The sequence below is a fragment of the Callithrix jacchus genome, chromosome 8 (assembly GCF_049354715.1).
Source record: "Callithrix jacchus isolate 240 chromosome 8, calJac240_pri, whole genome shotgun sequence".
Taxonomy (NCBI): domain Eukaryota; kingdom Metazoa; phylum Chordata; class Mammalia; order Primates; family Cebidae; genus Callithrix; species Callithrix jacchus.
The window spans coordinates 25,936,294-25,996,976 of NC_133509.1; the positions used below are offsets into that span (position 1 = coordinate 25,936,294).

The window sequence follows — 60,683 nt, forward strand, 5'->3', positions numbered from 1 at the left end:
GTCCCCCTGGAAAAACCATCCAAGATGTAGACGTTATATTCTGATTATTTGCTTGGATTTAAAAACGCCCAACAAATGACATGCTTTGCCTTAATTGCAGCAACTAATAGTGTTCTTCATAGATTATGTAAATAACTGTCATTCTCATTATTATTGCTATAACACTCTAGGAATTCCAATTATACTTGCAGTGGCTGCACTAACAACCATTTAATTCCGATTTTGCCACTGACAGGTACTGTGACCTTCAGCTGTTATTCAACTCCTCTGTTTCACATCTGTTAGCTGTAAAAGCAGAATAACACTTTAAAGTCATCCAAACACTGTTAGGATGAATTGCCTAAGTGCCTATAAGTCCCATAAATTCTTCAGAGTAAAACATAAATTTGCAGTGAAAGGATAATAGGTACTGTCTTTCATTCCTGTGCAGAGTGGAATTAATTACTAACCTGGTTAACATCTTGTGGGGCTCTTCTCTGTGGCCCCTTTAAGTCCTGCTTAAACAGATTGGCTTCATTGGATGTAAGTTCCATTTTTCTAGCTGTAGTCGGACCTAAGGAGAACGTCTTCACTGAATTTTGCTGTTTAGATTCTTTGCAACCAGGTTTAATTTTTCACAGATTTACTAGTCTGGAGGTTGGAGTGAAATTTCTGCTCACAATGAGTTTTAGAGGTGTCAACTCCATAAAGCGTTCTGTGAAGAGTCAGTGGCTCCCTCTGCCACTGAAGTTTAAAGATAATTCGCCTGAATCCCTTCAGTCGAATGAAGCTTTCTAATCAATTATGGACAGAGAGGATGAAATATAGGGTGTAGAGGGATTTGAGACGGGTTTCCAGCAGTCAGCACCAATCTCCACCAGAGTTGCTAAGTGTCTGTGGCAGATACAGTCACTAATATTTACAAATGTTAATTGATGGCAACACGGAGGGCGATGCCCACGTTTGAGGCGACTGCATATCACTTCCGGGGTTTGCTTGAAAGTGTCAGAGCTGTACCTCCCCGAGTCCTCTAGTTTATCCGCCTCGGTTCCTCGTTTCCAGACTTGGAAACCCCAGAGAGGAAGGTGACTTGCCCAGGGTCGCCTCGCTGGTCCACAACGCAGGTCTTCTGATGGGGACCTCTTGGCCTGCACGACAGTCCCAGGAGGCAGTCAAGCTGCGATTGGTACTTCCTGGTGAGAAAGACGTGAGTGGGCAGCGGGGCCCAAGGAGAGCGCTGCAGCCTGGCGCCTGGAGCAAGTCCCCTGCCACTGTGATTCCGCCCCTGCATCCCGCTTGTTTCTTTCGTGCAGCTCTGATCACAACTCGGAATTACTTTATTTACGTTTTCTGTCAGCTGGGAGCAATCTGTCCCTCTGCTTCCCCTTTTGGTGTTGAGCACAGAGCAGACATCAGTGAGTGGTTGTTATCTTAAGGTGTGCAATGATTTGGCCAAGGTGACCCTGTGGTTAACTCTGCTCCAGGTTCGCACCTGCTCGAAGGAAGGGCTAGAGGCGGGGCCAGGGCGATGGGGCGGGGCCAGGCGTGGAAAGGCGGGGCTAGGAGGAAATGGGGTTGAGCCGGAGGCGGGGCCAATGAAAAGACCTGGCGGGCTCGGAGGCGGGGCTATGAGAAGAACAGACTGGGCCAGAAGGAACAAGGCGGTGAATTGGGCGTGGTCAGAGGCGAACGGGGCGGGGAAGGGGTGGCTCTGGGCGGGGCCAGGCTCCGCGAGCTTCCTCAGGCATCTCGAGCCCGCCCAAAGACTTCAGGCTGAGGCTGCTGTCCCGGCGGGAGCTGAGGAGCAGAGCGGCCCTTCTGTTGTGTCTGCCCTCGTTTTCTGTCACGACTCACACTCCGTGCTCCAAACCCCAGGAGTCCGCGTTCCCCGCGCGGCGGTCGAGAGGCGGCTGCCCGCGTTCCGGAGCGGGCCCTGGGCTATGGCGGCGCGGGGGTCGGGGTCCCGCGCGCTCCGCCTGCTGCTGCTGCTGGTCCAGCTGGTCGCAGGGCGCTGCGGTCGAGCGGGCGCGGCGGGCGGCGCGCAGGGAGGTGAGCCCGGGAGGCAGAGGGGCGGGGGGACCCCACGCCGCGGTGCCTGGGCGGCCGCCATGCCACGGCCGACGGAAAACCTGGTTGCGAGGGGAGGTGGGTTTTTTATCCCGGGGGCTCGGAGTGAGGTTTCAGTTTAAATGCAGAGGAAAGACCACTTGGGTGGCTTATCGTTGTTACTCCGCGACCTGCATTGCTGGAGTCCGCGGAGCTGGCTCAGCGCATACTTCATATAACTTCGGTAAAGGGTCTGGCGGGGCTTTCCTTTCGTGGTGGTAGCCAAGCTTCCCACTTCGTTGCCTATTCGTGGGCTATGGAGACTCTGGGTTTCATTCCAGGGATCGGGACTTGATCTTCCACCTCCTGCCCTCCTCCTCTTCTCCCATCCCTGTCCCCCACCCACCGCAGCATTTGAAAACCTTCCCTTTCGCTGGAGATGAAAAGTGTGTGTTGTAGCAGGCTAGGCGGCCGACTTCCCTGGCTTCTGGGCTAATCGTTTGGATCTAAAGTTCCTCACTAGCTCCTTAGAGCACAGCTTTGTTCAGCCTGCCGTTTTCCAGGAGGTTCTGAACAGGGATGGGAACAACAAAAGAAATTGCGGAGTCCTTCTACACATTTCAAGTGCTTGAGAAAGTTTTAGAGTCAGTTCTCTCAATACCTGGAAGAAAAATACTAACATTTGTGGAGCAGCTGTGGTGTGATCTAAACGTAGAAAAGCTGAGCATCCGTTAAGCAAGATAGGATAGGAGTTCTGTGTCTGTATTTCAGGGTTTATCAGTGAGTATTTCTGAATAGGTGAAATATTGCAAGAACCTTTTCTTGCCTTTCTTTTGTTAAGGTTTTTAAACTATGACTCCTGATTTTAGGAGTAATAACTTTGAAGACTAGAATAATTCATCGCCGGATGTATTTCTTAGTGTAGACTGAAGAGAAATAAGATGGAGGGTGATTTAAGAAAATTAAGAAAATCCTGAGCAGAGAGAGGGTTTAACAGAAAGAATGGAATGTGATTTTTGGAGCCAGGCAAACCTGTATTCAAATTATGGCTCGGGTGCATCCTGACTTGGAAAAACTTCTCTCAGCTGATTCCTTCTTTAAGAAATGGGGGTAGTCGTGCTGCTCTCTCAGAATTCTTTGGAGAATTAAATAATACATATAAAATGCCAGGCACAGTGCCTGACACTCGAGAAAATGGTAGTTCTCTACCCGTTTTGATGAAACTGAACTTTAAAAATCTGTTTCATCTATTTTAATATAAAACACTGTAGCCAGGCATTAAATAGTGTAAATAGCTATCTCCCTTCATGCATTGTGTTCAGTGTCATAACCAAATGAAATTGATTAGCTCCTGCTTTCTGCCCCACTTAGTTAATAGCTCTCATAATAATTATCTGATCGTATTGAGCTTATGTTTTCTCCTTGTTCCATGTGAGCTCCTTAAGAGCTGTGATTCTTATCTTGTTTATTTTTGTATCCACAACACCTACCTTACTGTAGGAGCCCAGTGACGGTTTGTGGAAGGACGGAGTGAAACAGTGTTACCTCTCTGGATATTAGTTTCCTCATCTGTATGGTGAAGGGCCATTAAAGGATGCCCCCTCCACCTCAAAAATTCTAAGATTTTGTGTGCTCTTTGAAGGGATCATCTCGAAGAACAAAGTGATATTGAATGTACTGTAATAGCACACTTGCTCTTACTTTTTTTTTTTTTTTTTTTTTTTGAGACGGAGTTTCGCTCTTATTACCCAGGCTGGAGTGCAATGGTGTGATCTCGGCTTATTGCAACCTCCGCCTCCTGGGTTCAAGCAATTCTCCTACCTCAGCCTCCCGAGTAGCTGGGACTACAGGCTGCACCACCATGCCCAGCTAAGTTTTTTTTTTTGAGACGGAGTTTCGCTCTTGTTACCCAGCCTGGAATGCAATGGCGCAATCTCGGCTCACCGCAACCTCCGCCTCCTGGGTTCAGGCAATTCTCCTGCCTCAGCCTCCTGAATAGCTGGGATTACAGGCATGCACCACCGTGCCCAGCTAATTTTTGTTTTTGTAGTTTTAGGAGAGACGGCGTTTCACCATGTTGACCAGGATGGTCTTGATCTTTTGACCTCGTGATCCACCCGCCTCAGCCTCCCAAAGTGCTGGGATTACAGGCGTGAGCCACCACGCCCGGCCTGCTCTTACTCTTAATATGCATTTGTGTGCAACTATCATTGCATATCGGTGGCTGAAAGTACTGTCTGGAATTAGGAGACCTGCCATCATTCACTATGTTTCCTTGGATGTATTACTTGACCTTGCTGATTCTTTTTTTTTTTTTTTTTTTCAGTGCAGATCCCACACAAGACCTTGCTGATTATTTATTTCTCTCTTTAAAAGGAAAGGGTGGTAGTGATGTTTTTTAAGTCAACTTTAAGTTTTTTAAGTTCAACTATAATTACTTTTATTTTTACAGTTTATTATTTTCATATTCACTGTAGGTTCTTAATAGTAACCTTTCTTTATGGTTTTCTGTGAGTGAGTCCCAGGTAAAGAGAATATCTAGTCAGCTACCAGCCATTATTTGGCTGATGAACGGTCACAGAGCTATGGAAAGTGGCTCAGAAGACAAAGTATAATGTATTAAAGTATAATGAACTAGCACATTAAGATAATGCAAGCATTTTAAACTGACCTGTGATTGGGGCAGTGATTATGGGATAGTCATTAACTAACTAGTTATATTTCTTAGCTGTGTGACATTTTAAAGCTAATGGTTATATTTCTTAGCTGTGTGACATTTATTTTTTTAGTTTTTAACTTTAAGTTCTGGGATACATGTGCAGAACGTGCAGGTGTGTTACATAGGTAGACATGTGTCATGGTGGTTTGCTGCACCTATCAACCCATCCCCCTAGGTTTTAAGCCCAGCATGCATTACGTATTTGTCCTAATGCTCTCCCTCCCCTTGCCTCTAACTCCCCTACAGGCCCAGTGTGTGATGTTCCCCTCCCTGTGTCCATGTGTTCTCATTGTTCACCTCCCACTTACGAGTAAGAACATGCAGTGTTTGGTTTTCTGTTCTTGTGTTAGTTTGCTGAGAATGATGGTTTCCAGCTTCATCCATGTCCCTGCAAAGGACATGAACTCATTCTTTTTTATGGCTGCATGCTGTGTGACATTTTAAATGATTGAAACTTTATTTTAATTAGTATATATAGTGGCTGCAAATAAAACAGGAAAATGATTCATAGAAAATGAGAGCTATAAAAGATTTTTTTTTTCTTGCCTTTAGTCATTTTCATTAACATTTTCAGAAGCTAACAGAAATAAATATACATAGTGATGGTCAGTTTTCCTTTTGTTATGTATATGTCCCTAGATAAAATTTCTACACAATTTAATTTGCAATTTGCAATTATCTTGATTTCCTAGAAATAGTAAATATGCTCTATGAACTAGACTGTAAACAACTGGAAGATACGATTTCATTTGTCTGTGTATTTCCTGCGTTTATTAACTGTAGCCTGTGGGTCGAACTCTAAGGTTTTCAGTCAGTTTTAGAATAGCTTTCTTTTTCAACCTATAATCTACAAATTAGATCTAGCAAGTAATTTTTTGTAATTAGGATATGAAGTTTTAGTTCAGTAATTTCAGTACAGAACATTTTTTTCTAATAGCATTATTTTTCTTCCCAAAGCATTAGAATTAAGTTCTCAGATGATAGTTTACGTTCAATATTGAATAAGTATGTTGACAATTAGAGTTGTTAAATATTGGAATTGTTTTTGAAAGAAGGTTAGAATTTGTTTCTCTAGAAATCTGTTCCACAGAACAGCATGGGTATAGTTTTTTTTTTTTCTGGAGACAAAGTCTCCCTCTGTCTCCCAGGCTGATGTGTAGTGGCCTGATCTCAGCTTACTGCAGCCTCTACCTCCTGGGTTCAAGTGATTCTTTTGCCTCAGCCTCCTGAGTAGCTGGGATCACAGACATGCCACCACCATGCCCGGCTAATTTTTGTATTTTTAGTAGAGACAGGGGTTTCTCCATGTTGGCCAAACTGGTCTTGAACTCCTAATCTCAGGTGATCTGCCTGCCTCCACCTTCCAAACTGTTGGGATTACAGGTGTGAGCCACTGCACCTGGTCTGGGTATAGTTTTGTAATTACAATGTGATAGGATTATTTAAAATTATCCTTTTCTGTTCTATGATGAAAAAATGTTAATTTAGATGTTTTGTTCTCATTTTGAGGAAACATATTTTTTCTCCTACTGTGTTTATTTGTTTATTATTTTTATTGAGGCAGGGCCTTGCTCTGTTACTCAGGCTGGAGTGCAGTGACATGAGCTTGGCTCACTGAACCTCTGCCTCCTGGGTCCAAGAAATTCTCATGCTTCAACCTCCTAAGTAGCTGAGATTACGGGCGTGTGCCACCATGCCTGGCTAATTATGGTATTTTTTTTTTTATAGTAGAGATGGGGCTATGTTGGCCAGGATGGACTTGAACTTCTGGCCTCAAGTGATCTGCCTGCTTTGGCCTGGCACAGTGCTGGGATTACAGTCGTGAGTCACCATGCCCGGCTCCTCCTACAGTGTTTAATTCAGTGACCTCATACTCTGTTCTTCCAAGGTGTGATTACAAAATATAGCCTTTTGCCAGTAAAAATAGGAGTTAAATGTGAATATTTGAATTCTGACAAAAAAGACAATATGAACTTTTAGGGTTTTTTTTTTTTTTAATCTGGGTTAAAAAAATTTAGTTGATTGTAAAATAAAAATAAACTTCTAGGGTTTATTTTTATTTTACAATCAACTATATGGAATTAGGCAAAACTCTTTCCTCTAGGTCAGGATTTCTCAGCCTCTGAAATTTTGTACTGGGTAATTAATTCTTTGTTGTCAGAGAGGGGGTGTCCTGTGGCCTTGTAGGATGTTGAGCAGCATACTGGTCTCTAGCCATGAGATGCCAGTAGCACCCACTGAAAATGTCTCCCAATGTTGTCAGATGTGCCCTGGGGACAAAATTGTTCTTTGCATTCATTACCCCTTGAGAGCCACTTCTCTAGGTCTTGTTGACCCAGGGCTTCTGAAACTTAAATGTACACAGGAATTCCCTAAGGATGCACATGCTGATCCAGTAAGTCAGAGGCAGGGCCTGAGACTGTGCATTTCTAACAAGCTCCCAGGTGACGTGAATATTGTTAGTCAGTGTATCACAATTAAGTAGCAAGGTTCTAGAAAATTCCACATTCGTACCGATTGGATGAACTCTCAAGGAAAGCTGATGAAAGTAATTATCGAAATAGTGAATTTACTATGAATTATAGCCCAAACAATGAAGGGCTAATAGAAGCTGAGAAAACAAGCATTATCCTGCTGTCCTATCAGGCATATTCTGTCTTCACTACCAAAGCAGCTGTCTTCACTTTTCCATATTTTCTTCCAGTCCTTGGTATTCATTCATAGTTGCAAAAGTCTTTTCAAGGTTATACAGGTAACTTCATGTGCCATTAGGTGTTTTATTCTATAATACTGTAAATGTACTAGCTCATAATACATTTTTATTGCCTGTGGAGAGATTTATAGCCCCAAATTAAGATAATGAACTCTGCATTTACTTGATCTGATGATGCTCAGCGACCCCCAACCCCCACCCCCACCTTTTTTTTTTTTAAGTATGCAAGTTGTCTCCTCTCCTTGAGAACTATTGACTGCACCTAAATTAATACCACCTAAGGTCATTTGTTTTCTTACTGCAAGTGTTCTGAGAGTCAGGGTAAGATATTAAATTAAGTTTACTAAAGCATATCAATTACAGTGTAACTTTATCCTATAATTCTGTGATAAAAATCAATAGAAAAATACAATGAAAATCCTGGACTGAAAATAATCCCCCTATATTTCATCTGTAATACTTAAAATAATGATTGGTAAGCATTCTTGTTGGTCACATTGAAAATATTGGACATAGTACACATTTCCCCTCGTTTACAAAATGGTTACCTTCACTGCTTTATCTTGCTGTTGCTTAAAATAGCCCTCCTAGGACTGCTGCAAAGAGGTTTTTTTTTTTTTAAAGAGTACAAGTCACTTTTTGTTAACTCATAAAAAGATACAAGGAGACTTCAGGGGTAGGTTAACTGCTCCAGGAATGCCTTCATTATGATTTGGGGAGATATAATATACATCACTCTTTATTTTCTTCTTATCGCAGCCTGTGAAGAAGAAAAGAAAGCTATTGGCAGCGCCCAGCAAGATCTCCCAGTGTGTCCCCTTGACTCAGCAGTTTCACTTCTGAAAATCTATAGAAATCTTTGCATCAGTGTGGAAAAATAGATGTGTTAATTACAGCATTTTTTCCATTGTAGCATTATTAGAAATAAGCAAACACTGAAGACTATAAATGCCAATCAGTAGTGAAAGCTTAAATAAAGTATGATGCACCCATAATGAAGATCACTTTGCAGCTTATGAAGGAAGACTGGAGGTAGTTGGATGTCTACTGGTATATAGTATTGAATGAAAAAAAGCAAGTTGCAGAACTTAAACAGAGGAAAACATGTTTCTGTGTGTGAGTGAACATGTATGTAATTTAAAATATCTACACATCAAACTTAAAAATGGTTACCCTTGGAGGGAAGGGGAAGGAGAGGAGGAGAGGGAGAGAATGCTTACTCTTCATGAGCTTATGGGTTTGAATTTTGACAGTGATCACACATTACTTTTGCGATTAAAGCATTATTTTGAGAAAAACCGGAATAAATCTGGGTCCTAGTTCTACCTCTGCTACTTAATAGCTACTAGTGTTAGAGCAGTGATTTGCAAAAAGGCTCAGTTTTGCGCTCTCTCACCAACATTTGGCAGTGTCTGCAGACAGGATTAGTTATCATTTGGGGCGATGGTATGTCTAGTGGGTAGAAGCCAGAGATGCTGCCAAATATACAGGGCACAACACAGCCCTCCACAACAAATAATTATCCAGCCCGAAATGTCAGTAGTGCCAAGCTGAGAAATCCTGTGTTAGACTCCAGAGCTGCCGTGGCGTTGGAATGTGCAGGTGATGCACTGTGCGATGGCAGGGGGTGCCATTCTCACTCTGTGGTGTACTTTGCATAGCTGTAGGATTGTAAGTATGATATAGTAAGGTAAACAAATGTGCAAGTTTGTACCCCAGGAAGACAGGCACCAGGTCTTTGTTTTCTCCTTTCTCTCTGGCACCTGGCACAGAGGTTGGCACAGTAAGCAGCCAGTTGACATTTGTTGAATTAATGAATTAATTGAACTAGATATCACATTAGGCTGTAGTGTGGCCAAGTTGTAGCAGATGCTAAAGATTTAAGAAGAATTTATGGCAGAAATCTAAAGTTATATTTAATGTCTGCCAGTCAGTTTTTATCTGCAGATTGGCAAAAGACTGCTGATATCCACATTTAGCTCTGAACATGTTGGTTGACTTTTTCCTGAATCATTACCTTTTGATAAGAAAATCACGATTCTTCATGGGAAAAATGCCAGAACAAAGCACTATCAAATGTTTCTAGAGTTGGTTTTTTCAATCCTCAGCTATCCTTTTGGCTACATATTATATTTAGTGAAGATTTTTAAAAAAATCTTAAACTACTTAGACACTACCAACATAGTAAGATAATGTACTTTATTTTGTTTGATCCAGATGAGAGTGAAGCAGCTAAGCAGAGGTTTTCCTTTTTCATTAATGGTTTATAATGGAAAAATTAAAATGTTCACAAGAATGGTCCAATATAATAAATCAAAAAATTGTTGCCATACCCATTTAACAATTATTGACATTGCTAACAAATATCCTTATTTTATATAGGTTAGAAAATTGTGGGCCAGGTGTGGTGGCTCATACCTGTAATCCCAGCACTTTGTGAGGCTGAGGCAGGAGGATCGCTTGAACTCAGGACTTCAAGACCAGCCTGAGCAACATGGCAAAACCCCATCTCTACAAAAAATAAAAAAAAGTTAGCTGGGTGTGGTGGCGTTTGCCTGTAGTTCCAGCTACTCAGGAGGTTGAGGCGGGAGGGTTGCTTGTGCCCAGGAGAAGGAGGCTGCAGTGAGTCAAGATTGTGCAACTGTACTCCAGCTTGGGCGACCGAGTAAGATCCTATCTCAAAAAAAAAAAAAAAAAAAGGAAAAGAAAAAAAAATTGTGGCTTATGGTGGTTCACAGATGCTTAGTAGTGCCCAGTAGTCAAATTAAGGTTTAGAGCTTTGCAGTTCTGTGTCCTTTTCACCATACTAAATCTAAGGAGCAAGGTTACATTTCCTTTTTCTTATGTCATTCTCCCAGTTCCTCAAACTTTCAGCAACTAATGATAGAGTTAAAATTGAATTTGTAAAACCAAAATGTAAATAGAGCAAACTGTTAGTGATATTACTGTATACGCATTTATACCTTTGTTAGGTATTCAGCTTAGTTTTCCTCTTAGCAGCTGTGATTTTAACTGCTTTAGAAGAATCCGCCCTTTAATTTTTTTGTTCTTATCCTATTTTTAGTGTGCTTCACTGCTTGGTTTCCTTTGTTTTTCTGAGATATGTGATTTATATGCTATTAGCAGGTTGTATTATAATTACTATTATTTGCCTTCAGGAATAGAGACTTGAGGAAAACTTTATAGTGAAAAAACTTCACTGCACTGTGTTGAGTGCCCAGTGCCACAAACACATTCTTCCTTTGTATTTTTGCAAAGTTCCATTGCCTAGGACTGTCTGGAGACAATCTTTGTTGGTCTATTGGTTACCATTACTTTAGCAATCACTTATGGAATAATAAGAACGACCCTGTGCTGGCACTTACATCTACACTTTTAACTAATCCTTACAATAACCTCATAACCCGTCTCTCGTAAGGGAGTTACTTGTTTTATACCTGTCACAGATGAAGAAAAGTAGTATGCAAAGTTGAATAACTTATCATCTGTCTTTTTGGTTATAGCCATTCTATTATGTGTGAAGTGCTATCTCACTGTGGTTTTGATTTCTGTTTTCCTGATGGATAAAGGTGTTGATCATCTTTTCATATATTTATTGGCCTTTCTTTAGAGAAAGATCTAAGTTCATTTAGACTGGAAAATGCCACCTAAAAATTGGATTATTGGGCTGGGCACGGTGGCTCACGCCTGTAATCCCAGCATTTTGGGAGGCCAAGGTGGATGGATCACTTGAGGTCAGGAGTTGGAGACCAGCCTGGCCAATATGGTGAAACCCTGTCTCTACTAAAAATACAAAAATTAGCCAGGCGTGGTGGTGCAGGCCTGTAATCCCAGCTACTCAGGAGGCTGAGGCGGAGAATCGCTTGAACCTGGGTGGCAGAGGTTGCTATGAGCTGAGATCGCACCACTGCACTCCAGCCTGGGCGACAGAGCGAGACTGTCTCAAAAAAAAAAAAAAAATGGGATTATCGAATCTTTTTATTATTGATTTATAATAGTTCTTTATATATTTTAGATACAAGTACCCTATCAGATATATCATTTGCTAATATTTTCTCTGGATTGTATATCCTTTTGATGTAAGGGATCTTTTTAAGTCAAGTTTTTAGTTTTATTTGTTCTTGTTGTTTTTGAGATAGGATCTCTGTCTTCCTGGCTGGAGTGCAGTGGTACAATCTTGGCTCACTGCAACCTTTCCCTTCCGGGTTCAATCGGTCCTCCTACCGTAGCCTCCCCAGTAGCTGGGACCACAGGCGTGTGCTACACGCCCAGATCATTTTTGTGCTTTTAGTAGAGATGGGGTTTTGCCATGTTGGCTGGGCTGGTCTTAAACTCCTGGCCTCAAGTGATCCACCTGCCTTGGCCTCCCAAAGTGCTGGAATTAAAGGCATGAGTCATCATGCCCCACCATGTCAAGTATTTTTAAGACAAGGAAGAGAAGGAAAATTAAAATGTAATAATATCATAAGTAAGGTGGGGTATGGTGGGTCTTATAGCACTTTGGGAGATTAAGGTGGGAGGATTGCTTGAGCCCAAGAGTTCAAGATCAGCCTGAGCTACAAAGAGTCCCTGTCTCTACAAAAAAGAAACTAGCTGGCTATAGTGGAATGCACCTATAGTTCCAGTTGTGTGGGAGCTTGAGGTAGGAGGGAAGCTGAGGTGGGAGGATTGCTTGAGGCCAGGAGTTTGAGGCTGCAGTGAGCCATAATGGCACCACTGCACTCCAGCCTGGGTAACAGGGCAAGACCTGGTGTGTGTGTGTGTCTCTGTCCCTCTCTCTCTCTCTCTCTCTCTCTCTCTCTCTCTCTCTCTCACACACACACACACACACACACACAAGCAATTACTGTCATTAGCCTATATGTAGCGCTATAGAGATGCCAAAAAAGTGTTCATTTTGCATAGGATGAGAAATGTTAACTATTTAAAACAACTGCTAAAAAGAATTTTCCATTTGATTCAGTTTATTCAGAATTTAGCTTATGTATAGTGTTGTGTGTACTGTGTCAGTCTTTCCTATTGGATTGTAAATGTGGATGCTGCCTGTTTTGCTTACAGGTATATTCCCAGGGCCTGTCTGATATGGGGCTCATGTCCAATAAATGTTTGTTACATGAATGAATGAGTAAACATCAGTGTGGGCTAGAGCTATCGGGGGTGTGGCATTCATTAATCTAGAAAGTTGTCACAAGATGGAAGATGTTAGGGTGACAAGAGCACCAAGCCCAAGGGTGTCCCTCAGAGCTCTGCCATTAATGAGGCTGTAGCAGCAGCCCTTCTGGTCACATACCCTGATTTGGGAAATGAGGAAATGAAGGGATGCATTGGATTGTCTCCCCTTTTTTTTTTTTTTTTTTGAGACAGAGTTTTGCTCTTGTTGCCCAGGTTGGAGTGCAGTGGCACAGTCTCAGCTCACTGCAACCTTCATCTCCCAGGGTCAAGTGATTCTCCTGCCTCAGCCTCCCAAGTAGCTGGGATTACAGGCATGTGCCATCAAGCCTGGCTAATTTTGTATTTTTAGTAGAGATGGGGTTTCTCCATGTTGGTCAGGCTGATCCTGAACTCCTGACTGCAGGTGATCCACCCACCTCGGCCTCCCAAAGTGCTGGGATTACAGGTGTGAGCCACTGGGCCTGGTTGATTGTCTCCTTCTTAACATGCTGAGGTTTGTGAGCAGCGTAAACTTAAAACATTTAGAGCCAGCTAAAAAAGCATGACTGCTAAGAAGAATTTAATTGCACTATCAAGGTTTTATGCTAAAATATCTCTGACATTTGCACTGAACACTGCTATAAAGTGTGCTAAGAAAATGGTATTTCTAGTATGGGATGTATTGCGAAGATATTCATAAAGCAGTATCTTAAAGATTCTCATTAGGCAGAATGTTGGGATTAATTTCTCATTTTGCTGATACCCTGTCTACTTTCTTTCAAACAAGATTTGAGATAGCAATTCAAGCTAGTTTTTCCCCCACTTGGGCAAAAGTTCCTTAGATGCTGTTGAAAGACGTTTTAGGCTGGTTGCAGTGGCTCACACCTGTAATCCCAGCACTTTGCGAGGCAGAAGTGGGCAGCTTGCTTGAGCTCAGGAGTTCAAGACTAATCTGGGCAACATGGTGAAACCCCATCTCTACCAAAAATGCAAAAAACTAGCCAGGTGTGGTGCACGCCTATGGTCCCAGTTACTCAGGAGGCTGAGGTGCGATGATCACTTGAGCCCAGGAGGTTGAGGCTGCAGTGAGCCAAGATTGTACCACTGGACTCCAGCCTGGGTGACAGAGATGAAAAACAATTATTTGTTAATACTTTTATCTTTTAACACTTAAATTTTTGGTATTTCAGGGACTATAATTAGGAGCATTAAAAGAGGAGAAATGGTTCAATAATGCTATTTTGGCCAGGCGCAGTGGCTCATGCCTATAATCCCAGCCCTTTGGGAGGCTGAAGTGGGCGGATCACAAGGTCAGGAGTTCGAGACTGGCCTGGCCAATATGGTGAAACCTCGTCTCTACTAAAAATACAAAAATTAGCCAGTCATGGTGGGGGGTGCCTGTAGTCTCAGCTACTTGGGCTTGGGAAGCTGAGGCAGGAGATTCACTTGAATCTGGGAAGCAGTGTTGCAGTAAGCTGAGATTGCACCACTGCACTCTAGCCTGGGTGGCAGAGTGAGACTCTGTCTCAAAAAATAAAATAAAAATAAAATTAATGGCTTGTAAATGTTAAGAATGACTCTAGTGTATAATTTTCTAAATCTAAATATCTTTAATGCTGTGCATTTCAGTATGAGGAGATGTTTACAGACATCACCACACAAACTCTACAGTATTTATAGATTAAATGTTAAGTATCTTGCACCATTACTGCTGGGCGCAGTGGCTCATACCTGTAATCCCAGCACTTTGGGAGGCTGAGGCAGGTGGATCACCTAAGCTCAGGAGTTCGAGACCAGCCTGACCAATATGGTGAAACCCCATCTCTACTAAAAATTCAAAAATTAGCCTGTGTGTCTGTGGTCCCAGCTACTTGGGAGGCTGTGACAGGAGACTCACTTGAACCCAGGAGTGGAGGTGGCAGTGAGCTGAGATTGCAACACTGCACTCCAGCCTGGGCGACAGAGTGACACTCCCTTTCTAAATACATAAATGTAAGTAAATAAATAATAATTAAAAAAAACTAGTTATTCAGGGAAGCAGGACACAAACACTTGAGGAGTAGATTATTTATGAAGAACTAGGCAGCAAGAGAGAATCAGGGAATAGGTTTCCTCCAGCTAGAGTTCCTGGGTATTCTTTCATATCTCTGTATGGAAAACATGGTCTATCATCATGAAGAGAAGATTTTGTGAAAGTGCTAATTTCTTTCCGACCATTTCTTTTAGGTTGTAGAAGAACCATCACTAGCTACTGTAATCCTGTGTGTATATTTACTGATTAATAAGCCAGCGACATTTTTGTTTCAAGTAAAAATGTTTTTTTCATAATATTGTTAGTCTTTTTGCTCATCTTCATTTTACATTGAGCCCTGTGAATTATTTAGCCAACCATGTTCACATTCACACACAAATATTTCTATTTTTATTTTTATTTTTTGCTGATCTTGATATAAACCTTTCTTGACTCTTCATCCTCTATATACCTGTATCAGCGTAACTTTTGGAAAGAGGTCATTCCTGTCTTTGCCTTCTGTCTTAAACATACTCCAATTCATCTCTCTTCTTTCCTTGTAGAGGGCTCTTGTTAAATTCACCATTGACCTCACTGTTGCTAATCCAACACTCAGTTCTCAGCTGCCTCTGCATGGCTCATGAGTAGCGTCAATAGATTGGGAAGCTCAACTCTTCTTGCTACATTTTCTTCACTTAGCTTCCAGGACAGCACACTATCTGCTATCTTTGAGTTTTTCCTTCCTTATTCCCTAAAAAGCAGCTTTATACAAATGTATAGTTTTATACAAATATAGTAGCAAAGTATGTCAAAGCTAAAGAATTCATTCAATATTTACATATTTTCATATTAAGATTATGTCAATTAGGCCAGGCACAATGGCTTACACCTGTTGTCCAGCACTGTGGGAAACAGGTAGGTGGATCACTGAAGGTCAGGAGTTCAAGCCCAGCCTGGGCAACATGGTGAAATGCCGTTTCTACTAAAAATACAAAGATTAGCTGGGTGTGGTGGTGGATCCCTGTAGTCCCAGCTACTCAGGAGGCTGAAGTGGGAGAATTGCTTGAATCCCGGTGGCAGAGATTTCAGTGAGCCAAGATTACATCACTGCACTCTAGCCTGGGAGACCAGAAAGACACCATCTCAAAAAAAAAAAAAAAAAAAAAAAGCAAATTAAAGCAGTTTTAACATTTATAATTGATAAATGAGATTTGCTTTAGTATATCTGTTTTCTAGATTTGGAATTTCTGGATAACCCCCACAACCCTGAAAATTTAAAAGCTTTTATTACTTAGATTTGAAATTATTCTGTATTGAGTACTGAGTGTTTCTTGAGGAACTCAGCATGTTCCATAGTCAGTAGTCTGATTTAACTAAGACATATCTGAATGAGAATATCCCTTATTTGATCAGAAATACTTATATTAATATTTCATTTTAAGAGCTAAATTAATAATAGCCTAAATTGTAGTTTAGTTCATTAATAATGCTGAACTTTTTTTTTTTTGAGACAGAGCCTTGCTCTATGGCCCAAGTTTGAGTGCAGTGGCCTGATCTTGGCTCACTGCAACATTTGCCTCCTGGGTTTGAAGTTTTGTTTGAAATATAGGTATCTGGTGGGAGAGAAGCCAGTATACTAACTTTTAAAATTTTGTTATACAGGATCATCTGAACCTTCTTCTATTGCAAAACATGAAGATAGTTTGCTTAAGGATTTATTTCAAGGCTATGAAAGATGGGTTCGTCCTGTGGAACACCTGAATGACAAAATAAAAATAAAGTTTGGACTTGCAATATCTCAATTGGTGGATGTGGTAGGTGTGCATATCCTTAAATGCCCAATTTCCCACAGGTTAATGAGAGCCTGGTGTGTGCCCAGGCACTGTGCTGGGCACCAAGGATTACAAAGCTGATTGAGGCAGTCCTTTTCCTGAAGGAGCTCATCAGGGAAAAGTAATGATTATGTCACGTACCTGATAACACACTGTGTTTATATTATATTTTATAGTTTGGAAACTGTTTATCTCAATTTGGTAATCTCAATTTGGTAAGACTATCTTCAACAAATTCAAAGATCTAAGACATTATATAGTCCTAAAATGTGTTAAAAAATATGCTCAGAAAGTTTAAGAGTAACTTGTTAGCTTGAACGTAGGGATAAGAAAAAAAAAATGTTTTGAAGAGAAAAAGTCCAAAAATTGAGTGATAGATTCTTAGGACCTAAAAGTATCACAATAGATCATCATCTTGGGATCACACTTAAAACATTTCAGAAAATTTTCCATGTGACATTCATTAGGTAGAATAAGTTCCCTTGATAACTTGTTCTTATTGTCAAGAGATCCTATCTATTTAAAGTAAAACATTCATGCTGCTTTTTAAACTAGTTTCTTCTTGTTCTGAACATGTATATCAATAATTATTTCCCTGTTGTGTTCCCAGAAAAACCAAGTATATGTATGTGTGTGTGTGTGTGTGTGTGTATATATATATATATAATATATATATATATAATATATATATATATATATATTAAATATATACACACACACACACATATACATATATATACACACATGTTTTACAGTAAAAAGAGCTGGGAATTCAGACCTTGATGAATGACCTTATCAAAGAAGGTAGGGTAGATGAGGTGGCACCTGAGTTGGCATTGCAGCAAGTGTAGGGTTTTACATGGCATAGAGCAAGAGTATTTAAATACAGAGGAACAATATAATCATAGGTATATAAGTGATAACTGAGCCCTTCTGTAGAGCTGTTTACATCAAAAGATGAATGTTGGAAGCCCGGGCATGCAGGAGTGGTCTGATTGGATGGTGCCGAAGGCGAGGAGGATCCCTGCACGCTACTTCGTCTTTGCTCCTGCCATGCTTACTTCCTGGGAGAACTTTCCTACTGGCACTAGCCATTTATTTATTTATTTATTTATTTTTATTAGCATATGATTTTGTACATTTTAATTTTTTTTCTTCTTTTTTTATTGTATTTTAGGTTTTGGGGTACATGTGCAGAACATGCAAGACATTTGCATAGGTACACACATGGCAGTGTGTTTTGCTGCCTTCCTCCCCTTCACCCACATTTGGTATTTCTCCCCAGGCTATCCCTCCCCAGCTCCCCCCCACCCGCTGTCCCTCTCCTCTTCCCCCCAATAGACCCCAGGGTTTGGTACTCCCTTCCCTGTGTCCATGTGTTCTCATTTTTCATCACCCACCTATGAGTGAGAATATGCGGTATTTCATTTTCTGTTCTTGTGTCAGTTTGCTGAGAATGATGTTCTCCAGATTCATCCACGTCTACAAACGACACGAACTCATCATTTTTGATTGCTGCATAATAATCCATGGTGTATATGTGCCACATTTTCCCAATCCAGTCTATCATCGATGGGCATTTGGGTTGGTTCCAGGTCTTTGCTATTGTAAACAGTGCTGCAATGAACATTCGTGTGCATGTGTCCTTATAGTAGAACGATTTATAGTCCTTTGGCTATATACCCAGTAATGGGATTGCTGGGTCAAATGGAATTTCTATTTCTAAGGCCTTGAGGAATCGCCACACTGTCTTCCACAATGGTTGAACTAATTTACACTCCCACCAACAGTGTAAAAGTGTTCCTATTTCTCCACATCCTCTTCAGCATCTGTTGTCTCCAGATTTTTTAATGATCGCTATTCTAACTGGTGTGAGATGGTATCTCAATGTGGTTTTGATTTGCATCTCTCTAATGACCAGTGATGATGAGCATTTTTTCATATGTTTGTTGGCCTCATGTATGTCTTCTTTTGTAAAGTGTCTGTTCATATCCTTTGCCCATTTTTGAATGGGCTTGTTTGTTTTTTTCCTGTAAATCTGTTTGAGTTCTTTGTAAATTCTGGATATCAGCCCTTTGTCAGATGGGCAAACTGCAAAATTTTTTTCCCATTCTGTTGGTTGCCGATTCACTCTAGTGACTGTTTCTTTTGCCATGCAGAAGCTGTGGAGTTTGATTTGGTCCCATTTGTCTATTTTGGCTTTTGTTGCCAACGCTTTTGGTGTTTTGATCATGAAGTCCTTGCTTACTCCTATGTCCTGAATGGTTTTGCCTAGATTTTCTTCTAGGGTTTTTATGGTGTCAGGTCTTATGTTTAAGTCTTTAATCCATCTGGAGTTAATTTTAGTGTAAGGTGTCAGGAAGGGGTCCAGTTTCTGCTTTCTGCACATGGCTAGCCAGTTTTCCCAACACCATTTATTAAACAGGGAATCCTTTCCCTGTTGCTTGTTTTTGTCAGGTTTATCAAAGATTGTATGGTTGTAGATATGTTGTGTTTCCTCCGATGCCTCTGTTTTGTTCCATTGGTCTATATCTCTGTTTTGGTACCAGTACCATGCTGTTTTGATTACTGTAGCCTTGTAGTATAGTTTGAAATCCGGTAGTGTGATGCCCCCCGCTGTGTTCTTTTTGCTTAGAATTGACTTGGCTATGCGGGCTCTCTTTTGGTTCCATATGAAGTTCATGGTGGTTTTTTCCAGTTCTGTGAAGAAAGTCAATGGTAGCTTGATGGGGATAGCATTGATTCTGTAAATTACTTTGGGCAGTATAGCCATTTTCACGATATTAATTCTTCCTAACCATGAACATGGAATGTTTCTCCATTTGTTTGTGTCCTCTCTTATTTTGTTGAGCAGTGGTTTGTAGTTTTCCTTGAAGAGGTCCCTTACGTTCCTTGTGAGTTGTATTCCAAGGTATTTTCTTCTTTTTGTAGCAATTGTGACTAGCCATTTATTATTCAAGGCCAAATTCATTTGTCAGACCCTTTGTGAAATCTCTCCAGACTCCCTAAGACAGCTTCTCCTGTGCTTAAACTTTTTTTTTTTTTGCACTGTAATATGGTGCCCATGACACTCACTGGTACTCATGTGCTCTGGCATTTCATCTTCAAAGCTGGGTGAGCTTTATTCCTTGTCTCTGTCCCGGAGCCTAGCATGGTATCTGGTACATGGTAAATGCTGAATGAGTGAGAGATCTGATAGGCAACAGACATGGTCAAAGCAGTACTTCCAGAAGATCGGTAAAAGAGTAATGCACATGGTTTTGGGGGGTGAAAGACTAGAAGATGAGATGCAAGTTAGAGGACTACAAAGAAGAAGGAAAAGGACTTGACCACTGAATATGGAGCAAGGCATCGCATTTTGAAGACTAGGTGATTAGAATGAAAGAGTAACACATTTGAAAGATACTATTTATTGTTATATGAGTGGGGCAGAGAAGATGATGAGTTTGACTCTGGTTAGAGGTGTTAATTCCAAAGAAAATGTTCACTAGCCTTTGGGAAGTCTAGACTGGCTCTGAGGTGACAGATGAGACCAAGGATGTCCGTCTGGAATTGCTGGCCTGGAGGTGATATTTGAAAACTTTGATGAGATTTTTGCTTTTGTTTTTGCCCTCACCTCTCACTTCCCACTTTGATGAGTTTTTAAAGTTAGTGGGAAGAGCAAGAACCTAATTCTTGAGGAACATTTGTAGAAAGTGTAGAAGGAAGGGCTAACCAAGCATAGAAGTTGGGGAAGGGTTGTTTTTGAGAGAACAGCCCAGGAAATGAAATGTCAGTGACTAAGAAAGGGGAAAATGACTGGAGTCAGGGGAGATGGAGAATAGAAACTTCACTGAATTGTGTCACAGCTTATCGCTAAGCTGCCCGGAATCATATTTGGTAGATTCCTGCCTTATTTCCCACATGTTCTGTCTTTTTTTTTTTTTAATCTCATTTTTGGCTTGTTTTGATTTTAAAGATAAAGTCTTTTTTTCTTTCTTTTATTTATTTATTTATTTTTTTGAGACGGAGTTTCGCTCTTGTTACCCAGGCTGGAGTGCAATGGCGCGATCTCGGCTCACTGTAGCCTCTGCCTCCTGGGTTCAGGCAATTCTCCTGCCTCAGCCTCCTGAGTAGCTGGGATTAGAGGTGTGTGCCACCATGCCTGGCTAATTTTTGTATTTTTAGTAGAGAATAAGTTTCACTGTCTTGGCCAGGCTGGTCTTGAACTCCTGACCTCATGATCCACCCGCCTCGGCCTCCCAAAGTGTTGGGATTACAGGCGTGAGCCACTGCGCCCAGCTAAGATAAAATCTTTTTAAAAATATTATTATCCCTGAAACTCTTCTGCTGTATTTATGCACGTAGTTAACATTTTTCCATTTATCTGTGGTTTCCTCCTGGGGATCATCCTACATTTGTCCATCCTCAGTTTCATTTTTGCTGCACCATCCATTGTGCCGAGCACGTTGTAGATGCTTGGGAGGCATTTGACGTCACATTAAATGAGGCGGTATCCGTTATGGTAATGGCTGACCACCCCATCTTTGGAGCCATTTGAGAACCTGTGGATTATTCTTTTATCTGTGTTATTGCTGAAAATGCTAAGTATTGCTGGGAGCCTAATTTATGTGTGCGTGCACATTTTTCTAGGAAAAGGGCCTATAATTTTCATTAGATTCTCAAAGATAACCTACTGCCCGTCATGGGTAATATGTTTACCAGAGCTTTCCTAATTATAAATGCCTCTGTTTAGAACTTTTGCCTAACCAGCATATTCAGGTGCAGGGATCAGCAATTATTTTGGATGGTGTGTGACCGGGGCGGACAGTAGAGTTGGTGAGGTGAGGTTTAGATTTAGGAAATGTGACTTCTAAAATCAGTTCTACCCTAATTGGTGGTGTGACTTCAGGCAAGTTGCCCCACTGGGCCAGTTTCTTTATCTGAAAACTACAGTGTTTTAATCATGGAAAATTGGTCTTTGGACCTGCATAGTCAGAGAGTTGGCCATGCTGCATTTCCCCATACTCATTCTCCCCATGCAGGGACTCATGGAGCTGCCTGCATCCCCAGGGGTATGCTTCCTTCTGGTCTCTTCCTTTGTCCTGGGTCACTTACCTGTTGTTGGGATGGGATAAGGAATGGGTCACCTCCAGCTAGCTGAGCTATTAATATTTATTTAACCTCTGTCTTCTCCCCAACTGCCTCATTCTTCTGTGAGTCTCTGTGCATAGCATTGTATCCTATATATAATATATTTGTGGCTGGCGATTATGGATCTTTTATTGATTCTCCTGGCTCCATGATATTTAGTAAAATTTAATGGAAGAAGCATACTTTAATTAGACCTTGAATATTTGGTAAAGGACCGGGATAACAAAGACATGAGAGCAGAGACCTGTAAGTGAGAAGTACCAAGGACCTTCAGTTCTCTATTAAAAAAGTAGGCGTGAGAAGCTTTATAAAATTGGCATGCAAGGCTGTGACCTCAATATTTTTTCTTTTTCTCTTTTTTTTTTTTGAGAAAGTCTCACTCTGTTGCCCAGGCTGGAGTGCCGTGGCATGATCTTGGCTCACTGCAACCTTGGCCTCCCGGGTTCAAACAATTCTTATGCCTCAGCCTCCTGAAAAGCTGGGATTACAGGCATGTGCCACCACACCTGGCTAATTTTTTATATTTGTTTTCAGTGGAGATGGAATTTCATCATGTTGGCTCAGTTGGTCTCAAACTCCTGTCCTCAAGTGATCCGCCCTCCCCTTGGCCTCCCAAAGTGCTGGGATTAGAGGCATGAGCCACTGTGCCCAGCTCCCAATAGTGTTTCTATATAGTAGATCTACAAGGAGATTCAGATTCTTGCCTCAGTAGAGGCAAATGACTGTAAGAGATGTCACTCAGGAATGTACAGAAATACCTTATCTCACCGATTCTACGAAGCACACTTTTCTGCATTTTAACACCTCTGAAACCATGATGTGTGTTAAATTCATGGCAGCTTGCAGTTTGTTGCCAGCCTTTTTCCTCCTCTTAGTGCTATGCACATAAAATAACACAGTGCTTATATCTTAGACTGGATCTTAAATTTGAGGAAGTATAGTAGTTGAGTTGATGAATGTTAAATGTAAAAATGCCAAAGGTATGTTTTAGTGTAGTTTATCTGAAATAGAGTGTGTTGAAAGGAATAATGTGAAATTAGGCTGAAAGAAAGATCCTAGCTTTCTAGAGAACCAGACTGATGAACCAAATGTGGGTACTATGTGAAGAGTGTTTATATAACAATGTGAAATTTATTATTTAAAGAATTGTTTCTGTCGTTGAAATAATCAACCTTATTTAAATTTTTATTTTTTAAAGGATGAGAAAAATCAGTTAATGACAACAAATGTCTGGTTGAAACAGGTATGTATAAAATTCAAACAGGCACCCAATTAGTGACTGGGATGCCTATTTTTATTATAGGTCTTGTAGCAGAAATACAAGAATATGGATATTTTTGAATATGAATGAATATGTGAATATGTGGCCTTGGTAGATTGGCAGGATACAGAAAGATGAGGGTAGATGGAGTTCTTGTATTTATTCAGCCAATATTTTTTGCAGTGCCTACTGTGTGCCATTCAGTGTTATGGGCACTGGGGAAACAGCAGTGAACAAAACAGACAAAAAACTGTGCTGTATTTGTCTGTTCTCATACTGCCATAAGGAAAGGAAAGAGTTTTAATGGACTCACAGTTCAACGTGGCTAGGGAGGCCTCACAATGATGGTGGAAGGTGAAGGAGGAGCAAAGACACGTCTTACATAGCACCAGGCAAGAGAGTGTGTGCAGGGGAACTGTCCTTTGTGAAACCATCAGATCTCATGAGACTTACTATCACAAGAACAGCACAGGGAAAACCTGCCCCCATGATACAATTGCCTCTCACTGGGTCCCTCCTACATGGGGGGATTATGGAAGCTACACTTCAAGATGAGATTGGTGTGCGGGAGGGGACAAGCCAAACCACATCAGCTGCCCTCGTGGAACTTCAACCTAGTGGGGGAAAAATAAACAAGTTGTATATTACCTTAGAAGCCAATAAGCTTGGGGGAAAACACACTGGGAAAGAAGCTAGGGCGTGTTGGGGCTGTACTTATAAAGACGGTGGCCAGAGAAAGCAGCATGGAGAAGATAGTGTCTGAACAAAGGCTTGGAGGAGAGGAAGCAAGCCATGTGTGTATCTGGGGAGGAGCGTTTCAGCAGCAGGACCTGCAAGTGCACAGGTTCCGAGGCTGCTGTGCACCTAGTATGTTTAAGCAGTTGCAAGGCCTCCAGTGTGGCTAGTGGTGAGAGAGAACCACTGGGGAGGGCAGGTGTAGGAGATGGGATCAGATGAGCAAGAAGAGGCTGGTGGAGTAGCAGCTGCTTATAGGCCACTGCAAGGATTCTGACTGGGGGAAAAGAGCAAGAATGAAATGAATTATTTTTATGTAGATAGTCCATTTTATATAAAAGACTTCTGTTCTTTTCTGGGCCACCATACATATGTCCTAACTGCTGTTGAGCGTTTCCTTTTGTTTTTCCTTTATCATCTCTAACCCCAAACTCCTGAAAGGCATATAGGCTTTTCTCAGGGTACAGCTCCTAAGTTGCTTACAGAATTGTAACTGTGTGGAGGCAGGGCAAGGTGTTGAAATATGCAGAATGTGTAATAAATCCAACTCCCTTTTGCACGGACCAGAACAGCCAAATTGGGTGGCAATACCTCTGGAAAAAAGAATGATTCCCTTGAACCTGGATGTGAAGTGCCTGTGACTTCAAGGCCTGGATATAGTCAGTTGGTGGGAGAAGAGTTGCTGAGCAGAGCCATGAACACATCTGGCTCTGGTTCTTGCCTGTGTCTCACATGGACCACGGTGAGAACCACCACTAGAGAGGACAGGGTGATCTGGTGTCCATAAGAAGAAAGACAGGGAGGTGAGTGTTCTTTGTTAGGGGTTGAGATGATCTCATGTATATAGTTTCTGATGTGACAAAAAAGTGTAGCATTCACTACTTTTGATTATTACTTTTATTGAAATTGAGGCAGATTTCTTTGTTTTAAAGGAATGGATAGATGTAAAATTAAGATGGAACCCTGAGGACTATGGTGGAATAAAAGTTATACGTGTTCCTTCAGACTCTGTCTGGACACCTGACATCGTTTTGTTTGATAAGTAAGTTATATTCTAAACATAGTTTTATATTTTCAAAAGAAAACATGTATATTACTATTAGGCACTAATAATTTTTCTCCCTTTTGAAAATTGTGGAGGTATAAAAATCAAATGACAAGACCGCATGTGCTGGGTGTGATGACATGTTTACAGATGAGGAAACAGAGGTTTATGGTGGTGGTTCTTGCCCAAGATCACAGAGCTTGCATGCAGGCAGCATAGGGGGTCACACTAAGGGGACTGATGGCTCCATTAACCCTTTGATTTACTAGACTATATATTTGGTGGACTCTAGATTGTTTGGGTATGTTTTTTACATCATTGAGGTAATATTTCATGTTCAATTGTGCATCCTTCTAATTGGATTTAAAGACTGTATTGTGTTCTCACAATGAGGAATGCTGAGTTAATTACTAGTTCACCTTTAGAGGCATCCTACCTAGGTGTGTTTTGAGGATTTTTTTTTTTTTTTAACTTAGGGAGAGGATAGTTCTGGGTACCATTTTTTTTTTCTAAGACCACTCCTGGGCAAAGCTAGGAATTTGTGCTAATCTTAAAGCATTTTGTCTGATTTGAAAGAAGGTGTTTGGCATGAGGACAGAGCAACTGCTACACAAAAATATCTAATCTTTTGACACCCTTTACCTCCATGCTTCTTAAGAAATGAACAAAGCTTGTAAGGACACACGATGCAGCTTCTTGGAGCATTTTATTTTCAGTAATTGAAAACATTTTTGTCTTAAACATGGATATATCACAGAACGGTGTGCAAAAGCCACATGAATTTGAAGACACAGAACAATATTTTAAAGAAATCTTATGTTGGTGGTATGCTTTCCTGCTAGACTTCTCCAGTATAAGAATTCACTTGGTGAGAGAGCTTGAGAGGCACAGCTGCTTTTCAGGGCCATGCCTAGCTTGGTGTTGATGGTCTTTTCCCATCAAAGGAAAAAGCGGCCAGTATTTGCAATGAAGGAGGAAGAGCACTGTGCAACAAGTCTAGGAATGTGGATTCAGGTTTTGGCTGTATGCGTGGCCATTGCGTAAATAGCCTGAGTCTATTTTGTAAGGTGAGGTCCTTTCAACCAATAGAATCTCAGGCTTCTGTGAAATAGAGATTTGTCCATCCTGGAGTATTTGCAGAAGATGGGGTTCAGTTCTAGTAGAGTTAGACATTTAAGGAAGATATTCCTAGAGGAGGGCCCCCTATGTGTAGCAGGTATATCTTATCTGAAGTATAGTGACTTAAAAATTATTTCATGCAATCAGTTATAGGCCTGCTTTTATATTAGGCTTCTATTAATACAATTCATGATGCATTGTTATTGTATATGTGTGTATTTTAGTGCAGATGGACGTTTTGAAGGGACCAGTACGAAAACAGTCATCAGGTACAATGGTACTGTCACCTGGACTCCACCGGCAAACTACAAAAGTTCATGTACCATCGATGTCACGTTTTTTCCATTTGATCTACAGAACTGTTCCATGAAATTTGGTTCTTGGACTTACGATGGATCGCAGGTTGATATAATTCTAGAGGACCAAGATGTAGACAAGAGAGATTTTTTTGATAATGGAGAATGGGAGATTGTGAGTGCAACAGGGAGCAAAGGAAACAGAACCGACAGCTGTTGCTGGTATCCGCATGTCACTTACTCATTTGTAATCAAGCGCCTGCCTCTCTTTTATAGCTTGTTTCTTATAATACCCTGTATCGGGCTCTCATTTTTAACTGTACTTGTCTTCTATCTTCCTTCAAATGAAGGTGAAAAGATTTGTCTCTGCACGTCAGTTCTTGTCTCTTTAACTGTCTTCCTGCTGGTTATTGAAGAGATCATACCTTCATCTTCAAAAGTCATACCTCTGATTGGAGAGTACCTGGTATTTACCATGATTTTTGTGACACTGTCAATTATGGTAACTGTCTTCGCTATCAACATTCATCATCGTTCTTCCTCAACACATAATGCCATGGCTCCTTGGGTGCGCAAGATATTTCTTCACAAGCTTCCCAAACTGCTTTGCATGAGAAGTCATGCGGATAGGTACTTCACTCAGAAGGAGCAAACTGAGAGTGGTAGTGGACCAAAATCTTCTAGAAACACAATGGAAGCTGCACTCGATTCTATTCGCTACATTACAAGACACATCGTGAAGGAAAATGATGTCCGTGAGGTCTGTGACGTGTATTTGCAAATGCAGATCTGCTTCCATTCTAAGTTCAGAAGTTACTTCCATTACTTTTGGCAGAGTAAAAAGCATGACCCTTAAGTAAGACTAAGCATAGATGGAGGGCCAGAACTGTTGCTAGAATTTTCTATAAAAGAGCTTTACTAAGGTTTGTTTCAGTTAAAACACCTGCAAAATGGGGCATCTACACAAATCTCACTTCTCTACTTCCCTCATCAGCATCTTGGATGACTCCAAAGAAAATTCAGTGTTATATATTCTAAGGAATAATAATCCTGCCATATTTCTTGACTCTGACATGATGAATTGTTTTAATTTTGGGGGGTGAGGGCAGTGGGTGGACTGTTTTAATTTTGTCTTCAGTAACTTTGTTTCTAAATTGTGATAATCTGTAGGCAGAACAAGGTTATGATAGTTAATGCAGTTATCAAAAGTTCCTTTAGGGCAGGCACAGCGGCTTTGCACCTGTAATTCTAGCACTTTGGGAGACCAAGGAGGGCAGATCATTTGAGGTCAGGAGTTTGAGACCAAGCTAACCAACATGGTGAAACCTCGTCTCTACTGAAAATACAAAAAAATTAGCTGGGCATGGTGGCACATGCCTGTAGTCCCAGCTTCTCGGGAGGCTGAGGCAGGAGAATCACTTGAACCTAGGAGGCCGAGGTGGCAGTGAGCCAGGATCGCGCCATTGCACTCCAGCCTGGGTGACAGAGTGAGGCTCCATCTCAAAAAAAAAAAAAAAAAAAAAGTTCTTTTAAAGAATGAGCTTAATGTGAGATTTATAAATATAGCCAATATATTTTTCTAAAATGAATCTTTTTGTTCATTTACCAGAGAATGTTAGGGAAAATAAGAGAAGGTGTTATTATGTGTTATGTATGATACATTGGAGGATTCATATGAAGCTTAGTAGTAGTGTTTACTGTGCTTAATTTGCCTAAAATCAAACATCTGCTTAAAAACTTTTTTATAGAAAAATAACTGTCCCTTAAGGTTAATATTTAAAATGAAGGAATTGAACATGAATACATTTTAATTTTACTAAGGCAATCATATTGGCCTGCATTTTCTTTTAAAATATGTAAGATTTCAGACTTGTCACTGCTTTCTTTCTATGGTGTATTATTTTAAACCTGTGACTATAGTAATATTTTCATAATTGAATGTACATTAAAATTATGTTAATTATAATTTGTAAAGCTATTTTAAATGGAAAATTTTCCATTAGGTATGAGGAGATAGAATGAATTTGGCAAAATAGCCTTTCCCCCAAAAGGGGCATTTGATGTATATATTTTTTAAAACTTTTTATTTTTGCTCATATTTGAATGATTTAATTTCAATAAGGCATTCCTTCCTTATTATACTATTTATTTATTTCAGTAGGTTTTTGGAAAACATGTGGTATTTGTTCACTTGCATAAGTTCTTTTCATGGTGACTGCTGAGACTTTGGTGCATCCATCATGAAAACTTTTAATGCTCTGGATTTATAAAGTTTCTATTTGGTGGTAGCATAATTAAATTAGTTTATAAGGTTTGGAGCTATCAATGAAGTTTTTGAAAGTACATGTATTTGTTAGATAATGGTTTAAACTGAGATGAAATTTAATAAATGTCTGCAAAGTATCGTGCAAAAGGGTCATGGCTCATACTACTAGGACCAGGGAGGTGGGATTTATTTTCAGAGGAAAACTTGGAAGCAGAGAAGTAATAGAGTGTTTGCAATGCTCTAAATTCTAAATTATCCTACCCCTTGAAGCACGGTTCCTATAGAGGACACCATCCTTCACAGAAGCTCACCCCTGGTCAAAGAAATGGCCCTGTAGAAAGGGGGGCCCTGCTGCTCAGTGGCCGGGCTCAGCCTCCTGTTTCCTTCTGGTGGCTCTGACCGGCTGAACCAGCTCCCTACTAAAGCTGGCTCCAGGGAAGACCGGTCTGTGCTCATGAAATTAGACTGAAGTGGTCCCTAGGAAATTCAAAAATAATAAAGTGCATATGTGGGGAAGATGAACAGCTTTCTAATGTGCATTATTCTGAATGAACTTTTAATTTGGCATGAAATTAACCTCAGGCTAGAGTCTCTCAAAATATTAAAATAAGTAAACACTACTGGACAAGAATGAGTAGCAAGAATAACTGCATAATAAGAATACTTTTTTTTAGTTTATTGTAAAATATCCAAGTAGTCTATTTTAAGTTTTATTTTCAAATCTATCAAACTAGACCACTTGTAATAGATTACAAGTTGATGTGAACATATTTTGTAGTCTCTTTTAAAGCTTATATCTATAATAGACCATCAGGCTAGTGTCTGTCCCTGAACCGAGTATAGGGTCACTTCCCAGTTAGAGGCAGTAATGGGGGGCAGAGGCTGTTTGGCTTCTAACTCAGTGTGTTTGTTACATCTTAAAATATGTACACAATTTACAATTGTTTAATGTGTTTTTTTTTTTTCATAACAGGTTGTTGAAGACTGGAAATTCATAGCCCAGGTTCTTGATCGGATGTTTCTGTGGACTTTTCTTTTCGTTTCAATTGTTGGATCTCTTGGGCTTTTTGCTCCTGTAATTTATAAATGGGCAAATATAATAATACCAGTTCATATCGGAACTGCAAATAAGTGAAGCCTCCCAAGGGACTGAAGTGTATATTTAGTTCACACACATATATCTTATGGCGTCTACAAAATTATGAAAATGTAAGTTATGTGTTAAACTTGGTGCGAGCTTTAACAGATTAATAGTTGCTAACCTCAACATGTGTTAATAGATGATCCATTAGAATGAATAACTGATGAGGTAACATTTGATCTTCTAAAACTAGCAAAATATTATCCAAACTGTACTAGTGAAAAATCTAGTATTTGTATCCTGGCGAAGGATGCTAATTTACAATCAACAGTAAAGCTCATCCTTTGACTGTGCTGGAAAATTCCAGTTGTATTTGAAGACTGATTTTACAACGTTTCTGCATTTGGTAAAGGTACATACACTTCCCTGTACTCACTGAGTAACAGCTAATCTTTAATATTATACTGCTATATTTAAAAAGCTGACTATTTGATATAATAATTACTTAATGTGATGCTGCTTTTCCATAACCAACATTTTAAAAATAAATGAAAAACAGGAACCGGGAACTCCCTTAAGGCTTACTTTATTCTTTAGATGCTTAAACTGAATAATTATTGTGTTAACTTTTTGTAGCTCACCTTCCACTGTAAAGTCATACATTAGACAATTCCTGTGGACACCCAGTAGCATAGCCTTAACATTAATGTAAATCCTCTGGTCCACATTTCCTATGATTAATAGAACCATCTTCCATGTAAACTGTGGTAGTATCTCTTTATCCATGATCTTAGAACAGTCAGTCCACTACAATTACATCAACCCATTTAGAAAGACATATTTAGGGCTGGGCACAATGGCTCACATCTGTAATCCCAGCACTTTGGAAAGCCGAGGCAGATGGATCACCTGAGATTAGGAGTTCGAGACCAGCCTGGCCAACATGGTGAAACCCCGTTTCTACTAAAAATACAAAAAATTAGCCAGGTGTGGTATTGGGTGCCTGTAGTCCCAGCTACTCAGGAGACTGCGGCAGGAGAATTGCTGGAACTCAGGAGGTGGGAGGTTGCAGTGAGCTGAGATTGCACCATTGTACTCCAGCCTGGACAACAAGAGTGAAATGCCATCTCAAAAAATAAAATAAATAAAAAAAACATTCAGGTCTAAAGCATTCTGTGAGAAAACAATCTTCCAAGATTAAAGATGGTACTCTAATTTGGTATAATCACACTGTTATATACCTGTAATATTTCAATTTTCTCTCCATTCTAACATAATAATAGAATCTTAGAGTTGCAAGGGCTTTTAGATGTAATCAATAGCCTATTACTAGTACAGCATAAATGATTCAGTATAGTGTAATGTAACACAGATGTAACGGTTAAATTTCACATCTAAATGCCACCACTTCAGGCGTGACCAGGTAGAAAACAGACAGAAACCTTGCATTCAATTTAGAACTGTTAGCTGTTGAGATAACAAACACCTTATTTATTTGTAGTAAGTAACCTATCTAAGTTCAAGCCAACACTCTGGAAGGCAGCGGAGACTCTGTCTAGTTTGCATTTTATTGTAGGCAGGTGTTTAATGCCATTTAATGAGTGAGAGCCTCGTGTGATGAATTTAAATTGCTACCTTAGCTTGTAGATATCCCTGACCCTTCTTACACTCCCATTGCTGTGACTTCAGATTTTTAGACATAAATTTTTTTTGAGACAAGGTCTCACTTTGTCACCCAGCCTGGAGTGCAGTGGCATGATCTCAGCTCATTGCAACTTCCGCCTTCTGGGTTCAAGCAGTTCTCCTGCCTCAGCCTCCAGAGTAGCTGGGATTACAGGTGCACGCCACCATGCCTGGTTAATTTTTTTTTTTTTTGTATTTTTGGTAGAGATGGGGTTTCACCATATTGGTCAGGCTAGTCTTGAACTCCTGACCTTGTGATCCGCCTGCCTTGGTCTCCCAAAGTACTGGGATTACAGGCATGAGCCACCGCACCCGGTCTACGTAAATAAATTTTGTTGACATCTTCCTTTTGACTTATTGAAACATGAGTCACAGTGGGTTGCAATTCTGTCCATTTTATTTTTGCATAGGAAAAACACAACTAGTGAGACAAGATTCAAACAGTCTCTGTGAATCATCATCTGTGTCAGTGATAATAATCATGTTAAGATTCAGAAGCGTAGTATGTGATATTCTTTCTTAATAATTTGTCTAAAGCAATGTTTCTCAACCAGGGGCAAAAATGCCTCCATTTAACAATGGAGACATTCTTGGTTATCATAACTGGTGAAGAAGCAGGGTATGTTACTGGCATCTAGTGGGTAGAGGCCATGGTACTGCTAGGATACCCCCACTTTGTCCCAACACGTACTTATCCAGCCCAAAATGTCCATCGTGCTAAGGCTGAGAACCCCTGTTCTAAAGGTTCATGCTGTGGTCCGAATGTGTCCTCCCCAAATTCATATGTTGCAACCTAATCCAGTGTGATTGTCTTAGATAGAAGGTGGGTTTTGTAGGGACATGGATGAATCTGGAGAACATCATTCTCAGCAAACTGACACAAGAACAGAAAATGAAATACTGCATATTCTCACTCATAGGCGGGTGATGAAAAATGAGAACACATGGACACAGGGAGGGGAGTACTAAACACTGGGGTCCATTGGGGGGAAAAGGGGAGGGCCAGCAGGGGGGGAACTGGGGGGGGGATAACCTGGGGAGAAATGCCAAATGTGGGTGAAGGGGCGAAAGGAAGCAAAACACACTGCCATGTGTGTACCTATGCAACTGTCTTGCATGTTCTGCACATGTACCCCAAAACCTAAAATGCAATAAAAAATTTAAAAAAAAAAAGAAGGTGGGGCCGTGGAGAGGTGATTAGGCCATGGGGGCTCTGCCCTCATGAATGAGGTTAGTGCCTTTCTAAAATAGACCCCACAGAGCTAGGACACAGCCAGAAGGCACCCTCTGGGGAAGAGGACCCTCACCAGACACCAAATTGCTGATGCCTTGACTTTGGACCTCCCAACCTCCCAAACTAAGAAAGAAATTTCTGTTTATAAGCCACCCAGTTTATGGTGCACTAAGACAATTTACTAATAATAATTAGGCATGATTTATCATTGTATAATTTAGAATTATGCAAGAGAAATAGCTGAAGCTCTCTGAAATGGAAGCACAGCCTTTAGACCCAGAAAAGAATGAGAAGTGCATTGTAAGAAATGGGTAATAGTGGGGGATTGCTGAATTAGTATACAACTTCAAAGAGATTATGAGCTAACTAAGAAAAATCACTGGGCGATATGTAGTGATACTGAGCTGAATGACTTTTCATATTTCTGAACAGCATTTTTCTATCCAGTTACCTCTCAACAACTAAAAAAAGGAAGCATTTTTATATGTATGTTCCACAGCACAGCATACTATGTATCACATACAAGAATCACATTTTGACATCTCTTTACTATATTAAAAAGGCTAAATGTTCATTTATCCATAATAAATACTCGACGTTTTTTCTGCATGATTCTTTTTTTGACAAAAACCAAGACAACTGGAAAATAAGTAAATCTTGAGATGCCATAAACAAAGCTGGTAGCATGAAAACAGAAAGTATATTCCTACTAAGAAGCAGCCTCCTCCTGGCTGGACGCGAGGAAGTCTCCCAGGCAGGCACACAGCTTAATGCTTATGCATCTTCCCTGGCCATCAGGGGTTGCAGAAACAACCCGGCTGTCCCTAGAATGCACACCAGGGTGAAAACCCACAGAAAAATGCGATCAATCACCATGGCAACATACTTCCAATCATCTTGAATCTGCAAAACAAAACAAAATGATAAGAGAAAAAATGTGGAGGGAAAGGCAAAATGAACACATTTTCAGTACTGAAGATTTAATAGATCTGTTGCAGGAGTAAAAGCCATTTTGTCTCTAATATGCAATAAGCTTTTTTTCCCCCTAATTGATACAGACTGAGGAAATCTGCCATTCTCAAGTTTCTCTTTATTCAGGAGAGAAAGAGGTATAAAAGATTTGTCATGTTAGATCTGTTCCAAATCAGAAGTTTCCTAATGTATGCATAACCTAGTTTTTCTAAATTGAATTCCAATTTTATAGTTAGTGAAACTAGTTACTTAGGCTCCCGTGGAAGGATTCTGCACCTTGGTTAGGATGGCTAATATAGTCCAACATAATCTACCATTGTTTCAAAGTACTACTTATCCAGTTGTAGATATAAATTTCTGACGGGCTGCAGTGGCTTACGCCTGTAATCCCTTTGGAATTCTGAGATCACCTGAGGTCAGGAGTTTGAGACCAGCCTGGCCAACATGGTGAAACCCTGACTCTACTAAAAATACAAAAATTGGCCAGGAGTGGTGGCACATACCTGTAATACTAGCTACTTGGGAGGCTGAAGTTCGAGAATGAGAAATTCTTGAACCTGGGAGGCAGAGGTTGCAGTGAGCCGAGATCATGCCATTGCACTCCAGCCTGGGCAACAGAGCGAGACCCTGCCCCCAAAACAATAAAATACATTTCCTTATAATATCTGTTCCAAAAATGAGATAAGCACACCAGGGCAAGTCCATCCTCATCAGTCTTTCCTTCCCCACTGCCCTCTCCATGATGCCCACCTGCTCAGAAGTCATTTTTACTTGTAAGGCCGAAGTATCATGGAATACTGTGCAGTTAGAGAGCAGGCTGAACATCAGAAATAATTGCTGATAATAATGTAAAATGTAGGAGGAAAAGCAATACCAATTGTATATAATACAGCTTCAATTTAGGCTTGAAATAGGAAGGAAAATTGTTATGATAATTATACTCCTAGGCAATTCAGAAAGCAAAGACGCCATAATTGAATTGAGAAGGAGAGAACCCATGAATCAGCTGATTTTGAAGCAATAATCACATAAAAAAGAGGCGGCATGTAATTTATTAATTTAAGTATACTGAAATGGGGCTGGGAGAGGAAGATTTTATGTTGCCATTGTCAGCTTGACGGTGTGTCCTCTCGGTAACACTATCATCATGGGTAAAATTAGAATTATGATGCCATATTTGCCATAAGGTACTTTGAATTCCTAAGACTGGTTTCTGTGTGCTTCAAATACACCTTGGGATGTGAGATTCTTACCCACCCCCTACTGGCCATCTCCTAAGGCTCTAGGAGGCCGAGGGATGGAAAAGCAGAGACTTGGAGACAAACTGATTAGAATCCCAGCTCTGCTCCTTTCAAGCTGTGAGAATCTGGGTCAATTCCGTGACTGCTCTTAGCCTTAATATCCTCATCTATAAAATGGGGATAAGAACAGTACCTCCCTCAGCAGGTTATGTCCGGACAGAGTCCTTAATGAATAGAGCCTAGTGATACTAATGTTGATTTATAAAATGACCCTTACTCACACCTCATGAGGAAAGATGAGACTTGGGTCTTACACATGAATATAAATCATGCTGCAAAGAGAGCTGGCTGGACAGAAATTTTATATTCAATTTGTTTTTGAGACGGGGTCTCGCTTTGTTGCCCAGGCTGGAGTGCAGGGGTGCGATCATGGCTTACTGCAGCCTCGACTTCCTGGGCTCAAGTAATTTTCCCCATTCAGCTCCCTGAGTAGCTGGAACTACTGGTGCATGCCACTACAGTTTTTTTTTAATGTGTGTGTGACAGAATCTCACTCTGTCACCTAGGCTGGAGTGTAGTTGTGAAATCTTGGCTCACTGTAACCTCTGCCTCCCAGGTTCAAGTGATTCTCGTGCCTCAGCCTCCCAAGTAGCTGGGATTACAGGTGCATGCCACCACGCCCTGGCTAATTTATTGTATTTTTAGTAGAGATGGAGTTTCATCATGTTGGCCAGGCTGCTCTTGAACTCCCAACCTCAGTTGATCCACCCACCTCAGCCTCCCAAAGTGCTAGGCTTACAGATTTGAATCACCACACCTGGCCTAATTTTTTAACTATTTGTAGAGACAGGGTTTCCCTTAGTGGCCCAAGATGGTTTTGAACTCCTAGGCTCAAGTGATCCTCCTGCCTTGGCCTCCCAAAGTGTTGGATTATAGGCATCAGCCACTGAGCCTGGCTTATATCTAACTTCTAAAGTCTTTAAAGCTTTGTGCATTTTCTGATGAGTCACAAATAGATGAATGTTAGGCAAAATGGCGAACTAGCCCTAACTGGGAGCTGGCACAGAAGCAAGAGAAGACTACTTTAAAGACCTAGTAACCAGAAAGGTGTAGCCAGGACAATGTTACCTGGACTGGGGGTGGCAGCCCTGAGCAGGGGGAGGGGCTTGGCAGAGGGGACGGCTAGGGAGAGATCTTTGTTCCCCTGCCACTTTGCCTCTTTAGTCTGCCACTCCCAGCCCAGAGGTGCGGGTTCAGGGGGTCCCTCGCAAGCCCATCAGAGCCTGGCTGAAGGGAAAAGCAGAGAACTGAGCTGCCCATTGACTGGTGGAGCCCGAGGCTTTCCTCCTCCCCTTTGTAGCCCCCTGATTTATTTCTCTTCGTATTGGCATGCCTCTTTTTTTTTTTTTTTTTGAGATGGAGTCTTGCTCTGTCACCAGGATGGAGTCCAATGTCAAAACCTCGGCTCACTGAGACCTCCACCTCCCGGTTCAAGCGATTTTTTTGCCCCAGCCTCTTGAATAGCTGGGATTACAGGCACATACCACCAAACCCGGCTAATTTTTTTTGTATTTTTAGTAGAGACGGGGTTTCACCATGTTGGCCAGGATGGTCCACCTGCCTCGGCCTCCCAAAGTGCTGGGATTAAAGGCCTGAGCCACCGTGCCCGGCCTTTGGCATGCCTTCTTAAGAATGTTTATGGATAAATGTTCTTCTAAAGGCTAAAAAGGTCAAGTGTGGTGGATCATACCTTTAATCCTAGCACTTTGGGAGACCAAGGAAGGAAAACTGTTTGAGTCCAGGAGTTTAAGACCAGCCTGGGCAACACAGTGAGACCCTGTCTCTTCAAATTAAGAAAAAAAAATTAGCCGGGTGCAGTGACACACACCTATAGTCCCAGCTATTTGGGAGGCTGAGGTTGGAGGATTGCTTGAGCCCAGGAGTTAGAGGCTACAGTGAGCTATGGTAGCTCCACTGCACTCCGATGTGGGTGGCAGAGCAAGACCCTGTCAAAAAAATTTTTAAAAAGGCTAAAAATTTTATTGCAGCCTCACTTTTATTTATTTCTTTTGGTAGAGATGGGGTTTTGCCATGTTGCCCAGGCTGGTCTTGAACTCCGGGGCTCAAGCAATCTACCTCCCAAAGTGTTGGGATTACAGGCATGAGCCACTGTGCCCAACCCCTCACTTTTATTTTAATTTATTATTATTATTATCATTATTTTAAGAGATGAGGTCTCAGGTATGTTGGCCAGGCTGGTCTTGAACTCCTAGCCTCAAGCAATCCTCCTGCTTTGGCCTTGCAAAGTGCTGGGGTAACAGGTGCAAGCCACTGTGCCTGGCCATAGCCTCACTTCAAAGAGACAGTAGCTGGATACAAAACTCTTTAGCTAAGACTGAAGTTCCACACATCAAGGACTAAACAGCTTCAGTCCAATAGGAGGGACTTGGAGGAGATCAGAGCCAGGGAGGTAATGAGACATTCCTTGAGGGACAAGGTCATTCCTTTGTCCTCGGGCTCCATTCCTCTCTTTGCAGCATGATTCCTTGAGGGGGAGGGAAGGCGGTACCCCCGAAAGGTGATCTAGTTTGCGGCCGCGTAGACCCTCAGCATCTAAAAGCATGGATTTCAGCCCCTCCCCAAACAATTCAGAAAGGGGGGCTGACATTCCAGGAAAAAGTGAGTTTACAGGCCCCAAATATACCAACTCAATTATTTGAGATAAAATTCATAGATAAAGACTACTGGAAACTAAGGAATACTCAGTTTTACAGAAGAACCGAGTGTAAATAACAGGTGTGAAAAATAGAGAAGTTATGTTCAAGAACTCAGGAGATAGGGTAACTGGCAGGAGGGAAAGCAGCAGAGAGGTGGGAGGAGAGACTGTGGAACTCTCCTGGGAGAGGTGAAAAGTAATGAGGAGATGGGAAATGTACAGCACAAGAGATGCCGATGTGTCCAGGTCAGTGCAACAGGAGCTCGGGGAAAGAGAAAAGGAAGGGGCGGGAAGGACTCTTCAGAGAAATCAGAAGCTGGAGTCTCTCAGAATTAAAGACGGGAACTTCAGAATGAAATGGCTCACACCACTGCCAAGCAGATTAGGAGAGACTCTAACCAGACACATTCTCTACAAATAGAAAATTCGAATAGCTCTGAGGCAGAATCCAATAGTCACAAAGGACCAACACTCAGACTCACTTAAAAAAATTTTTTGAGATGGAGTCTTGCTCTTGTTGCCCAGGCTGGAGTGCAATGGTACCCTCTCGGCTCACTGCAACCTTTACCTCCTGGGTTCAAGTGATTCTCCTGTCTCAGCCTCCCAAGTAGCTGTGATTACAGGCCCTTGCCACCACACCCAACTAAATTTTGTATTTTTAGTGGAGACCAGTTTCGCCATGTTGGCCAGGCTGGTCTCAAACTCCTGACCTCAGGTGATCCACCTGCCTTGGCCTCCCAAAATGCTGGGATTACAGGCATGAGCCCCCATTCCCGATTGACTTAAAACTTTCAAAAGTGACACAGGTGAAAAGACCATGGAGCAATATTTAAGTATTTAAGGAAGAGAATTTCAACCCTAGCTGAAATGTCTAACCTTAGCTGATGAGTTTTTGTAGCCAGCTAAACTGCCTCTTTAAAGTGAAGCCATAATAAATGTTTTAGCCTTCAGGCCCCAGAAGGTTTACCCTTAAAGACTCTTGAGAAGGCATGCCTGTAAGAAGGGAGTTGACTGGGAGTGGTGGCTCACACCTGTAATCCCAGCACTTTGGAAGTCTGAGGCAGGAGGATCACTTGATCACAGGAGTTCAAGAACAGCCTGAGCAATATAGATTCTGTCTCTACAAAAAAATTAAAAATTAGCCAGGCATGGTGGAGCCCACCTGTAGTCCCAGCTACATGGAAGGCTGAGGTGGGAGGATCACTTGAGCCCAGGAGGCTGGGCTGTAATGAGCTGTGATTGTACCACTGCACTCCAGCATGGGTGACAGAGCAAGGCCCTGTTTCAAAGAAAACTTATTCTTAAAAAAAGAAAAGAAATCCAGGGGACACCATAAGATTTTTGTGAAGGATCAGTAAACTTGGTAAAGTTCACTGTAGACTTAAAAAGGAATGGCCAACATGAATAAGTACATTCATAAAAATCCTGAACAGAAGCTCTTGGAATAACCAGAGTGGCCAAAGGCAGTAACTCTATGGAAAGGTTAGAGGGGAAGGAGAGTGGATGGGTGTAAGATACAGATATTGACACATATAAGATACTGATCAAGGAAACTAGGAGATGGGTTTAAATCAGAAATAGCTACAAGAGAATAAATGTAAAACATATGCGGCACATTACCTGTTCGATATAAAAAAGGAGTAAACGGAAAATGTGACATAACTGTAACCCTGTTAAAACAGTAATTATAACACATGTATATTAATAAATAATTGCTCAAGGGCCAGGCTCCAATTAGAATGAATTAAATCATATATATACCTATAGCTTTATCTCCCAACCAAACAGAAAAAAATTAAATAGAACAGCCTCAGAATTATCAGCCTAAAATATCATGGCTGGGTGGCTCACGCCTGTAATCCCAGCACTTCGGAAGCCTGAGGTGGGCGGATCACCTGAGGTCAGGAGTTTGAGATCAACCTGGCTGACATGGTGAAAATGTGTCTTTACTACAAATACAAAGGTTAGCTGGGTGTGGTGGTGCAGGCCTGTGGTCCCAGCTACTCAGGAGGCTGAGGCAGGAGAATCGCTTGAGCCCAGGTGGTAGAGATGGCAGTGAATGGAGATCACGCCACTACACTCCAGCCTGGGCGACACAGTGAGACTCTGTCTCAAAAAATTAAAAAAAAAAACAAAGGATCCTGGCTGGGATCAGTGCCCACTTCTAAGACCTAGACAGCGACTCCTACAGTGTGCCAGTCACCAAGTGATCAGCCATCAACATGACTGTCAACAGAGAGTGCTTCCGTGCGACCACAAGCCAGCTCCCTAACTAGTTTTCTAATTTGGTAACCCAATCCTAGTCCTAACTCTGACCTTAGTGTATTATTGCTAATGACACTCCTCACTAATAAGACCACGTGTGAGCCTATGGGGATGACCAATGTGAACGAAGTGGGCTGAGGGCTACGGCAGAGCCTCAGGTGTGCCTCCGGTTCTCTGTGCTCCCCTGCGCAGCAGCCTGCCTCTCAGGCTCCAGGGCAGCCGCAGGAGTAGGCTGGGAAGGGCTGCTGTGTCTGTTCACTTGGGCAGGACGTCAGGGCAGCTACTCCTTCCCCACTTATTTCTTCCATCCTCCTCTTACCCATCTCTCCATGAACACTGACTATAACTTAGACATTTAGGTTAAATAAGACCAAGGGCCTTCAAAACCTTTAGTATGTAAATTATGGTTGTAGGTGGTGAGCTCGATGTCCAGGGCCAGCTTGGCGTTCATCGGCTCCTGGTGCTTACGCAGCTGCCACGCCATGTCCTGCTTGGCAGGCTGCAAGATGGCCTCCAGTTCGGACAGCTTGGCGTTGACATCCTTAATGGCCAGCTCCCCGCGCTGCTCAGCATTCATGACGGCTGCTTCAGGGAAGCCCTCTGGCCTTTGAGCCCTTCAGTCTCAGCCTGGAGCTGCTGATGTCCTGGTTCATCTCGGAGATCTAGGTCTTTGTACTCGGCGGGTCATCCCGCGCTTCCCAGCCAGCGTCTGCAGCTCCTCATACTTGATCTGGTGTAGGTTCTCAGCCTCTGCCTGCCTAAGGTTGGCCCTCAGCGATGACGCTGTCCATGTCCAGGGAGCAGCTGTTGTCTGTGGTAGCACCACGGACATACCTGAGATGGGGACTGCAGCTCCCGGGTCCCTCGTCACACAGCTGCCTGAGGAAGTCAGTATCGTCAGTCAGCCCTTCCAGGAGACTCCAGCTCCACCTTGTTCATGGAAACTCCATCTGCATCCTTCTTTTTTTTCTTTTTTTTGAGACCGAGTTTCGCTCTTGTTACCCAGGCTGAAGTGCAATGGTGCGATCTTGGCTCACCACAACCTCGGCCTCCTGCGTTCAAGCGATTCTCCTGCCTCAGCCTCCTGAGTAGCTGGGACTACAGGTGTGCACCACCATGCCCAGCTAATTTTTGTATTTTTAATAGAGACAAGGTTTCACCATGTTGACCAGGATGGTCTTGATCTCTTGACTGTGTGATCCACCCGCCTCAGCCTCCCAAAGTGCTGGAATTATAGGTGTGAGCCACCGCGCCTGGCCTCTGCATCCTTCTTCTTTTTTTTTTGAGACAGAGTTTCGCTCGTTACCCAGGCTGGAGTGCAATAGCACGATCTTGGCTCACCACAACCTCCGCCTCCTGGGTTCAGGCAATTCTCCTGCCTCAGCCTCCCGAGTAGCTGGGACCACAGGCACCCGCCACCATGCCCAGCTAATTTTTAGTACTTTTAGTAGAGACGGGGTTTCACCATGTTAGACCAGGATGGTCTCAATCTCTTGACCTCATGATCCACCCGTCTCGGCCTCCCAAATTGCTGGGATTACAGGCTTGAGCCACCGCGCCCGGCCAGCTTCCTTCTTGATGAGGGCAAATTCATTCTCCATCTCTGTTCGCTTATTGACTTCATCCTCCTACTTGTTCTTGAAGCTCCCCAACAGCGCATGCCTGTTGCCTAGCCCCGCCTCCAGCCTCAGCTTCCCCGGGGCCAGAGTCTCCAGCTGCCACGAAGGTTGCTGATGTAGCTCTTTAGCGTGTTGTCCGCGTTGCTCTGAGCCGTCTTCTGCTGCGGCAGGAGGCTCCACTTGGTCTCCAGCACCTCGTTCCGCTGCTCCAGGAAATGCACCTTGTCAATGAAGGAGGCAAACTTGCTGTTGAGGGTCTTGATCTGCTCCTTCTCCTGGGTGTGCACAGCCTGGATGCTGGGGTCCACCTCTAGGTTAAGGGGCTCAGCAGGCTCTGGTTAACTGTGATGGCAGTGATGCCATCCAAGCCCATGCCACTGGCCCAGCCATAGCCTCCACCTAGGCCACCCTGGCAGCTGCTGCTGCCCACTCGGGAGAAGCTGGAGGAGCTGATGGGGGCACCGGACCCACTTGTGTATGAGCGGCTGCTGATGGCCCGGGGGACAGAAGTGGACACCCTTTGGACTTCCGTGTCACCCTGATGGACACAGTGGAGGCAAGAGTGGAGGCAGGCAGGCTGAACCAGGCGGAGATTCGAGAAGCAGGAAAGAAGCTGCTTCTTGGTGTGAACGATTTTTTAAAAAAAGAACAGCCAGGGAAGGCTGAACAGTTCTCCGACCTTAGGAGCCAGTGAGTGTGTCCAGGGATGGTCATTCACAGGCTCCCAGTGCCCTCAGGAGATGCTCTGGGAAAACAGCCTAGGCTTCAGTCTAGGCTCCTCAGAGCTAGGGACAGTTAAAACCAGCCAAGCTGGAGCCAGAGATGCAGGAAATTAACATATCTCTGAAACACTTTGTGTAAACAGCAGAGTGTCAGTTACTCAGGAAAAGAGGGAATCCTTCCAACAGCTCGACTTTCCCCTCTGAGCACTGAGTTGGCACCTTGACTCTAACACTTGCTGCTTTTCTCATAGACGATCTGGTGGCTTGCTGGCCAGAGTTCTGCCTTCTCTGAGAAAAAAAAAACTGAAAGATCCAGCAATAATGGGCTCACATGCCCATGTGGAAATATGACCAGAGGTGAGCAGTAGCTGCCCCTTGAGATGGACCATGTGCCATCAGTTTGCCACAGACCCCACCACTCCCTATTGCTGCATTCAGGTCATTTCACCAATCTACCTGCCTTGTATTTAAGTTGTGACCTCTCTTTTAATTGTAAGTTTTTTATATGTCTGTCTCCATGCCTTAGGCCCTTCTGAAACTCTAACTCCTTGTATGGTATCTAAGAAATAATTTTTAGAATAAAAGTAATTTCTAATAGCCTGACAAAGGAGACTAGAGTATGGGTACTTAGATCTCAACCTTTAGTAAAGAAATTATTTTTAAAGCGGGTAAAGGATAAAGAATGTCAGCAAAATTACCAGTATTAGACAAATAGATTTTCACTGATCATTTACTTGTAATTGCTTATGATGTCCAGCAACCACTTTAATTGAATTTAAAGAAATGCTTGACTCTTCGGCTAAATTAGTGGTCACAAGATGTGCTCGCAGTTGCTCTGATGAGTGGGGGTGAGGAGGTGGGGCGGCTGTGGCTATCTCCCTCCTATCCCAGTCACTGTGGTATGCCTGCCACAGCTGAAGAAAAGAGGCTCCATTACAATGAAATGGACATACCTTATCAATATTAATTACCTACAGTGGGTCAAGAGATAAAGTTATCTGGTAATTAGCTCCTTGCTGATAAACAACTTAAGGCAGAGACACTTAATTTTAAAGCAGAGCTTCTCATAAAGTCATTGAGTGTGACCCTGGTAACCTCAGTAGTATAGTCATGGAATCACCAGGCACATGACATTATTTAGTGTAAATCTTTCCTATTCTTAGTACTTGACATAAGTTCCCCATTCTTAAGTTCAAGCACAAGATTTATGGAGAAAACAGAAGTAATTTCAGTCAGATTACAGTGGCTCACACCTGTAATCTGTTACTTTGGAGGCTGAGGCAGGAGAATCGCTGGAACCCAGGAGGGAGAGGTTGCAGTGAGCCAAGGTCACGCCACTGCACTTCAGCCTGGGCAATAACAGTGAAACTCCATCTATAATAATAATAATAAGGTTGTGCACAGTGGTTTACACCTGTAATCCAAGCACTTTGGTAGGCCAAGGCAGGTGGATCACAAGGTGAAGAGATTGAGACCATCCTGGCCAACATGGTGAAACCTCCTCTCTACTAAAAATACAAAATGTAGCTGGGTGTGGTGGCGTGCACCTGTAGTCCCAGCTACTCAGGAGGCTGAGGCCAATGATCCAGCAATTCCGCTCCTAGGTAGAGATTCAGGAGAAATGAGCACATACATTCACCAAAAGTCATAAATGTTTGTAGCAGTTTTATTCATAATAGCCTCAAGTCAGAAATAACTAAATGTCCAACAAATGTAAAACAAATAAACAGAAGATAGTATTATAGTCATATTGTGGAGTATTACACACTAATAACAAAGAAACAGAAACAAAATAAACCTTAAGATATTATGTTTAATGAAGAGTCAGACACTTAAGAGTTTGTATACTATGTGATTCCGTTTATATGAAGCTCAATAATAGCTAAAATTGGCCAGGCGCAGTGGCTCACACCTGTAATCCCAGCACTTTGAAAGGTCTAGATGGGCAGATCACCTGAGGACAGACGTTCAAGACCAGCCTGGCCAACATGGCAAAACCCATCTCTACTAAAAATAGCTGGGTGTGGTCGCACATGCCTGTAATCCTAACTACTCGGGAGTCTGAGGCTGGAGAATTGCTTGAACCTGAGAGGCAGAGGTTGCAGTAAGCAGAGATTGTACCACTGTACTCTGGCCTGGGTGACAGAGCAAGACTCCCTCTCAAAAAAAAAAAAAAAAAAAAGAGACTAGGTCAAACTAATCAATATCAAATAAGTCAGGATAATGGTTCTTTTTAAAATTAATTAACTTAAGAGAGGACCTCACTCTGTCATCACCCAGGCTAAAGTGCAGTGGCATGATCATGGCTCATTGTAACCTCACCTTCCTGGGCTCCAGTGAGCCTCCCACCTCAGCCTCCTGAGTAGCTAGGACTACAGGCACATGCCACCATGCCTGGCTAATTTTTGTATTTCTGTTAGAGATGGGGTTTCACCATATTTCCCAGGCTGGTCTCGAACTCATGATCTCAAGCCATCCACCTGCCTTGGCCTCCTAAAGTGTTGGGATTACAGTTGTGAGCCACTGAGCCCAAGCCAGGTTGGTGGGCATGAAGCAGGGAGGAAGATACTGACTGGCATGTTCACTGGGGAGCTTTCTGGGGCACTGGGAGTGTTCTATATCTTTACCTGGATCATGGTTACATGGGTGTACACATGGTGTAAAATTTCACTGAGATGTTCACTGAAGAGGTGTGCAGTTTACTCCATGTAAATTCTTCCTCAATGAGAACATATGTACAATTGGAAAGTAAAAATAAAGACCAGCTGTGGTAGCTCATGCCTGTAATCCCAGCATTTTGGGAGACTAAGGTGAGCAGACTGTTTGAGTCGAGGAGTCTAAGACCAGCATGGGCAACATGGCAAAACCCCATCGCTACAAAAAAATGTAAAAAATTAGGGCATGGTGGTGGGGCACCTGGAGTTCAAGCCACTCAGGGAAACTGAAGTGGGAGAATCCCTTGATCCCAGAGGCAGAGGCTGCAGTGAGCCAAGATTGTGCCACTGCACTCCAGCCTGGGAAACAGAGCAGGACCCTGTCTCAAAAATAAATAAATAAAAATTGGCCCAGCACGGTGACTCACACCTGTAATCCCAGCACTTTGGGAGGCTGAGGCGGGCAGATAATAAGGTCAAGAGATCAAGACCATCCTGGCCAACATGGTGAAACCCCTTCACTACTTAAAATAGAAAAATTAGCTGGGCATGGGGGCTCCTGCCTGTAGTCCCAGCTGCTCAGGAGGCTGAGGCAGGAGAATCACTTGAACCCAGCAGGTGGAGGCCGCAGTGAGTCGAGATTGCACCATTACACTCTAGCCTGACAACAGAGTGAGACTGTGTCTCAATAAATAAATAAAAATAAAGTAAAACTAAAAGTCTAACCTCAGTTAACCAATAGTAACTGGAGGTCATCTGGCCCCACGCCATTTCCGAGCCTGTAATCTGCATTCCTGGCATCAGGTGTTTGCATGGTGCAGCCCGCTTCAGGGTACCACATGCTACGAGCTTTATTGTCCCATTTTACAGATGAGAAAACAGGCTCAGAGAGCCAAGGCAACTTACCCAAGGACATATAACTGGTCTTACCACATGCTCCTGACCCTGGAGTCTAATTTCTTAACCCCTACCCTAAGCCTTGCCGCATGAAGTACCCATGAATGTCTGCTGAATGATGAACGAATGGCCAACGTATGATAGCCACATCCTTACCTCTTTGGCTTCGTTCTGTGCCTTCATATTTTCAGCAATATACTTGACACTTTGGATGGCTTCTTTGATTTCTGGTGACAAAGCAGAGAGGGACAGCACAGCGTCCACTGATTCAGAACTGGAGCTTCTTGTGAGGTTGGCACTGAAATTGGAGATTTTGATCCTGCGGTGGTGGCAGTAGCCGCACATCCCGTCCTGGCAGGGGTAGCCATCCTTGCAGCCTTTGCCCTCTGCGCGGCTGAAGCAATTCAGATTTGAGAGCTCGGCGCCATACAGGGGCCTTGGCTTCTGAGAGCTGCCCTCGTTGCTGCTTGGCCTGGTCATGAACATGACCCTGGGGAGCAGGTTCAAGAATACAGTTTTCACCCAGGAGGGCATCGTGTGTGTCGTCGGGGTTCTGTAGTGCACGTTGAGCACGAAGACAGTGATGACGATGGACAAGGTGACGAAGATCATGGTGAACAGGAGGTACTCTCCGATCAGGGGGATGACTAGCGAGGTGGAGGGGATGGTCTCCGTGATCACCAGGAGAAACACCGTCAGGGAGAGGAGGACGGAAATGCACAGGGTCACCTTCTCGCCGCAGTCAGAGGGCAGGTAGAAGACGAGCACCGTGAGAAAAGAGATGAGCAGGCAGGGGATGATGAGGTTGATGGTGTAGAACAGCGGCAGCCGCCGGATGTACAGCGAGTACGTGATGTCGGGGTAGATCTCCTCGCAGCAGTTGTACTTGATGTCGTGCTTGTAGCCTGGGGCTTTGATGATGGCCCACTCACCGCTCTCCCAGTAGTCCTTGAGGTTCATGGAGGAGCCGATCAGGACCAGATCGATTTTCGCCTTGTCATAGGACCAGGAACCGAACTTCATGGTGCAGTTTTGGTAATCAAATGGGAAGTAGGTCACGTCAATTTTGCAGGAGCTCTTGAAGATGGCCGGAGGTATCCACGTCACCTCCCCAGTGTACTTGAGTAAGGCTTTGGTCTTGTCGTCCACCTGGAAATCCCCAACAGCACTGCAAAGACAAGGAGGGGCACCATGACACAGGGCCATCAACACTTGGTCATGACAATCAGGGGCACCGTGACACAGGGCCATCAACACTTGGTCATGACAAGGAGGGGCACTGTGACACAGGGTCATCAACACTTGGTCATGACAATCAGGGGCACTGTGACACAGGGCCGTCAACACTTGGTCATGACAAGGAGGGGCACTGTGACACAGGGTCATCAACACTTGGTCATGACAATCAGGGGCACTGTGACACAGGGCCGTCAACACTTGGTCATGACAATCAGGGGCACTGTGACACAGGGCCGTCAACACTTGGTCATGACAAGGAGGGGCACTGTGACACAGGGTCATCAACACTTGGTCATGACAATCAGGGGCAATGTGACACAGGGTCATCAACACTTGGTCATGACAAGGAGGGGCACTGTGACACAGGGCCATCAACACTTGGTCATGACAAGGAGGGGCACTGTGACACAGGGCCATCAACACTTGGTCATGACAAGGAGGGGCACTGTGACACAGGGTCGTCAACACTTGGTCATGACAATCAGGGGCACTGTGACACAGGGCCGTCAACACTTGGTCATGACAAGGAGGGGCACTGTGACACAGGGTCATCAACACTTGGTCATGACAATCAGGGGCAATGTGACACAGGGTCATCAACACTTGGTCATGACAAGGAGGGGCACTGTGACACAGGGCCATCAACACTTGGTCATGACAAGGAGGGGCACTGTGACACAGGGCCATCAACACTTGGTCATGACAACGGGGCACTGTGACACAGGGCCATCAACACTTGGTCATGACAAGGAGGGGCACTGTGACACAGGGCCATCAACACTTGGTCATGACAAGGAGGGGCACTGTGACACAGGGCCATCAACACTTGGTCATACAGTGGTCATCTCGTCCAGCTTCTCACGGTAATGATTTGGAAAGCAGCGGAGGATGAGAGTTGAAAGTGCCATAAACCATCACCCAATTCCTGGGCCCATTTGCCAGTGGGGATACTGAGGCCCAGGCTCCATCCACAACAACAGTCTGAGACACTGATCATCCCCCAGGACATGCCACCCGTTCATCCCACAACACAGCTCCCAAACTGATACGTAGATGGAGACTCCCAAACCCACAAAGAGGATTTTTCACCATTTATTTTTTATTTTTATCTATTTATTTATTTAGAGGCAGAGTTTCGCTTGTTGCCCAGGCTGGAGTGCAGGGACATGATCTCAGCTCACTGCAACCTCTGCCTTCCAGTTTCAAGCAGTTCTCCTGTCTCAGCCTCCCGAGTAGCTGGGATTACAGGCGCCCGCCACCATGCCTGGCTAGTTTTTGTATTTTTAGTACAGACAGGGTTTCATCATGTTGGCTAGGCTGGTCTCGAACACCTGTGTGATCTGCCCACCTCAGCCTCCTAAAGTGTTGGGATTACAGGCGTGAGCCACTGCGCCTGGCCTTTCCCCCTTTAGTTAAAGAAAAAGGATGAAGATTATTCTCCTAGAGCCTGGTACTGAAGCAACCTTTGGGACTATTTGCCACCCAGGGTCCCTGAGGTTTGGACCTCTCCTCATTCAGTCTGCACTGGGCGCCTAACGTATGTGTGAAACGAGACTGTGGAGCTGGAAGGGGCAGCACAGACCAGCCATGGGAGCTCACTCTCATTAAACGGAACCTCTTCAGATGGGTTTATTATTTCTAAACCCTCTCTCTGGATGCTGATTGGACCATTCCTTGTACGGCCTGCCCCGCCCCCGCCATTCTTCCCAGCACTGTTTTACAATAATCGTGGTACCATGTTTCTTCTCCCTTCCTTCTCGCTATGTGTACCCTGACTTTATATTCACACAGAAATATACATTGTTCTTTCTTTTGTTTCTTTTATGAGATGGAGTCTCATTCTGTTGCCCAGGCTAAAGTGCGGTAGAGTGATTTCAGCTTGCTACAACCTCTGCCTCCCGGGTTCAAGTGAGTGTCCTGCCTTGGCCTCCTGAGTAGCTGGAATCACAGGCATGTGCCATGACACCCAGCTACTTTTTTTATTTTTAGTAGAGAGGGAGTTTCGCCATGTTGGCCAGGCTGGTCTCGAACTCCTGACCTTGACTGATCCACCCACCTCGGCCTCCCAAAGTGCTGAGATTACAGGCTTGAGCCACTGCCCAGCCTTAGAAATGTACATTTTTCTAGGAATGGTCTTGTTGGTTTGTCTGACAGAAGATCCACTGATGGTCCCTGCTGAGTCATGCAGTGGGCTTTCTGTCTGCGATGGCCAGATGAGGCCAGCTGAGAGCAAGGCGGGTTGCTTCCACAACAGCGTGCCTGCCCAGGAGGCTCTGACACATTCCTTGGATCAGCCCTATTGAGTGTCTTAGCCTTGTGAAGGCATTTACACCTTCAAAGGGAGCAACCGCCATACTCCTTTGCCTTGTACCTGAAGAGCTGAAAAGCAATGACAAACCCTAAACATTGAGGGAATCCTTGTGCTGCTCGTATTGGATGGGAACCCGTGAAAACACAAGGGGATTGTTCTGGTGCGTGTCCTTCTTCCTTGCTGGTCTCTCCAGGGCCTTGGTTCAGCAGGACGATCATCGCCCATGAAGGCTCAATGCCAAAGCCACTACCTATCTTTCCTCTGGTTGGCTGGTTTGCCCCCAAAGGCGCCCTGCTGAGTTTACACATCCTTAGCCCTCACTTCATTCCCACTGTGCCCTTAATTCCATACAAGAGTATTCCTAGCTCCTGGCTCCAGGAAAAAGGGAGAGGTGGGGGTGGGATGGAGGTGAATATCTACACCCCCCCCCACCAGGTGGACTCAGCCTGTGTTCAGCATGGAGGGGCCCTGGAGAGCGCTGGGCTAAGCAGAAGGTTGGAAAGACCCTTGGGAAGGCAGAGACCTCCTGAACAAATGCCTCACAGCATCCTGGATCAACGGAATGTCAGAGTGGCAAGGGAGCCTCAGAGCTCAGGGTCTAGTCCAGCGGTTGGGAAGCTGTGGCCCTAGTTCTGTAAAGAAAATGTGGGGAAAAGAACACATTGCCTTTTGCTGTCTATTATCTATGGCTACTATTGAGCTCCGAGATCAGAGGGGAATAGCTGTGACCGTGACTACGATCCACGACGCCTAAAATACTTATTCTCTGGCCCTTGAGAGAAAACATTTGCTAGCCCCTGCTCTAGTCCAGCGCCTTCATTTTGCCAAAGAGAAAACTGAGGCTCAGAGGACAGGAATGATTTGCTCGAGATCCCACAGAGAGTTTATGGCAGAACCTCGGCCATTCAGAACTTGGGTACCCAAGTAAGGAGACACGGAAACGTGTGCATGTGCCCAGAGAACAGACACTGGAGGTTAGCTGTGCTTGGCTGATGGCTCATTTCTGGGGATCTTGGTCACTGTGGCTGCTGCCCACAGCACCCCTGGGGTGTGTCTGCCTAGATCAGAAGGCCTGTGTTCTGCCTGGGGCCATGTCGACAGTCATATGTCTGCTAACAGGAGACAGAGAACACGCAGACCCAGCTGGGGACTGGGGTCTGGCACAGAGCCAGCCACATACAGGGCACTTGGTCAATATTTGTTGACCTAACGAATGACCAAAAAATAAATGAAAGCCGGGAGCAACGCTCACGCCTGTAATCCCACCACTTTGGGAGGCCGAGGTGGGTGGATCACCTGAGGTCAGGAGTTTGAGACCAGCCTGGTCAACATGACGAAACCCCATCTCTACTAAAAATACAAAAATTAGCTGGGCATGGTGCCATGCACCTGTAATCCCAGCTACTCGGGAGGCTGAGGCGGGAGAATTGCTTGAGACCCAGGAGGCGGAAGTTGCAGTGAGCTGAGATGGTGCCACTGCACTCCAGCCTGGGTGACAGAGTGAGATTCTGTCTAAATAAATTAATAAATAAATAAATCACCCAGAGATGGCTGGCAGCAAGGGACAGCAGAGGTGGGAGGGGTTGGAGCAAACCATGTGAGGCAATTAGAAAAGGTAGCGTGGGTGCAAATGATCAGCTGAGGTACCATGGCCACACAAGGGCATTTAAGAACAGAAGTTGGGGGCGGGGTGGTGAGGACTCTGAGAAAGATCATGATGGCACGGGTTTTTTTAATCTCTAAATTTCTTCAGAAAAATAGGGCAACTAGGGTGACAGCAAAATAACAAATCTGATCACATCATCAACAAACTCAGGTTACGCAGCACCTCGGGATCTGAGGGTGTGGGGTCAGACCAGCACCACCAGCAGGACCTGTGGGACCCACTGAATCCACTTCTGTTTTAAATGCCCGGTTTGGCAGTGGTACCTCGGCTCATTTGCACCCACCCTCATTTTGGGTCATGTTTTTAATTTCCTCACATGGTTTGGCAGTACATTGCTCAGCTCCCTCCCACCTCCGCTGTGCGAGTCTTGCTGGGCAGAGGCAGTTGGGGGAAAAGAAAGAAGGGTTTTCATGTCCTAAGAGCCTAAGAGTGCCAGACAAAGAAATCTCCAAGAAGTGGCTGCCCCTCAAACGATGAGGACCGCACTCTGCGTTGAATCTTCAGCAAGGGGAACAATGAAACAGAAGGCTCCACAGGTTCCAGTTGGTGGGCAAGAATAAAAAAAGCCCATGGGAATCCACTTACAGTCTGCAGAGGTCGGTCAGGGCTGGCGCGGGCTCTTGAGGAAGTCAGAAATGCCTCCCAAAACCTCCCTGCCGGAGGACAGGGACCCACTCAGAGAAAAAGCTGCTTTTGGTAGGATTCAAAGTCAATGGGGCAAGAAAGTGGGGGTGAGAGGAGAAAGAAGGTTCAGAAACTCAGGTCAGCGTCCAGAGGCGGCAGCTCGTGGAGGTGCCATGACTGTGCACTCCACAGTGTCATGACTATGGAGACTGTGGAGGTGACCGTGCAGAGAGACCAGTGTCACCTCATGGTAACTACCCATCTTCTCCCATTCCCTCCAGGAACTTGCCGTAAAAGCACAGCAAGGCCATCTATTTCAACAAGAGCAACGGAGCCTTATGAAAACATATTGTAAGAAAAATACAAAAACAAGTAACTGAGTAACACACATGCAGATAACAGTGACTACAAAAACAGAGCCACCAAGCAGATGAAGCAGATGATAATAATCTGATATTACAAATTAAGTGAAAAGAAACTAAGAAATTTTTAGAAACTGTGAAAGAGCAACAGAAATCAGAAAAGATAAGGGATAATTTGGTGAAAAACAGAATGTATAAAGAACTAGTAGAATTTAAAGGATTAGGAAAAAGAAAAATAATTATTTTAGAAATAAAACCAGAAGAAACATAAGAACAAGCAGGCCAGGCGTAGTGGCTCACACCTGTAATCCCAGCACTTTCGGAGGCCGATGCAAGCAGATCACTTGAGGTCAGGAGTTCAAGACCAGCCTGGCCAACATGGTGAAACCTGTCTCTACTAAAAATACAAAAAATTAGCCAGGCATGGTGGTACGCACCTGTAATCCCAGCTACTCAGGAGGCTGAAGTGGGAGAATAGTAGAATCTCTGCCTCTACCTGGGAGGCAGAGATTGCAGTGAGTCAAAATCATGCCACTTCACTCCAGCCTAGCCCACACAGCAAGACTCTGTCTCAAAAAAAAAAAAAGATTTTCATGGAAGGATTAGAGGAGCCAAGAATTTCACACCTAGCCAAGTTTCCTAAAAGTATTCTGTAAAAAGGTTACAATGAATTATGAACTTCAGAGATCACAGAGTATACAGTGTCCATGAACACTTTGAGGGCTCTATCAGCAAATGAACTGTAGAAAACAAAATGTCATAGGAGAAATGTTGGTATTGTGTTAAAAAATGAAGAGAAATCCTTAACAGAGGGTGAGTCCTGAGCAACTGAAGGTCTAACTAGGAGAAGAGAGAGAAAAGGAGTTGGATGATTTTCTCTAAACGTTATTTTCAGCTTCAGATTTCAAGGAGATTCCTTGATATCTTCTCCTCTCCACATTCAATTTGAAACATTTCACTATGCCTCTTGTTATTGCTAAAACCATACATCCTGTAGTACTACAGCTGTTCACTCAAGATTGCCAGCAAGAAAATGGCTATAAAACCCAAAACATAAGATTAAAATTTGGGCTCATTTTCTTAATTCTAGCTTAACAAAAATTCTCTAGCATTTGAACCATGCAATTCCTACGAGTCACAGTGTAAGAAAAAATAATCTGCAAGCCAGTTAAGTTTATATTGTGCCCCAGTTCTCTGACGACCATCTTACAAATACAAATTATATAGAAATAACATATTTGGCCAGGAGCAGTGGCCCACATCTGTAATCCCAGCACTTTGGGAGGCCGAACAAGGTGGATCACGAGGTCAGGAGTTCAAGACCAGCCTGGCCAAGATGGTGAAACCCTGTCTCTACTAAAAATACAAAAATCAGCCAGGTATGGTGGTGGGTGCCTGTAATCCCAGTTACTCAGGAGACTGAGGCAGAAAACTGCTTGAACTTGGGAGGCAGAGGTTGCAATGAGCTGAGGTTGCACCACTGGGCTCCAGCCTAGGTGACAGAGCGAGCCTCCATCCCAAAAAAGCCAACAAACACACACCACATTTATAAGTGTCGTGTTTCCTTGGGAAAATAGTAAATTCAACATGGACTGTCTTTGCAGTGAGTGAGGACCCCCTTTTGTTTTTGCCAGAGACCAGAAAGTAAGATTCAGCATATAACAGAGCACCTCCAGTCCTGATGCTAATTGTAAAAACGACTAATACTAATAGAAAGGAAACATTATTTTGTACTAATATGGCATAAAAACCTAAACATATTTTTTAGTGATTAAAATCAGAATAGACTAATTCTACATGAAGTGTTTTGCTGAAAAATGTTTAAATGTTTATCTAGAAATAGAGCACAGGTTCAAAAATGATATCCTTCAATACCTAGAGAACTAATGAGCACACTGTAAAATATCAATTAAAATGTACGTCAGAGCTTAAAGGTGGAAAGTATCAGTTTGGTGTGGATTTAAAGAAAAAAGGGGGTTTTGGAGGTGCGATGATGGGCAGGACCAGCCTGGCAGAGGAAGAACCTTTGCAAGAGAGAAAGAGGAGAGGCCTCCCCAAAGCGGCGGGAAGATGCGCATTCGGGATCCAGAGGATATTGGAAGTGGCCCCTGTGAGGGACCGGCCAGAGAGCAGCTTCCCTAGACGGCAGGAGCCAGGGATGTCTTTTTAGTTCTAGACTCATTCTTTCCAACTGCGACCTGGATGCAGCCACCCAGATGGGCTGGGAGCACATGGCCCTGAAAGCTTGCCCTACTCTGTACATGGGAACCCACTTGACATACTTGGGGGGCCATCAATCCTTTCTCCAAGGCCCAAACCTTTCCCCAGTGGGACGAGGCCTGGAGGGTACACCGTGTAACAGGGTAACTGTCTTATGGCAGGTTTGCTGTTGGGAGAGTAGAGGTTTGAGGACATAGGCGGAGACAGGCTGGGGTGCCCAGCTCAGCCCCCTGGTCACAGCATCAGCCTCCTGCATCCACTGCCCACAGCGGCCCCAAAGCCACAGTGGATGGTGGAGACCACCCCAGGCCTGGCTGTGCCACAAGCCCACTCTGGGCCTCTGTTTTGATTTGTGAAATGTCAGGGACTGGCCAGATCAGGGATCCCCAAAGCAAGCTGGTCACACAGCCCCCAGGACAGCTTTGTGAAAACACCCATTCCTAGGCCCACCCAGACCCACAGACTCTGTTTCTGTGGGGTGGCACCCGGGGTCAGGTATAGAGATTGTTTGGATAATGTAATAGTTATTAGCTTTAGAAAAGACAATGAGAAACAAAGAAGAAAATATTTTGAGTGTAGGCACCTGGATTTTTTTCACTGTGCCCAGGCTGGAATGCAGTGGTGTGATCTCAATTCACTGCAGCTTCCATCTCCAAGGTTCAAGTGATTCTCCTGCCTCAGCCTCTGGAGTAGCTGGGAGTACAGGCACGTGCCACCATGCCTGGCTCATTTTTCTGTATTTTTAGTAGAGACAGAGTTTTGGTATGTTGACCAGGCTGGTCTTGAACTTCTGTCCTCAGGTGATCCACCCATCAAGGCTTCCCAAAGTGCTGCGATTGTAGGCGTGAGCCACCACACCTGGCCAAGCACCTGTAGTCTTAAAAAGCTCACTGGAGCCAGGCACGGTGGCTCATGCCTATAATCTCAGCACTTTAGGAGGCCGAGGCAGACAGATTGCTTGAGGTCAGGAGTTCGAGACCAGCCTGGCCAACATGGCAAAACCCCATCTCTACCAAAAAAGTACAAAAATTACCCAGGCATGGTGGCACATGCCTGTAATCCCAGCTACTCAGGAGGCTGAGGCAGGAGGATTGCTTGAACCCAGGAAGCAGAGGTTGCCATGAGCTGAGATCACACCACTGCACTCCAGCCTGGGCAACAGGGTAAGACTCAGTCCCAATAAAAGCTCCTTGTCCTTAGTAACCGTGCCAGTCTGCAGGCTGGGAACTCTGGGATTACACAGCTCAGGCCGTGATCTTCTCCAACACCCTAATTCTCTTCCAAAGAAAAGGTGAAGAGGAACCGTTTACTCCATTCATGTCTATTTGCACAGAGCTGCTAACAGATGCGACATTCCAGGTGCCCCCAGCATCTCGGCCTTCCCCCTCCACACATCATGGTTGGTCCTTGGCCCATGAATCTTTCCAGCCTTATGTCCCACAGTCCAGCCAATGAGGTCACCTTAGCTGCCCATGACATACTCTCCTGCCTTCCTGGGCCCTCCTCTGCTCCATCTCCCTGTCCTGAGATCTTCAGGACTCACTTCAAATGCTAATTCTTCCCTGAAGCTTTCCCCGATCCCTCCTCCACCCACTCATGGCCTGCTTTGAAGCTACTCAGCACACTGCTGCTGTCTGTGGCTCACCAGTATCTCTGGTGCCTGGTATATAGTAGCTGCTGAATACATACCTGTTGAATGAACAAATGAATGAGGCTCTCTTGGAAAAGGCTAAGGAAGGCCAGGTTTTAAACCAGGAAAGCCAAGGACCCAGAGCCCAGGCTGACAGCCCTGACAGGGCACGGGCCCCCTGGCACCTTACTTGTTATAAAGCACAATGTCGGGCTTCCAGATCTTCTGGGCAGGGACACGCATAAACTCTGCCCCCCCGTAGTCCGAGGGGTTCCACTTCAGCTTGTAGTCATTCCAGATCTCAGGGAAGGAAGCAGGGAGGGAGGAGACAGTCACAGAATCAGTCGGGTTTTACTTCTGTTGGCACCACCCATCTTAGTGACCCCCCACCCCTGTTGCATGTGGCCAAGCCACATCCATGCCATGATCACACAGCTCAACTTCTCCTGGGGGTGCAGCGGGGGAGAGACTGCAGGGCTGGGCCTGTGGGCTGCCTCCTGGCACTAGGGGATCCACTGTCCCCAGGACTGTGAGCAAGCCCAGCCCCTCATCAACCAAACAGGACCTACTGGAGCTTTCTCTGGCCACTTCTAGTGCCAGGAGGAGCCTCCTGGACTCCTTGCACCGGGTCCAGGTCCACGTGCCTGCTGTTTACAGCCTCTAAATGGCTCTCCCAGGGGTGTTTTCCAACACAGAACTCTCTTTCACCCCAAGATTCAGCAAGGCTGGCCTCTGCAAGGTTCTAGGGGAAGAAGCCATGATCCCCGCAGAGCCTAGGAGGTGTCTGGGTGCAGAGGGTGGGGGTCTCAGTCCTCAGCACCAGAGGAGAAAGGCGTGAGGCTGCGGCCACAGAGGGAATGTGTGCATCAGGTACTGGGAGGGGCACTGTGTCCATCTGGCTTTCCAACCTCCTGGGGATGAAGGCTGTGTGTGCTGAGTGCTCAGCTGGCCAGGCTTGCAGAAGGGTCACCAGTAGGCCAATGGGCCATTATGTCTCTTGGCAAGTCTGGACAAAGCCTCCCTGGGGAGGACACGTGGAAGACAATTTCCTGGCCTCAATCTGAACAGGAAAATCTACTCCCACCCTACCAACAATAGCACCGTCTGATTCTGACTTAAGAATGAGGTTTTGGGCTGGGCGTAGTGGTTCATGCCTGTAATCCCAGCACTTTGGGAGGCTGAGGTGGGCGGACTGCTTGAGTTCAGGCGTTCTAGACCAGCCTAGACAACATGGCGAAACCCTGTCTGTAAAAAATACAAAGATTAGCCGGGCATGGTGGTGCACGCCTGTGGTCCCAGCTGCTTGGTAGGCTGAGGCAGGAGAATCGCTTGAACCCTGCTGGCGGAGGTTGCAGTGAGCCGAGATCACGCCACTGCACTCCAGCCTGGGTGACAGAGCGAGATCCTGTCTGGAAAAAAAAAACTGAGTTTTTAGCAAGGAGAGAAGGAGGTTGTTTCAAGTACCACCCCAGGGCTCAGGGGCAGGGCTTCAATCTCAGGTTCATTCAGTCCTGTTGTGTGAACATGGAGAATGTCTTTCTCCAGGCTGCAACCTGTCCATCTGGAACTTGAGGGGTTGGGCCCTACAGTCCTTCCAGGGGGACTGTAGGACAGTGCATGTGGCCTCAAGCCTTAGAAGAGAGAGATCTGCCAGTCAGCGGACCCCAATCTGGGTTCCACAGAAGTGAATGAAGCCTGGTCTTTGGGCCCTACTTGGTTCACCTACAGCAAATAAAGCAGTCACCACCAGGGGGCAGCAGTGCCTAGGGTCTGGTCACTTACTTGCTTGAGCCACAGGTTGGTCTCCATGATCTGGTTTACTTCATCCTAGAAAGAGGGATTAAAGTAGACAGGAGAATTACAAAAACAGGGCTCATTCTGGGAAAGGCTCCTCCAGAAGCCCCGGTTCCCATGGCTCCAGCACTCACCACCTTCACTAGCTGAGACATGGACACCTCGAAATGGATGATGACTGGGTCAGACACGTTGGCCACAGGCCGGATGATCTCATTGTAATCTTCAAACAGCCGCTCAAAGAGACGGTGCTCAGCCTCCGAGGCCCTGGCCACTGGAGGAAGCAGCCCTGTCAGTCCGTGGGGAAATCATTACTTAACCTGCCCCACCCAGCCCACCAGCAACATTGCCCACCGACAGCGTCCCCTCCACCTGTGGGGGATTCTGTGGAACCCTAGACTTTCAGGCTAGTCTTACCCCGTGGGTTACAGACTGGGAAACTGAGGCCCAAGTGGGGCAGGAGTCTATCAGGTCACACACATCCAGTGAGAAGCACAGTGGTTGCAAGCCTAGGCTCTGCAGTTGGACAGATCTGGTGCAAATCCTGATAAATCACTTCTGAGCTGTGTGAGCTTAGGCAAGCGGCTTAACCTCTCTGAACTTCAGTGTCTTTATCAGTCAAAATAAGGATTATAAACGTATACACCACAAAGGGTGTTGAGAAGGAAGTGCACAGCTTGGTGCTGTGGTAAGAGCTCAACCACTATTCGCGATCCTTTCCCGGGTTGTTATTGCAGGGTGGGCATGCGGTGCAAATGCTGTCTGCCTAGGCACAGCCACTCCCTGCTTCCAGGACGGAAAGGTGGCCGCCCCCCCCCCCCGCCCCGCCAGGGGCAGGGCCACACACGGTCACCCAGGCCCAGGTCTCTGGGAGACCTGGTGTCTGGGCCTCTCTTGCATTCCATTCTGCAGGGGTTTGGCCACCAGCCCTCATAGAAGCCAAGACACTATGTGGCTCCCGTCATCTCGTGTGCTCCCCCAGCTCTTGCTGATGCTGTCTTCACATCCCGATCAATGACTTTGACCTCTCAGCAACCCTTGGGCACCCTCTTTGTTTCTAAGCCACACCCCAGCACAGGTGAGGCATACGGAGTCAACTGTCTTCCAATTCCCACGTACAGATCTGGCGGCAGCTTGGGGAGGCAGGAGGAGAACCCTCTGGGAAGCTGAATCCAACTTCCTCAGGTCTTGAAGTTGGATTTTTGCCTGTTCTCCCCCTCCTCTTCCCCAGAGTGAAAGGAGGGTCCCAGGCAGGAGCTCGGTTGAGAACGTGTGGCGTTCTGAATAGTGGAGGCCTCGGCACCGAGGGCAGAAAGCGCTCTGGGCGCACAGCCGCACAGCAGACCGCCGGCCCGGCCCGCCAGGAACTCCCTGCAGCCCTGCCTGGTCCCGGACCCTCGCTATCCACCAGCCCTCCCAGGCACTCAAGAGCCTCCCAGCGGCGGGCCAGGGCCCGCTTCCCCCAGCAGGCTGGTCTGGAGAGCGGGAGGAAGCCGGGAGGCGCTGTCCGGGTGGAGGGTCACACAGCGACGCAGCCTGGGGCGCGGGGCGACGAGGACAGGAGGAGAGGCTGGCGCGCCGGCTCCAGCCCCAGTCCCGAGGCGACTCCCCTCTCCCCCAGGTGGCCTTGGCGAAGTCTTTAGCCTTCTCCGGCTACAGTTTTCCCTCTGTCAGTCAAATGAGGAGGTGGGCTGGATGCAGACGGTGGAGCGCCAGGCGTGGGCGCGACAGTTCGGGAGTCAGTGCGCGGGGCCGGGCGACCGTCAGCGCGGGGACGCGAACCCCCAGTTCCTGTGCCCAAGACAAAGGACCCGGTCCCGACCGCCGCATCACCCCGCGCCTACCAGCGCCCGCCAAGTGACTCCCAGGTTTGCTGGTGGCTAGGGGTGGGGAGTAAGCCGAAAGGGAAAAAGCTACCCCACCCAAGTCGCCGCCGCGCGGGAGCGGGTCTGCGCGGGTTCCGAGTCCCCGGGACCGCGCCCGCCCTCTCCGCTCGCCGGCGCGGTGCTCTCACCGGCAGCGCCTGAGACCCCGCGCCCACTCCCGCGTCCCTCCGGAGCCCTGACGCCGGTGCGCTTACCTGGCAGCAAAGACAGCAGCAGCAGCAGCCGCGGCGACGACAGCGCCCGGGGCGGCGAGAGCGGGCGGAAGCCCATGGCTGGTGGCCCGGCTGGCCGCGGACTCGGACAGTCGGAGCGGGCGCGGCGGGCGCAGAGACGGCCTCTCCCCATGCGGCTCCAGCGCAGACCCCGGACCCGGAGCCGTGCGAGCCGGGACGTGCGGGACTCCTCTCCGCTTCGCTGCCGCTGGGTTTCCGGCGCCCTCGGACCCGCGGGAGGACAAGAACCACCGGAGTCAAGCAGCGCTGAGCGCGGGCGCGGGAGTTGGTGGGGTGGGGCGGGCGGGGCGTGCGCGCTCTTGGGAAGGGGCTCCCGGCCCGAGTCCCCAGCGCCAGGCGGGCTCCCTCTGCGCGGGGCGGGGCGCCCCGGACGGCCGCGCCCGACCAGATCCGAGGTGCTGTCACCACCTCGAGGAAAAAAGAGGGACCCAGCCTCTCTGTCCCTGGCTTCCGGGGCGTGTGCAGCTGCCGCCGGGGGTTGGGACCACCGGGCCAGGCGCTGTAGGAGAGGCGCTAACACACTCTGGGAAGGAGGCCCTCACGCATTTCATGCTGTTAAGTAACTGTTAAATATTTTAGATGTCGTACTGGTAGTTTTTTAAGTCCTTATAGTTTAGGGACGGGTAGAACTCAGCTGAAACAATACTGGCCGCGAGTTGCTCATTGTCGAGGCAGGATGATGGTACCTAGAGGTTGGGTATACTGTTCTCTTTCCTTTAGAATTTGTTTGAATTGCTGCTTAATGAAAAGTTAAAGAAAGATAAAGAAGACAGAATTTAAAATGAGGCTTCATTTGCTCTTTTTCTTCTTTTTCTGAGACAAAGTCTCACCCTGTCGCCAGGGCTACAGTGCGGTGGCTCCATCTCGGCTCACTGTAGCCTCCACGTGCCTGGCTCAAGTGATCCTCCCACCTCAGCCTCTGGGGCAGCTGGTACTACAGGCAGGCGCCACGGCGTCTAGTTAATTTTTAATTTTGTGGAGAGGGACATCTACCTATGTTGCCCAGACTGGTCTGGAACTCCTGGGCTTAGCAGTTCTCCTGCCCTGGCCTCCCAAAGTGCTGGGATTTCAGATGTGAGGCACTTTGTATGCCTCATTTGCTCTTCTGATAGAGCAATCTGAGAGGGCACTGGGGTTCTCACCCTAGTCCCCTGCGGAATCCCTCTGTCCCCTTCCCCATCACCATCTGCAACCCCAGGAATGTGCACTGATTGGCCAGGCAGGGGGCCTGGGAGCCTCCTGCCCTCACTGACCACCCACCAGGGATGGGGGGCAGCTTGATGCTGGCTTCTTTGACATCCCTTTATCACAGGGGGAAGTTCTGTTGT

General features: G+C 44.9%; 2 protein-coding genes across 3 annotated transcripts; one reads left to right on the forward strand and one right to left on the reverse strand.

The window, feature by feature from the left end:
* Window positions 1-1,749: 1,749 nt before the first annotated feature.
* Window positions 1,750-29,956, forward strand: CHRNA5 (cholinergic receptor nicotinic alpha 5 subunit). Of its 2 annotated transcripts, XM_054239528.2 has the most exons (6): window positions 1,750-2,028; window positions 16,282-16,433; window positions 22,783-22,827; window positions 24,513-24,622; window positions 25,969-26,800; window positions 29,280-29,956. In XM_054239528.2, the coding sequence occupies exons 1-6, from the start codon at window positions 1,920-1,922 to the stop codon at window positions 29,439-29,441; spliced, it is 1,410 nt and encodes a 469-aa protein (XP_054095503.1). In that variant the 5' UTR covers window positions 1,750-1,919; the 3' UTR covers window positions 29,442-29,956. The 2 variants fall into 2 exon arrangements, with proteins under 2 accessions (XP_054095503.1, XP_054095504.1); XM_054239529.2 differs by lacking the exon at window positions 16,282-16,433.
* A 1,493-nt stretch (window positions 29,957-31,449) lies between these two features.
* On the reverse strand, window positions 31,450-59,593 carry CHRNA3 (cholinergic receptor nicotinic alpha 3 subunit). Its single transcript, XM_017966215.4, has 6 exons — window positions 59,317-59,593; window positions 57,371-57,510; window positions 57,225-57,269; window positions 55,633-55,742; window positions 45,547-46,558; window positions 31,450-33,207 (listed from the first exon to the last, which is right to left on the reverse strand). Exons 1-6 carry the CDS (start codon window positions 59,465-59,467, stop codon window positions 33,079-33,081), a joined length of 1,587 nt encoding a protein of 528 aa, XP_017821704.1. The 5' UTR covers window positions 59,468-59,593; the 3' UTR covers window positions 31,450-33,078.
* Between the last annotated feature and the right edge of the window lie 1,090 nt (window positions 59,594-60,683).

Bases quoted from the DNA above. Each gene is read 5' to 3' on its own strand.
- CHRNA5 (XM_054239528.2), top strand. From the start codon at position 1,920: ATGGCGGCGCGGGGGTCGGGGTCCCGCGCGCTCCGCCTGCTGCTGCTG. The intron at 16,434-22,782 runs GTAGGTGTGCAT...TATTTTTTAAAG, and splicing joins TATCTCAATTGGTGGATGTG to GATGAGAAAAATCAGTTAAT. The intron at 24,623-25,968 runs GTAAGTTATATT...TGTGTATTTTAG, and splicing joins GACATCGTTTTGTTTGATAA to TGCAGATGGACGTTTTGAAG.
- CHRNA3 (XM_017966215.4), bottom strand. From the start codon at position 59,467: ATGGGGAGAGGCCGTCTCTGCGCCCGCCGCGCCCGCTCCGACTGTCCG. The intron at 55,743-57,224 runs GTAAGTGACCAG...TCCTTCCCTGAG, and splicing joins CCAACCTGTGGCTCAAGCAA to ATCTGGAATGACTACAAGCT. The intron at 33,208-45,546 runs GTAAGGATGTGG...TTTGTTTTGCAG, and splicing joins CACAGAACGAAGCCAAAGAG to ATTCAAGATGATTGGAAGTA.